Source organism: Geotrypetes seraphini, chromosome 10 (genome assembly GCF_902459505.1).
Source record: "Geotrypetes seraphini chromosome 10, aGeoSer1.1, whole genome shotgun sequence".
Lineage (NCBI taxonomy): Eukaryota > Metazoa > Chordata > Amphibia > Gymnophiona > Dermophiidae > Geotrypetes > Geotrypetes seraphini.
This window is the reverse complement of record NC_047093.1, coordinates 46,532,822-46,604,910: the sequence shown is the minus strand read 5'-3', so window position 1 is coordinate 46,604,910 and position 72,089 is coordinate 46,532,822. Positions and strand designations below refer to the sequence as shown.

General features: G+C 42.6%; 1 protein-coding gene across 7 annotated transcripts; it reads right to left on the bottom strand.

Moving 5' to 3' along the window:
* Positions 1-17,057: 17,057 nt before the first annotated feature.
* On the bottom strand, positions 17,058-58,514 carry LOC117368064 (c-Myc-binding protein-like). Of its 7 annotated transcripts, none has more exons than XM_033961340.1 (6): positions 58,500-58,514; positions 41,730-41,849; positions 31,483-31,582; positions 24,285-24,444; positions 23,994-24,163; positions 17,058-18,673 (listed from the first exon to the last, which is right to left on the bottom strand). In XM_033961340.1, the coding sequence occupies exon 6, from the start codon at positions 17,499-17,501 to the stop codon at positions 17,190-17,192; it is 312 nt and encodes a 103-aa protein (XP_033817231.1). In that variant the 5' UTR covers positions 17,502-18,673; positions 23,994-24,163; positions 24,285-24,444; positions 31,483-31,582; positions 41,730-41,849; positions 58,500-58,514; the 3' UTR covers positions 17,058-17,189. The 7 variants fall into 7 exon arrangements, with proteins under 7 accessions (XP_033817231.1, XP_033817229.1, XP_033817230.1 ...); XM_033961338.1 differs by lacking the exon at positions 58,500-58,514 and adding an exon at positions 58,356-58,477; XM_033961339.1 differs by lacking the exon at positions 58,500-58,514 and adding an exon at positions 58,356-58,477 and having other exon boundaries at positions 24,285-24,415.
* Between the last annotated feature and the right edge of the window lie 13,575 nt (positions 58,515-72,089).

The window sequence follows — 72,089 nt, the reverse complement described above, 5'->3', positions numbered from 1 at the left end:
CTCCAGTGGTTACTGACAGCTCCTCGGTCACCGTGTTAATCTTCTCCTGCAGCACGCAGGCATCGGGCTTCGGGCTACAGGAAAAGCACCATCAGCTGAGTCTGATTTAACCACTCTTGAAAGACACGAGTTGATTCGCTTCCAGCCGATCCGTTAAATTGTGTAAATTAAATTGTAGGTGGCCCGGCCCAGTGGTAGAGTTACTGTTTCAGCACCCCTGGGGGTGTGGAATCAAATCCCGGCACTGCCCCTTGTGGCCCTGGGCAACTCCCTTAATCCTCCATAGCCCCAGGTGCAAAGTAAGCGCCTACATGCATGTAAACTGCTTTGAATGTGGAACCACAAAAAGGCGGTGTACAGTTCCCTTTCCCCCGTTACAGTTTATTGCCCACCGTTTTCAGAGAAAACCATTCTTTGTGGGGTAGTTTTTTAAATAATGGCTTATTGTAAAACACATTAAAGCATTATGCAATAATTTGCCTGTCAACATGTGCTAATCTTGCGTACTTTTTTTCTACATTTTCAGAACGGGGTGTGCCATGGATGGTGAATGGACATGGATGCATTGTTCAGCTAGTTCCTTCTGATTAGAGCAGTGAACATAAAAATTGCCGCTGCTGGGTCAGACCAGTGGTCCATCATGCCCAGCAGTTCACTCACGCGGCGGCCCCTAGGTCAAAGACTAGTGCTCTAAATGAGCCCAGCCTCACCTGCGTACTTTCCAGTTGAGCAGGAACTTATCCAACTTTTTCTTGAATCCCTGAAGGGTGTTTTCCCCTATGACAGACTCCGGAAGAGCGTTTAAGTTTTCTACCACTCTCTGGGTGAAGAAGAACTTCCTTATGTTCGTACGGATTTCAATTTTAGAGAGTGCCCTCTCGTTCTCCCTACCTTGGAGAGGGTGAACAACCTGTCTTTATCTACTGAGTCTATTCCCTTCAGTATCTTTTTTTTTTTTTTTTTTTTTGAGTTCAATAATTTTATTGAATATTATAAATAATATACAGAAAGCAGTTCAAGTACATGAAAATTGAATAAGAAATATTGATGTAGAAACAAAAGAAACCGTAATTGCATTCATTTGCATATAACAAATTATTAAGAAGCATTCAGAGTATTTGAAACTGCTAAGAAAAGAAATAGAAAGGGTAGATAAGCAGAGAGGATGAAGTAAAAGAAAAAAGAAAGTGAGGATGAAGTAAAAGAAAAAAGAAAGGTAAAGAAGGAGAATGAGAAAGAGGGAGAAAAAGAGAGGGGTAGAAGTGTCTACGAGGCAGAATGAACATATGAATCCAAGAACGACCAAGGTGATTTATTTCGCATCAATTTTGTAGAGAAACGAGATATCATGTTTTTTTCATATGCATATGATTCGAATTTATGGTACATGCTCAAAGAGTTCCACCAAAAGGTGTAGTCTAGTAATGTAGATGATTTCCAATTTTTTAAAATGTGCATAAGAGCTGTCACAAACATGGTGTCAATGAGTTTGGGAGGACAGTTTGATAGTGCGAAGCAAGGGTGTTGAGAACGAAGGATTATAATGTCCATGGAAATAGGTTCTGAACATTTGGTAATAGATTTTATGGTGTCCCAGATACGAATCCAAAAGGAATGAACCATAGTACAGTGAAGAAGCATGTGATCAAGAGTTCCAGGCTCTTTCAAACAGTTCCAACAGGTAGGATCTTGTTTCAGTTTCGCTTTCCACATTCGAAACGGAGTCCATACTGCATTCCACATAACAAAGAACATTGATTGCGAGACTCTTGAGGATAATAGAGGACGATTTGTAGATGACCAGAAGAGTTCCCAATCTATTTCAGAAAGCTTGGTCTTTAAGATAGAGCCCCAGTGGTTCATGGATTGAGGCGTAAAAGTGAAGGTGTGATCTCTTAAGATACTATAAAAAAGAGATATCGCCCTACCTTTCAGTAAAGCCAAGGTAGACCAGTGACGAATAGTTTGATGAGAGGTCATAAAGTCAGGGCGCATTTGCACATTAGATAGTATTCTAGTAAGCGTAAGCCATTGAGGATATACAGAGGATGGGAGTGAGTTTACAGAACAAAAAGTATCAAATGGGACAAATGAAGAGGAGGAGATCAATTGATGAACAAACCACACACCCGCCCGCTGCCACCTCTTCCATGAAAGGGATCTACCCTTATTTTGAATTTTAGAATTATTCCAAAGGGACATGAGTGGGCCTTCAGCAACAGAGATCTCAGCCACTGCATCTAATAATTGAAAGTACAAATTTAAGTCACCTCCTTCACATTAGTCTAGTATCCAAGAGATATACCTGACTGACCAATGTATTTACTCATTTCATTTCTTTAGGGCTTCAGACATGTCAAACGTTGTTCGTTAATACTTTCACGAAACAACCAAAACTTTTTATATGGTTGGCTATGGCTGTGGCTTCTTCATTTGCCCATATAGTTTCTTATACATTTATGAATATCATTTAAATAATTTTTTAATAGTTTTTTTACTTTTCTTTTATAGAAAATGCTTTACAATAAATATTTGTAAAAGTAACTTAGCTTAATGCATTCTCCTTAGTTGGATCGGGTCGGGGCTTGTCACATCGACATGTTTCGCCTTAACGGCTTTTTCAAGATATCAACCCCTGCATAGATGAAAGAAGACATTACCCAAGAATCCTCCATTTATTATCCCTTAAGGGGACCATATAGTAAGTAGCTTTTTTCAAAACTATATGCTCACCTTATTATTCTTTTTAACAGACCATCCCGATATTTGCTGCTTTTTGATCTATCCAAGATGGCCGCGGCGTCTTTTTTTCTAGTTTAAGTACCAACCTCCTATAATGACCTCATCTCACCACTAACGAATCAGGGAGAATCATTATATTAACGAAGTCCACTCCACTTCTTGATTTAGACCCTCCGGCACCACCGTATTTAATTTAAAGATCCACTTCTGCTCTAACCAGTTTAGCTTACGTTTATAATTTCCTCCCTCCCACCCTTCCTTTATATGTAATATGATACGCCATTTAATATCCGTGCTCTTATGTCCTAAAGAAACCCAGTGTTCAACTAGAGGAGCCTCCATTATTTTATTAATGATTCTTGATTTATGTTCATTTAGTCTGATGTTCATTTGACGACTTGTTCTACCCACATACATCAATTTACAAGGGCATATTATAACGTAAACCACGTTATGAGTTTTACATGTAGTTGTCGTATTTGCTGTAATCCGAATTTCTCTATGGGGAGCCTGCCATTCACTCCTTTCAATTGTACTACTGCACCATTGACACTTTTGACACTTCTGATGTCCCTGTATAGGTTGATCTTCACTTTCTTCTATATTGTAGCGATATCGTGCTAGATATTCTCCTATATTTTTCCCCCGCTGGTACGCAATCATGGGAAATTCTTCAAAAGCATTTGGGATTGTTTTTAATATATGCCAGTACTTTCTCATACTCTCCACTAGATATCTTGACTCCATATAGAAGGGCAAAACACATGTCATTCTAGTATAGGTTTCTTCTAAATTCTTCATTTCATCTTTAGTGGTAGATGACGGTTGTAATAATAGCTCTCGATTAGCATATTTTGCCCTCAAAAACGCTTTCCGAATAGCTCTATTTGGGTATCCTCTCATTTTTATTCGCTTCTCTAGTTGTCTAGACTGGGAAATAAACTCTTGATCTTCTGAACATAAACGACGTAGTCTACAACACTGTTTCGAAAATCTGTGGCAAGGAATACACTTTTAAAATTTCATAGTCACCACCCGTACAAACTTAAGTACAACTTGCCGGTAGGGCAATTTCTTAGACTACGTCGTTTATGTTCAGAAGATCAAGAGTTTATTTCCCAGTCTAGACAACTAGAGAAGCGAATAAAAATGAGAGGATACCCAAATAGAGCTATTCGGAAAGCGTTTTTGAGGGCAAAATATGCTAATCGAGAGCTATTATTACAACCGTCATCTACCACTAAAGATGAAATGAAAAATTTAGAAGAAACCTATACTAGAATGACATGTGTTTTGCCCTTCTATATGGAGTCAAGATATCTAGTGGAGAGTATGAGAAAGTACTGGCATATATTAAAAACAATCCCAAATGCTTTTGAAGAATTTCCCATGATTGCGTACCAGCGGGGGAAAAATATAGGAGAATATCTAGCACGATATCGCTACAATATAGAAGAAAGTGAAGATCAACCTATACAGGGACATCAGAAGTGTCAAAAGTGTCAATGGTGCAGTAGTACAATTGAAGGGAGTGAATGGCAGGCTCCCCATAGAGAAATTCGGATTACAGCAAATACGACAACTACATGTAAAACTCATAACGTGGTTTACGTTATAATATGCCCTTGTAAATTGATGTATGTGGGTAGAACAAGTCGTCAAATGAACATCAGACTAAATGAACATAAATCAAGAATCATTAATAAAATAATGGAGGCTCCTCTAGTTGAACACTGGGTTTCTTTAGGACATAAGAGCACGGATATTAAATGGCGTATCATATTACATATAAAGGAAGGGTGGAAGGGAGGAAATTATAAACGTAAGCTAAACTGGTTAGAGCAGAAGTGGATCTTTAAATTAAATACGGTGGTGCCGGAGGGTCTAAATCAAGAAGTGGAGTGGACTTCGTTAATATAATGATTCTCCCTGATTCGTTAGTGGTGAGATGAGGTCATTATAGGAGGTTGGTACTTAAACTAGAAAAAAAGACGCCGCGGCCATCTTGGATAGATCAAAAAGCAGCAAATATCGGGATGGTCTGTTAAAAAGAATAATAAGGTGAGCATATAGTTTTGAAAAAAGCTACTTACTATATGGTCCCCTTAAGGGATAATAAATGGAGGATTCTTGGGTAATGTCTTCTTTCATCTATGCAGGGGTTGATATCTTGAAAAAGCCGTTAAGGCGAAACATGTCGATGTGACAAGCCCCGACCCGATCCAACTAAGGAGAATGCATTAAGCTAAGTTACTTTTACAAATATTTATTGTAAAGCATTTTCTATAAAAGAAAAGTAAAAAAACTATTAAAAAATTATTTAAATGATATTCATAAATGTATAAGAAACTATATGGGCAAATGAAGAAGCCACAGCCATAGCCAACCATATAAAAAGTTTTGGTTGTTTCGTGAAAGTATTAACGAACAACGTTTGGCATGTCTGAAGCCCTAAAGAAATGAAATGAGTAAATACATTGGTCAGTCAGGTATATTTCTAATAATTGAAAAGCATGTTGTGTTGCGCTCAGCAAAGAATACTTTCTCAAGTGTCTAGGTATCGACACTGTAAGGAAGCAGGAGATGTGTAATGGTGCACATAAAAAGCATTCCATTTCAAACCATGCTGGTTGATCCTGTGGATAAGAGTCAACAATCCAGTGAGCTCCGTATTTGGCTAAGGATGCGATGTAATAATAATAAAAATCAGGTAAATTTAAGCCACCTTTAATCTTAGAGGCCTTCAGTATCTTGAATGTTTAGATCATGTCCCCTCTCAATCTCCTCTTTTCAAGGGAGAAGAGGCCCAGTTTCTCTAATCTCTCGCTGTACAGCAACTCCTCCAGCCCCTTAACCATTCTAGTCGCTCTTCTCTGGACCTTTTTGAGTAGTACCGTGTCCTTCTTCATGTACGGCGACCAGTACTGGACGCAGTACTCCAGGTGAGGGCGCACCATGGCCCAGTACAGCGGCATGATAACCTTCTCTGATCTGTTCGTGATCCCCTTCTTTTCATTCCTAGCATTGTTCGCCCTTTTTGTTGCTGCCGCGCATTGCACAGGCGGCTTCATCAACTTGTCGAGCAAAACTCCTAAGTCTCTTTCCTGGGAGGTCTCTCCAAGTACCGCCCCAGACATCCTGTATTCGTGCATGAGATTTTCACACTAAACTCGGGCAACAGAAGAACAAGTGGGGAGTGGGATAGACATCAACCTTGAGACAATCTTTACTTGTATAAATATTCACAATGATAATACATATAAATTCACTTCAAAGTTCACATTAAAAAGTTCCAATGTATAACACTCCTGGTATAGAATGAGGTGACCCGACACAGTCCGTGTTTCGGCCTCCAAAGGGAGGCCTGCCTCAGGGGTGTAGTATATGAAGTCTGCCCACTAGATGCCACTCCAGTGCTGGGAAACTGCTTAAGAGTAGAGGCATCTGCACAAGCTGTGGCACAAACGCTGGTAAGGGTACAGGACTCTTGCAAAATGCACGAAATCGGTATGGATTATCATTGTGAATATTTATACAAATAAAGATTGTCTATCCCAAGGCTGATGTGGTCCATCCCATTCCTCACTTGTTCATCTGTTGTTTGATTTTACGTAGGGTTTCTCTTCCATCTTTTGTTCTACCCTAAATTCGGGGCCACATCTGCAAGGCCTCTGGGTATTCTATCACAATCTATCTAATGTACCTGAGCAATGGGAGGATTAAGTGACTTGCCCAGGGTCACAAGGAGCAGCGTGGGTATGAACCCACACACTCAGGGTGCGGAGGCTGTAGCTTTAACCACTGCACCACTCTAGAAATCAAAATGTAGTAAAAGTGAGCCAAGAGGACAATCAAGCCATTGTGACATCACTGATGAGGTTGGCTCTTAGGCATGGGATGAATGAGGCATTATGATGTCACAATATCAGCTCTGGTTCAGAGGCTGAAGCTTTTCACACTATTTACTTATTCAATTTTCTATACTGTTCTCCCAGGGGACTCAGAACAGTTTACTTGAATTTATTCTGGTACGCAAGTATTTTTTCCTGTCTGTTCAGGTGGGCTCACAATCTATCTAATGTACCTGGGGCAATGGGGGGATTAAGTGACTTTCCCAGGGTCACAAGGAACAATGTGGGTTTGAACTCACAACCTCAGGGTGCTGAGGCTGTAGCCTTAGCCACTACGCGAATTATAGGAGACGCCTCTATCTCATATAATTGAGGACTTTACAGAATGTGGGTAGGGTATATTTTTCATTGTAGATGCTTTTTTTTCTCTCTATTAACTGATTATTGCTAACTCACTTATGAATTTTGAATAAAGGTTCCTATTACAAAGTAAAATTACCAATTGTCAGCGTGCTGAATGTGAAGAAGGTCATTCAGTTCCCATGGGCTTCTTTGCATTCACCGCACACCAATCAGTAGTGTCGCTTTAACTTAACTTTGTTTCAAAATGTATAAAGAATAATAATTTTTTAAAAAGTCAGTTTCCTATGACACTATTGGGCTTTTTCCCTAACATCCAGTCCAGTCCAGATGAACTGCACCAAATGAATGTGTGGTAACTTTATAATCTCCATGATAACGGTTGGGGGCATTTCCAGTATCATTCCAAATAGCTTAGAGGAGATGTCTTTACTACATCTTATCTTTACTGCAGATAATGAAACGCAGTTAGCTCTAGGAAAGTGTATTCATTTGAAATGATACAGGACATGTCAACAACATTTTTCATATTGTTTTAAATCATTTATAACCCAAGAAAAAAAAAATTCTCCAAACTGTCAAATTTTTCCAGTGTCATTAAGTTTCTGGGGTTTTTTTTTTTGCTTTTGTTAGCAGAACTTCATACACAGAAACCTTTAAAAAAATTTTGAAGGGATTTTTCTGCCCAATATTCAGTACTATATAGCCACCTAAGCGCCAATATTCAGCACAAGGTGACAGCTGAATAATATTAGTGGCTAGACAGCTATGTCGTGTGATATAGCTGGCTATCCACGAAATTCAGACCGCTGGCTGGCTAAGTTGAGCAGCCAAATCAAGATGCCAAAATAACTGATCTATCTTTGGCAACTACAAATTTATCCAGCCAGCACGGAATATCGATTTAGCCAGCTAAGTTTTTAGCTACCAAAATAGACTGGATATTCAATGCAGGTCACTGGAAAGGGCCTGGCATTGAATATGTTGGCTCAGTACTGACCACTGACGTCATCCTGGCTAACTCCCGCCATCTGAATATCAGCCCCTTTATTTACTAAAGCATTTGAAAACCAAGTGTAGATTTTTGGTTTGCTATTGTAGCAGAAGTATGGGTTTGGAACACGATAAGTTCTTAATGCAATATAGTGCTAATTGGTTGTAATTAAACATGTGTAGTCTAAAATCTGGAATTAGGCTAATTTTTTAAAGCCAGCTTTTATCATGCTGTGCTAGAGATTTTTAGCTTGGGCTGGTGCAGGAAACGCTCCAATGCTCATGGAATTCCTATGAGTGTCGGAGTACTTACCTCACCGGCCTGCGGTAAAAACCTCTAGTGCAGACTCTTCTTGTTTATGCAAATGTTACTTTTTATAGTAATTCTTTCTTTTCTGATTATGCATGTATAGTGCGATCTATCTTGGTCCAGGAAGAATCTAAATCAATAAACCATAACCATTATTGCTAATAACTGCCAGGCATTTGTAACTTAGTCTTGAACCAGTGATGTTTGGGTTAGAAAGCACTTGTTTTCCAGGAAGATCTATTCTGCTTTTTGAGAGTCTACCTATAGCCAACAACAATTTATTATTTCTATAGTGCTATCAGATGCATGCAGTGTTGTACATAAAAACATAAGAGACAGTCCCTGCCCAATAGAGCTTACAATCTAATATACTTATTCATTTGTCTATACTGTTCTCCTGGAGAACTCAGAACAGCTTACATGAATTTATTCAGGTACTCAAGCATTTTTCCCTGTCTGTCCCGGTGGGCTCACAATCTATCTAATGTACCTGGGGCAATGGGGGGGGGGATTAAGTAACTTGTGCAAGGTCACAAGGAGCAGTGTGGTTTTGAACCAACAACCCCAGGGTGCTGAGGCAGTAAAGCTTTAACCACTGTGCCACACAGGACAAGAGGGTGAATCTATATATGGTGCTCAAGCATGGAATTAGCTTCATGTACACTTAAGGGCTGATTCTGTAAATGGTGCCTAAATTGACCGACACCTTAAAAAAAAAAAAAGGCACCAGGCATGGTCGCTGTTTACAAAATTACAGCTAGTGGCCCCTATGTAAAAACTTAGGCGCCTAAAATGTAGGTGAGGGTTTTAAAGGCTTACTTCAGGCACCTAAGTTTTGGGAGAATTGCGCTTAGAAGCGCCTAACTCATACTCCACCAATAGAAATGCTCACTTGAGCATTAGGCAGCGCTAAGCGCATTGTGATAGGTGCCTGTCTTTTATAGAATTGGATAGGGGCCTATCGCCCAGTTAATTTATTTTTAACCAATTACTGAGGCTGTTAAGGGTAATTTGCCCATTAAGTTTATAGAATCAGCCCCTTAGCTCCCTTTCCTGGGTATTTCTGCCCCGCCTTTGGGGGTTGTTACCTGTCCTTCCACTTTTTTTCTTGTTCAGATATGCAACTCATTAACTCATAAATGTGAATAAATATGCTGATAGGACTTAGCTAAATTTCAGTGATCACAGCAGCCAGTAAGAGGGGGGGGGGGGGTCCACCCCGGACCCCCTCTTGGTAGGGGTGCCAGTACCCATTCTCCACTCTGACCCCCTTGCTCCATCCTGACCCCCCATTACCCCCCATGCCGCTTCCTTTCCCCCGTCCCTCTTTAACATTTGCGGTGCGAGCAGGAACCCCAACCTGCTGCTCACACCAGTGTCAGCTCTTCCTCTGATGTCACTTCCTGGGCCCAAATCTAGGAAGTCACATCAGAGGAAGAGCTGACGCTAGTGAGAGTAGCAGGTTGGGGTTGCTGCTCGAGCTGTGAACGTTAAAGAGGTGTGGGGGAAGGGAAGGGAGCGCGTGCACAGCAGCAGGGGGCAGGGAAGGAGCAGATGGAGGGTGGAGAAGAGGGCGGGGAGGGGTCGCGACCACCCCGGGCACCTCTCACCCTTGCTACGCCACTGACAGCAGCTTGAGCGGAGCTGCCAGGTTACTCAGTTCCTGGGGGGGAGGGGAGGCTTTTTAAACATCTCAAAATAAGGTTGTCAGAAATTTAGGACCACCCATGGCCAAACCCCCTTTGGGGCTAAGCATTTTGGGATTTTGGCGCACATTGTTATAAAATAACATGTAACAAGATGTGCGCACAAATTCAAATGGTGAAGCGTCAAAAGCACAGAGGACAGTGGTGCGCCGAAAATCCCATGCTGACATTTGCGTGCAGGACAAATGCACGCCACCACTTCCAGGCCTTCCCTTTTGGGCTCTAAGGGGTTGCGGGGAAAGCTCTCCCACTATACTTAGATGTCCTTGTGCTCCTGTGGGAGGGGAGAAACCCCCCATACTGAAAACTCTTGAACAGTGAAAAGAATGGGAGTTTTCACTATACTAGGGGGTTCCCCCCAACCCTCTTCCCCCCCCACGGGAGTGCAAGCAGTTCTAAGTGTGGTCAGTGGGTTCCCCCACACATACCCCTCACAGTGTAAAACAGAAGGTCTCAAAGTGGTGGAAGCAGCGGCACACATTTGGCCTGCGCTCAAATATCAGTGCGGGATTGTCGGCGCGCCACTGCCCTCCGCGCTACTGACGGTGTACCATTCAAACTGGTGCTAATTAGTGCCGTCTCGTTAACCACTTTAGTTGTCTGCACATCGTGGACTGGCCCCCATTCTAGGGGATGATGAATTACATTTACGTCACCAAAAGGCAATACTGTTAACAACGCAAAACCAAATTTAAGTCGTAAGACGTAGCGATGGCAATCAAGCCAACCTGCAAAGTGGGTGAGGGGCAAAACAAAGTAAAAACAGAATCACGTATCAGGATCTCCAAACTCTGGGGAGCAGTGTTCAAACAACATATTCATCTGGCAGCGAGTAAGGCTTTCTTGTAAATCAATGCAAGGTTGCATAGAACATAAGAATTGCCTCTGCTGAGTCAGACCACAGGTCCATCATGCTCAGCAGTCCGCTCCCGTGACGGCCCCCTAGGTCAATGACCTGTAAGTGATCTATTACTCTAAAGCATTTGCACTGTATAGTACCCCTCTAATTATACCCTTCAATCCCCTTTTCCTTCAGGGATTTGTCCAGTCCCATTTTGAAACCCAAAATCGTGATCTGCTTTACGACCTCCTCCGGAAGTGCATTCCAGGTGTCCACCACCCTCTGAGTGAAGAACTTCCTGGCATTTGTTCTGAATCTGTCTCCCTTCAATTTTTCCGAATGCCCTCTAGTTTTTGTTGCCCCTGCCAGTCTGAAGAATCTGTCCCTCTCTACCTTCTCTATTCCCTTCATGGTCTTGTAAGTTTCTATCATATCCCCTCTAAGCCTCCGCTTCTCCAGAGAAAAGAGCCCCAGTCTGTCCAGTCTCTCAGCATACAAAAGGTTCTCCATGCCCTTTATCATTTTTGTTGCTCTTCTCTGGACCCTCTCCAGTATCGCCATATCCTTCTTAAGGTACGGCGACCAGTATTGAACGCAGTACTCCAGATCGCCCTATACAGCGGGAGGATAACCTCCTCGCTTCTGGTAGCGATACCTTTCTTGATAATGCCCAACATTCTGTTCGCCTTTTTCGAGGCCGCGGCACATTGTGCTGCCGGTTTCATTGTTTTATCCACCATAACCCCCCCCAAGTCCCAGAGAGAGATTGGTGGCAAAAATAGTATACAAAAAAATGAAATCTAGCTTAGCCTTTATTGCCACTAAAATTCCTGCCTTTGTAACTTTATGCAGTTCATGTTGACACTATCATCCCTCATCAACCCATCACACATGCACACAATGGTTTAGATTAGTTATAGACATCCTGCAAATTTATTTATTCAGTTTTTTTATACTGTTCTCCCAGGGGAGCTCAGACTGGTTTACATTAATTTATTCAGGTATTCAAACATTTTGCCCTGTCTATTCTGGTGGGCTCACAACAACCTATCTAATGTACCTGGACTGGGGCAATGGGGGGGGGGGGGGGGGAGGGAGGGGGATTAAGTGACTTGTCCAGGGTCACAAGGAGCAGTGAGTTTTTGAACCGACAACCTCAGGGTGCTGAAGCTGTCACTTTAACAACTGCCCAATATAATACAACTGGGTAATTGAATAAATTGAATATTGTTCCAAAGGAAATGTAGCACAAACAGCAAAAAAGGAACAATAATAGTTATTAATACAGTTTCAAAAATGGTGTTTAGAATCCAAAAGTAGAGTAAAATAACTCAGCATAGGGAAAAACCCTTTTATAAACTTTCATAGAATCAATCATTGCACCATCTTGTTAGAATAAATGATTTTTAAATAACTTCATAGATTCATAAGTAATTCTTAAATCTCCATAATGTGAAAATAAAGTCCAAAGTCCAAAGTTTTGAACATTTTACAAAGAGAACTTTTAACAAAGAAAACTTTTAACCAAACACTCACAGACTTGTCAGTTGGGTACCTAATTCAAAAGGGAAAAGAAACTTCCTCGTGTTCTATGACATGAATGCTCTGCTGAGCACCCTGTGCTTATGAGGTGTGAGGCTGTCTATCATCTGTGAAGAAACGCCCACCATTCTACTTACCCAATCTACTGTAGAAGCTGACACATCATCCTGGGTGAACAGCTTGAAAGAAGACAAAATGTCATTAACTTGTTGTTCAGTGAAAGATAATGTGGTATCCCAACCGACAGTTGCCATGGATAACTAACCCAGATAAAGTTCTGGTGCCCAATATAATACAACTGGGTAATTGAATAAATTGAATATTGTTCCAAAGGAAATGTAGCACAAATAGCAAAAAAGGAACAATAATAGTTATTAATACAGTTTCAAAAATGGCGTTTAGAATCCAAAAGTAGAGTAAAATAACTCAGCATAGGGAAAAACCCTTTTATAAACTTTCATAGAATCAATCATTGGACTTTGGACTTTATTTTCACATTATGGAGATTTAAGAATTACTTATGAATCTATGAAGTTATTTAAAAATCATTTATTCTAACAAGATGGTGCAATGATTGATTCGATGAAAGTTTATAAAAGGGTTTTTCCCTATGCTGAGTTATTTTACTCTACTTTTGGATTCTAAACGCCATTTTTGAAACTGTATTAATAACTATTATTGTTCCTTTTTTGCTGTTTGTACTTTAACAACTGCGCCACACTCTAGCCACTGTGTAGATTTCTATGTCTATATCTGCTCTTACCATGGATAGGTTAAAGGTCAACTCGTAATCTTTGTTGGTCAATAGTTCTCCTTCGAAATCACAGAAACATTGGTAAGGGAAAGAAAGAAGTAGATTTATGTAGGACAAAAAAATGTTTTGATTTGGTTTTCTATTATCTGAAACTGATCGTGTCATCAGTGCTGTCTGCTAGCAGGCACTGAGCACTCTTGCCTACAGTCCCGCAGTTGTACTTTTGATCAGCTCTGGAAACAGTACTGTACTTTCATTCTTCTGGCTTTTGTTGACTTTTGCAGTGTAGTCCAAAAGCTCTGGAGCTTTTCTTCATCAATCAACATTCACTGGCACAAATATTGTTAACATTTGTTCTGAGATTTATTTGAAATTCATAGGTTTACACCTGAGTCCTTAGCATTAAACAAACTGTATATGTTGGATGGATTGTGTGCACAATAGAATTGCATGAGGATCTTTCAGCATGTCTTAAAAACCAAGATGAAGGGAGGCAGGTCTTTTCAAGTGTGGTCTTTGTATAATTCAGTCACACTCTGGTTGCTGTCCTCTGAGATTCTCCACATAAACAGTGTTAAAGTACTAGGTGAAAGCACTTAAGTAAAAATAAAAATAAATGAATATTTTAATGCTTAAATAATGGTAAAAATAAAAGTACAGTGAATGACTTAAATAAAAGTGAAAATGTTATTGCCTAATATAGGGGTCCTTTTACTAAGGCGCGCTAATCGAATTAGCACGCGCTAAATGCTAAGTCACCCATAGAATATAATGGATGCCTTAGCATTTAGCCCATGCTAATCTTTAGTGCACGCTAAATCAATTAGTGTGTGCTAAATCAATTAGCATGCACTAAATCGGTTAGTGCGCCTTAGTAATATTTGTAAGTAAAGAGTACTGCAATTACAATGAATTTGGCTATTGTTAATATTTTTATCCAAAAACTTTATTGCTCTACAATTCAATCCACTTTGCTTGTAGTAAAAATAAAATTTTAAAAAATCTTGAAAATGTGAGTCTGGAAGCATCAGATATAACTGAGTAAATGCTGGTAAAAATTATTACTTCAGTAAAAGTAAAAAAAAAGTTTCTTGTACTTCTTTACAAGTAAAAGTGACAAAACATTTACTTAAGGCCCTGCACAATACTGCGCACGAGTAGTAACTTATAACAGTGTTTCCCAAACTTTTTTCTCCCCCACTCTGTTTCAGCACGTGAAGCATTTGCATGACCCTTGCTTTACTCCATGATGACTTCTAGAATGGCTGATAATTCGGCTGTGAGTTCTGCCCACACTGAGCTTGTGTAGGCTGAGTAATAATGTGCTGTCAGTCTGATTAAGCTCCTGATTCTACTCTCCCATTTGTCTGGGCGATTTTATCATTGTGATCGCAAGCCCAAATGAGGATTTTGCAACCCCATTTCATGTTGTGACTCATAGTTTGAGACATAAAAGGAAAAAAAAAAATGAGCTATATAGTGTACAGTGGCCAGGCCAAGAAGTAAGCAAACTTTTCTGGCTAATTCATAGGAATAATCCTACTGCAATCTGAGTCACTTTTATGGTCGGATGAAATGACCATCCTTCATAAAACCCAGAATTCAAAGTCCGTGTGTAACTAATTGTGCTCCGTTTTGAGTTGGCTCTGCCTTATTACATGTTCTTTCTCATTTATGGATTTGTTAATTTATGAAACAAATTACATCTTGTGACACTTTTATAAAAACATGCTGACATCCCTGGCATTTCTGTGCAGAGCGCCTTGAATATAACAGCAGGGCAGGAAACACAGCCATTTAACACCAAATAAATAACAAAATTAATAAAGAACACAACCTGATTTTGATCCTGCCAAGCTTGAGACAGAGGGAGAATTTTCTGTGGTAAAGCAGTCACCCAGCATTGCTTGCTTAGAGCAAGAAGTTCCTCAGGATGAACTATGTCTGTTTCATTTAATTTCAAACTAAAAGGGAAAAGATTCCACCAAAATTCAGAGATTTTGAAAAGTCCATCAAGGTTATGGAGGCAGTCTGGCTCATTGGGCCCTTTATCCCAGAATACCTTGCTAGCCATATATATGCTTAAATTTATTGAGATTTGCTATACCACCTTCAACCTTCAGTGACAAGACTCTTCACGCCAACACACCCACTATTCAGAAACACACATGCACCATTCATTTAGACAGTACATAGAAATGAACACACAGAAGCAGCTTTAAATCTAAGTGGCTCATAATTGAAACAGAAAAACGTCTAAAAACCGGCCTAAATCGGCACTTGGACAATCAGTGAGACAATTCGTCCAAGTGTCCATAATCGAACTGGGTTTTATTTAAAAATGACCTAGGCCTTCACAGTGTTGCTGAATGACCAGAGCTAAAAGGGGTGGGTCAGGAGGAGTGTCGAGGGCGGGATTTGGGTGGGACGTGGGCCATCCTAGAATTAGTCGTATTGCATGTATAACTGAAAGTTTTACAACACTGCCTAGACGGAACCTGGACGTTATGACTTAGGCCATCTAAAACCAGGTCTAAGTCTACAGAAGGTATCTAAAGTGACCAGATAAGCACTGCAGACACAAAGTACAGACCCCCACACACTGCCTTAGTGATCACTGACCACCCCCCCATAAAATTCGTAATAACAACTTTACATATCTGCCTCCAGAACATCAGCACCTGGCACCCTGGCATAGGAAAGCCTAGTAGAGCTACACAGAGGTGGCTTAAGTGGTCTTGGGGTTGGGTTAGTGAACCATTGAGAGGGGGACCCAGGCCCATAAGCCACTCTAATCACTGCAATCATGGTGAAAAATGTACACCCCCAAAACCCCCAACCCTTTTGTACTTCCATTTAAGTGGCTCCTGCAGTCATACTGGGGTGGTAGATAGGTGGGTGTTTTGGGGGCTCACCATGACCTATAAGGGAGCTGTAGTGAGATGTTTATATGGGATCCTTTTTGTAAAGTTCACAGCAGTACCCTGTAAGGTACCCCACTACTCTGGTGCCATGTCTGGGTGTCCGGTCCATCACTTTTCTGGCCCCTCCCGTGCCCAAAATGTCTTTTTCTAGGCGTTTGTGATTTGGACAAATTTTTGGACAAAAATGGAGTATAAAGATGGATGACTTAGCGGTCTGGTTAATCAGATGGCTGGACGTACAGTTGGATGATTTTTCAAAAAAAAAAAAAAAAATATGTTGAATGTATTTTTCGAAAATGGACCTTTTCCCATGTCCGACTTTGGGCGACTTGCAACTTAGGCCCAAAATGGACTTAGACGTTTCTTTTGATTATGCCCCTCCAACTGTATACTCTGTTTTTGTAAAAGCCTATTTTTATATATATATATACATAGAATATATAAAATATACTTTTTATACACCACTCCTGGCTGTTTCATAATTTTACTTCCCACTGCCTCTTTGAGGGAATTGAACCCAGGACCTAGAATAGATGAGAATATACATAAAAACACACACAAAAAATAATATATAAGAGAGAAAACCAAAAGGAACTCCATCAAAATTATAGGGAAATCTAAAAAGCTACCTTTTCCAAGATGCATATAACTGCTGAATAGACTTGGAAAAGCCAAGGTTATCTAATAATCTTTATTCCCTGGCTTCCCTATTGTTGTTTACCCTTTATGTTTTCTTTACTTTTAAATTGTAGTTCCCCCACTTTCCTATCGTATCACGTTTGTGATGTATTGTTTAGTCAGTATTTATTTGTTCATCGTTTTCCCCTTTTTAAATACAATTTGTAAAATACTTAGAAATCTTGATTTGCATTTTATGAAAATTTTTTTTTTATAATTATTCATTTTGAACCTTAAAATAGCGCATATATGAATACATTACAGAATATATTAAAAAATAGCACTTACAAATTTCTATAAAATATATAAATAACATTTTCACCCCCCTCCTATTTCTTTTTTTTTTTTTTTTTGTATTGCATCAAAATTCCCCACTATTTATTTACGCCCCAAAGCAAAAGAAACAGTTATTACACAATATACAACACATACAGCTGTACAGGGTCAGGTGAAGTGTTTCATTAAGCGAGATGTTTTAGGAGGCAGCCTTACTCAGCGTGCTTGTCTTCTGTAGATGGGTCATACTCAGCAAGCCTTGTCTTAAGCTCTCTGTTTTCTTCCAATATAAGTTCATATTTCTGTTTGAGTTCTGCCAACTCCAGCCGAAGAATCTCCACATCTGGCGTCTCAGGACCAGAAGCTCCTAAATGGTGTTTCAGAAAGTCCAGCGCATTGTTTGGTTCTTCTGGCTCTTCATACAAGGCCACCAAAACTTTGGTGAGGGTATCAAGTGCACCTGCCTTTTCCAAGTATCTTCTAAATTGTTCCCTTTTTGAATCGGCAGCCTTGTAGTGCGCCATGCTTAGACTCCGCAGCTCCCGGCCGACGCTCCTGCCCCTTGCTCTTTCACACCCGGCCCATAATAATATCTCCCTACCTCCCTGGATATGTAAATTCTAATCAGAAGTAAAGGGAAATATCATTCAAGTATTATCAATAAAGTTAGTCAATGGACCCCATACCCTTTTAAACCTTTTATTACCTCCTTACATAAATATCATTTTTTCGTATCTATAAACTGAACATAATGAGTGCCACCAAAAAGTAAAATTCAAACAATCAAAATGTTTCCAATTTTTTGTGACCATTTGGATGGCTGCCCCAGTCATAATATCCAACAGTCTGTTTTTATGTTTATCTATTGGTGGCTTAAGGGATAATAATGACCCACAGATTACTGTCTCTAAAATCAAGTTAATATGTCCCCAGAAGATAAGTATTAAAGGACAATAGAATAGTAGGTGATCCAGTGTTCCTATGTCCAGATGACAGTGTCAACATCTATTGGATTTTGAACTATGTAATTTCTGTAAACGAACAGGGGTCCGAAAACTTCTATGTAACAAGAAAAACCAAGTTTGTCTCATTGATGCTGATGCTGTACATCTCATCCTCCAAGACCAAATTCGTGGCCATTGAGTAGCAGAAATCTGTTGCTTAAGCTCAATGCTCCAAATATCCCGAAGGCTCATTTTTGGTAAAAAAAAAATTTTTTTAATAAACTTGAAACTTGACAGGAGAAAACAGAAAGAGCCACATTGACAAAGAGGGATCACACAAAAAGATCACTTGTAGGAGACACTGTTCCAAAATCACTCAAGCACAATCGAAATAGCCTCAACGGTTTCAGGATACATGCTACTACATTGTGACGTAATTATGTGTGGAGCATTGACCGCCCTGAAGTGCCTCTCACATTCATCTGAAGAGGCTGGAATTACATAGAGTCATCTAGCGATGTCTGATAACAACAGAAACGTCTTACAATAGAGACACCACCACTTCTGCGGGTCAAAGTGAGGCTGAGGTGGATTCGCTTCTCTCTCGTAATCTCTCATTTCATCGTCAACTCTCTGGTCTAGTATGTTACCAGTGGTGTGCCTCAAGGTTCGATTCTTGGGCCTGTTCTTGTAAAAGATATTGCAGAAGGGCTGTGAGGTAAGATTTGTCTCTTTGCGGATGATACCAAAATCTGCAATAAAGTAGACCCGTGGGTTTAAAGCATGTTCTGTTCTGTAGTCTGGTTGCAAAGTGAAAGTCCTAAAACAACAGTAATTTGAGTTGTCGGGCAAGCAATTTTTAACTAGCAAAGCTAGCATTGATTGGGTGGACATTATAGAGAGTAGGCGGGGCTTCCCTGGTCCCTGCCTAAACGCAGAGTGGAAGCAGGGCTCATGAAGTTGAAATGCTTCCTGCGCATGCGTCTCAATCTCTCTACAGCAATCTTTGGGTGTGTGTCCGATCAGATCATTTGCATGGGGACTCTTTAGTGAATCGGTTGTCTGGCAAGACTCAGCCACAAATTGCCCATGGATTGGATCGGAAAGGTGAGTTTAGTGAATCTAGCCCTTAGGGGCTGATTCTATAAAGGACACTTAAAGTTAGGCACCTAACTTAATTGGCAAAATACCCTTAATAGCCTGATTAATTGGCTAAAAAAAATTAATTGAGCGATAGACACCTATCCAATTCTATAAAAGATAGTTGCCTATTGCAGGGTGCTTAGCGGTGTTTAATGCTTATGTGGGCATTTCTATGGGCAGATCATGACTTAGAGCTCTTTTTACAAAGGCACGCTAGCGGTTTTAGTGCTTAGCGCACACTAAAATGCCGCACGCGCTAGCCGCTACCACCTCCTTTTAAGCAGGCGGTAATTTTTCAGATAGCACGCGCTAATCTTGTGTGTGCACTAAAAACGCTAGCGCACCTTAGTAAAAGGAGCCCTTAGGCACTGCTAAGCGTGATTCTCCAAATACTTAGGCACCTGAAATGTAGGCCTTTAAAACCCTGGCCTAGATTTCAGGTGCCTAAATGATGCCTAAGCATGACTGACATATGGCCAGCACCATTTTAGGTATCATTTATAGAATCAGCCCTGTAGTCCAGCAAGTTTCCAGTTTTCTTGTAAGTTATTTTTCCTATGATACAAAATAAAAATAGAAACTCGCTGGACTAAGGGGATCCTTTTACTAAGCCGCGTTAGGGCCTTAAAGTGCAGAATAGTGCACGCTAAATTGCTGCATGCGCTAGACCTTACTGCCAGCATTGAGCTGGCATTATTCTAAAAGCGTACCACGTGGTTTAGCGCACGGTAATTTTGTATGTGCGCAAAAAACACTAGCGCACCTTAGTAAAAGGAGCCCTAAGTGTAAAGCCTTCAATGGAGACTACGTTGTTTAACTTCCCTTTTTACCAAAGTTTTCAAACCACCCTCATAAGAAAAAGAGAGAGAGAGAGAGAGAGAGGGGGGGGGGGGGTTAATACATGAACAATGGCCTCCTGATGAGAGCCAAATTCAAGGGAGTAAGGTGAAAGCCTGTGTGCAATAGCTTGTTGAATAGTTGAGAAGAAAGGAGGTAAGCCATGGATGATGACCTCCTGGTAAAAGCTAGATGGAAAACCATAAGGAAAAGATGTTTTGTGCGATTAATAATGAATATTTCCTGATGCCAAGTTCTATTTCTGACTTTAAATACCTGCCCTTCTTAAACTTCATATTAATCTTTTATGTTTAGCTTCTATGATTCACTAGAAATATTTTTTTATGTTCAAATATGATTTAATTTGATTACCAAAGCTTTTCATCCACAAGTTTATATTAAAAGTCTTTTTATAAAACCCAGATATGCTTTGTTTTTCCAATCCTCATGTTCAGATTCAGAAGATAGCTTTGGTGTGAACTGTTACTTAACACAACCTTTGCAATAACTCTTACCACGGTGTCTTTATAGATGCATTAAAAAAGAAAATATATATATTTTTTTTAAAAAGGACCATCTGATCCTCTGTATTAGTGGCATCAGCAACTTTAATTGTGTTCTACTATTCTAACTGGAGTCTCCTGTCCCAGGTGTTCCAAATATTGTAAAATATAATTTTAAACTCTGTCCACTACATTTATACATTTAGAAAACCATTACGGTATTATAATGTCTTGCCAATGTAATGTAATGTAAACTTGAAGATTTTTAAACCAATGATATGGTTGAGGGAAGGACACTAAAATGACGGGCTGCCCAGGTACAAGGTGTCAGGCTACAGTCTTGGCAGGATCTCTTTCTGCTGAAAAGAGAGAAACAGTTTAGAGGAATGCAATATCTGGGCCATATCGTATGGCTCAGTGCACCCTTAGAGTTGATGCACCAGCTGGTAGGATCTAAAGAGTTCAATATTCAAGGGATCTGGCAAGCGGAGTCAGTTTGTCAAGTCCCATCCCTGGCCATATTCAAGTCCAGACTGAAATAGAAGCGATATATAAGAAATATAACTAACTAAATAAATAAAAGCCCACTTTTCAAGGTCGCTCTTAACTCATAATCCCCTCATCCTAAAGCGACCGCTGTAGCCTCCTTGTGACCCTGGGCAGGTCACTTGGCACCCCATTGCCCCAGATTAGGGTTACCCTATGGCTCCAAAAAAAGGAGGACAGATTGAGACATCTGGGTTTTGCATCTACAATGGCAATAAAACCTGGATGTCTCAATCCATCCTCCTATTTTTGGAGCCATATGGTAACCCTACCCCAGTTAAAAACTTAGATTCTGAGCCTGTTAGGGACAGAGATAGGGGCAGATTCTGTATAGAATATAAGTCCCAGCAGCTACCTAAGAAGCGGCTGAGAATCGCACACTGGTGCCCTATACAAAATCGCGTCTATCCTAATGGGCAAACACCTAATGCCACCTAACTGCCCCGATTCTCTAACCAGCACCCGTGTCACAGGCACTGGTTAGAGAATCATGCCTGATCCCTTGCCATCAGCTGGGTAATTTATGACAGGGTAATTTATGACAGGGTTAAATATGACAGCTGATCGCAGCAATGGAATCCCTCTGCCGTGATCAGCTGAGTAGCTGCGGCAGGGAATCCACAAAGTCCACAAAGTCAGCCAGCAGCAGGGATGCCCACTTCCTCCTTCCTGAACCACCTCTCAGAACTTCCCAAAGAGCCCCCTTTCGTAGCATCCTCCTGCTCCTGAACCCCCCTGGAACTTCCCAACCCTCACCACCACCACCAACTAGCGATACCTCCCATCCAGATCCCTGTAGACCCTCCACCTGTAGGCTTCTGTAAACCTGTGGACCCCCCTGGTGCCCCTTAACCTTCCCCCCACAACCCCTATATCTTTCCCAAAGAAAGTCCAACCGGATGGACGCTTACACCCTCTGACTGGCAGTCCTGCCACTCCAAAATGGCAGGCCTTCCCCTTCTTGGTACATTCTGGGATGCACTAAGGAGGGGCCTAAGGCCCTGATTGGCTCAGATGCCTAAGGCCCCTCCCATTGGAGGGGCTTAGATATCTGGCCAACCAGATCCTTAGGCCACTCCCATGCATCCCAGAATGCACCGGGATGGAGGCCTAAGAGTCCAATTGGCCCAGTAGCAAAGTGAAAGAGAAAGAATTTCTTTCCTTTTGAATTTCAGACCTCTGTAGGCTAAGACCCTTAATGGTAGCCTTTCAGCTAAACCCGGCTCTTATTTTTCTCCTCTTTTTTTCCAATCAAAATCTACCTGTAGTAATAATCTAATCCTACTCCTTGTCACTAGCCCATCACTCCATTCACCAACCCATCCTCCAAAAAACACACAGATCCTCTGGAGCCAACTCAGCCAACTACCTTCTTTAACTGTCAGGGTGAGGCATCTGTTTCATCACCAAAAAATGCTTCTCCCAAAACCTGCCTAAAGTCTGCCTAAAGATAGGTGCCTAACTTAATTAACTACTAAGCTTAATCAGCGCCAATAATTGGCACTTAACACCTCATAATTGCCGATAATTGGACTTAATTGAAAGTTAAGTGCCTAACTCAACGTGATTCTATAAAACGTAGGCCTCTAGTCCAAAGTGCCTACCTAACAGTGGGTGTGGTTAGGGGGCAGGTCATGGTCGTGTTTTCGAGTTAGGCACCTGTTTTTGATTTAGGTGCCGCTTTGCACCTAGCTTAGGGGTTGACATTTTGGCCAATAAAACCCTGGAATAAATGTGGTAAACCTGAAAGGATGCCTAGTGACACTTAAGGTTGTTTAGGTGGCATTAAGTGTGATTCTATACAGTTTGCCTAACTTTTATAGAATAGTTCTTAGCACCGCATTAATCATCGCCAGTTTTTATAGAATCAGAACCTATGTGCTTTTCCCGTTAATAATTACAGTGGTACCTTGGATTACGAGCATAATCCGTTCTAGGAGCATGCTCGTAATCCAAAATGCTTGTTTACCAAAGCGAGTTTCCCCATAGGAAATAATGGAAACTCACTTTGATACGTTTCTCCCCCCCCCACGAGAACCGGCATTGCTCCCCCCGAAGGCCCCTCCTGCGATCCGCCCCCCCCATGATTAGGCCCCCCCGCTACGCAATTGGGCACCCCCCCGCCGCGATAGGGCACCCCCCGCTGCGATTGGGCACCCCCCCCTGCGATTGGGCACCCCCCCCCACTGCTTCTTACCGTCATCTGGGCACCGGCACCGGCATGTCCTGTGCTTGGTGCTGGTGCCCAAAATCGGCCTCCTCTTCTGCTGGACCTTGAGCATCTGCGCATGCTCAAGGCCCAGCAGAAGAGGAGGCCGATCTTCGGGCACCGGCACCAAGCACAGGACATGCCAGTGCCGGTGCCCAGATGACGGTAAGAAGCGGCGGGGGGTGCCCAATAGCGGTGGGGGAGTGCCCAATCGTGGCGGGGAGGGTGCCCGATCGCGTCAGGGGGGGTGCCGAATCGCAGGGGGGGGGGCGCTCATAAATCGAGCCACACTCGATTTCCGAGGCGCCGATTTTGCAAATGTTTTGCTCGTCTTGCAAAACACTCGCAAACTGGTGCACTCGTAAACCGAGATACCACTGTATAATCTTTGTACATGTACAAATGATCACAGTTTAGTGATACTCTTCGTCATAGTAAATTCTATCATTTGCATATGGCCGGGACCCTTCCCCCAGAAACACATTGAGGGATTAGAACGTAATGTAACATTTTCCTATCTGCTAGTGAGCAACACAAATCCTATCTCACTCAAAACCTCTTTTCAAAAGTGTGTTGGGGGGGGGGAAAGAGCAGTTCTCTGGAGATTAACGTTCAGACATGTTCCTTTCTAACACACAGCATTTAAAGGTGTGACAGATTTAATCTTTCTTCTGTAAGAAAAGGTCAATATCTTTTTTTTTTCTCTCCTTTAATTCCCAGTGTTTTGTGGGACCTTTATCCAGTTTAAACTCACAGATTTTACAGTAATCATTGCAATTTTCTACAGATGAGCGTAGTGCTGCCTATTTGCATATCTTGTAAATACACATTTACCCTCTCTGGACGCGTGACTAAGAATCTTGGTCATTCTGCAGTGTAGTAACATAACCTTTCAGTCCTTCTTAATGCCAGACAAATTATTCTCCAGGACAGGCCTCTGTGCTTGCCAGATGACTGCTGCGTCACGGGCTTTATATAGAAGTGCTTCAGACTGGGCTCCTGCGCTGTGTGGGAAAGACAGAAAAAGTGGGTTAAATATGTCAGCAAGGTCAGGGAGCTCTCAGAGTGCGGCATGCTCAAAGTATAGCTGATCAGAACCTACCTCCCCTCCTGTTTCATACTCACAGAGCTTTGGCGAGTCCTCCTTTTAATTTCTTCTCCACTTCCAGTATATAACTACAGTGAATGATAATTTAACCAACATGGACCGGAGGTGCGCAAATCTAGTCTTCAAGGGATACAAACAGACCTGGATTCTGCAAAATTGATCAGGCCTAGTTATATTCTGTTGATATATAAAAATATATATATATAAACCAGGTTAATTTGTCTAGGTTGGTTTTTCTGGCCACAAGATCTGTTTTCTGACCCTAAAGCACCAAGGCTATGATACAGACAACAGACATGGCCTATTTAATATATAAATGGAGGGCTTTTGTTCAATTTTAAGGACCTTGTGGTAAAGTTACACATGCTAAAATGTTTTACACAGGCGAGTAATTATTCTCCATATGGACTCTTCTCTTTAGAAAGGAATGCTTTAAAAATGCATCATGCAGGGTAATTTATTTCTTATAAATGCAATACTGTATGATGTTAGCCTTTGGAATTCAGTTCAACTTGATTTTCAGAAACATTTTGGATTTTATCTCTGTTTTTTTCTTGCATCTAACTGCTATTTTATCCCCCTCCCCTCCTTTTACAAAACCGCAGAAGCGAGTTTTTTTTTTTTTTTTAGCGCAGGCCGGTGTGCTGAATGCTCTGCAGTGCTTCCGACGCTCATAGAGTTCCTATGAGCGTCAGTAGCAGTGCAGAGCATTCAGCATACCAGCCTGTGCTAAAAAAAAACGCTTCCGCAGTTTTGTAAAAGGGGGGGGGGGGGGGTTGAGCTAGCCTCTACCCAAGATTATGCATCACCTCATGTCTCAAGTTTGCAGATTTCAAAATGTGACTGCCTCACTCCGTAAGCACATAAAAAAAAAAAATAAGAGAAACATGGATCCAGTTCTCAGAGAACCGCATCGGTTCCTCATACATGCTGTTCTTAGGAAACACAATTCTGAAGCAGTATTTCAAGATAGCAAGTTATTTTAGCTAAGAACACACATTTTTATTGTACTTAGTAATCCCTTTGGAAAGAAAAAATAAAGTAACGCAACAAAGTAGATATTCAGCCTACAAAAGTGAGCTGCTTTTTTTTTCTGCTATTGATTTTCTTCCCAGATACGCCCTTCCAATTTATCTACGAAATGAGCATGATCTGGGAAAATTTAAAAGTAATCTAAAAACATTCCTTTTTAAAGATGACTTTGGTATTTAATCCATTAATCCTTAGGCCAATGTTTTTATTATTATATTATATTGTTATTTGCCTCCCTCATGTATTTCCCTTTTTTGTTCTGCTTTTCTATCATGAACTGTATTTCGCACCCCTTTTTTACCTTATATTACGAATATGTTGAACTATTTTTAATTTTATGTTATTATTTAAAGTTTGTATTGTATTGTTTCCCACTGAATGTATTTTAAATTGTTCATCGCTTTGAATTATGATTAATACCTTGGTATTGCAGTTAGTCATTTTTAAAGATTTGCGATTCTTCACCCATTCAGGGATAGTCATATCAGATAATTTCACACCATAGGAACAGACAGAACAGGCTGAGCAAGGGGAATGAAAACCTTTTGAGCTAGTGTCAGGTGCCTCAGAGTGGTATTGGGCCTTAGTTAGATACTGTTTGAGGTTCCACCCCCGCGAGTAAGCAAATCTTGGGGGGTTTTGAAAAACATCATGATATTGTAATATACAGTGGTGCCTCGCATAAAGAACGCCTCGCACAGCGAACGCTGCACACAACGAACTTCATGTCATGATTCATACAACGAACTTCGTTTCACACAACGAAGTCGCCCGAGCTTCCACGATCGCTGCCGATGTATTGCATCCTTCCGCGCAGGCACTGCAGGCAGTCAGTCACTGCGCTTAACTTAAGCACGTATCGCGGCAATCGTTCTTCATTACGAATTAAATCACGCACGCACGCACGTATCACGGCAGTCGTCCTTTTAAGATAAACTCAATATTTTTTATATATCATGGCTTCTAAAAAAAGCAGGAAGGTGATTTCTGTTGAAATGAAACGGGAAGTGAATTAGAAGGAGTGAATGTGGGGTCAAACAGTGTGACCTCGTCAAAGAGTTTGGCCTCAGCAAGACCACCATTTTCACCATTTTGACAAATTTATCTTTTTTTATGTCATCTTAGCATATTTTATGCTGCAGAACGAATAATTTTTTTTAACATGTATTGTTATGGGAAAACGCGTTTCACATAACGAACTTTTCGCATAACAAACTTGCTCCTGGAACCAATTAAGTTCGTTGTGTGAGGCACCACTGTACTCCAATGTTGGTTGATGATGTGCTTGATTTTGAAAGCGTGTTGGGAGACTTCCGGTTTGGACTTGAGCAAGATGGTCGCGTGAGCTGCTTGCTCCCACCCTTTTCTAAGCTTATCTTTTAGAATTTGCCTGTTCTTTTCGCTTTCTTTCATTTTTTTTTTCTCAGCTGCAGCCTTGTTAACAACTATTCTAACTTTTAATATATCATGGCTAGCAAAAAATCTAAAGCCGACACACTTCCAGCAAGTAAACGTCTCAAGTCGGCTCCCCCCTCTCCTGAGAAGCCTGGCTCCGCTGCAGACCTCGTGGAGGAGATTGACCCGATCCTAACAGAATTGCAGAATATAAAATCTCTAATGAAATCACACATGGAAATATCACAAGATATGCGAGGGGAATTAGAGTTAATCCACACACAGATGGCTGCATCTCAGCAGCGTTTCGACTCACTGTCTGAACGACAGCTGCTTTAATATCCAAGATCGATGCATTGGTGAAGAGGTGGTCCCCTCTTTCCTTGTTGTGGTGGGGACGTCTTGAAGCTATCAAGATGACTATCACACCGACTGTTAACTACTATCTTTCTATGCTCCCTAGATTAGCCCCCAAGGAGTTTTATAAATCTATTGAAGTGAAGCTCTCAGCTTACCTCTGGTGTAAGAAAACACCTCGTATTTCCCTAAAAATTCTCAAAGCCTCTAAAGAAAATGGGGGCATGGGCTTTCTGGACTTTTTTCTCTATCATGTTGCCTCGTTTCTGCGGTATAGTTCATTCTGGACACTGGATCCTAGTCTCTCTAACGAACTGGCTGCCTGGTTTCGAGTCGAACAGCATCTTGTCAGTCCGATCCCATTATCTAATTTGTCTTTCCTTTCTACTTCCTCATTACCTTGTAAATCTACCACCATATATGCCACCCTCCAAGCGGTTCAGCATTTTGATTGTATTTCCGGGTCCGATAGACACAACACGAATGGTTCTCCTCTCTGGTACAGCCCCTCTTTTTGTATTGGTAATCGCCCTATTCACTGGAGTTCCTGGATTGACAAAGGGATATGGACTTTAAATCAGGTCATGGATAATGGTAAACTCCTTTCTTTTGCTCAGCTCATGGACAGGTTTGACTTACCTACAACGGAATGCTATCATTGGATTCAGCTCTCTCACTGTCTACTTAAATGTTCCCCATCCATTTTTTCCTATACCCAAACCTCTCCTTTCATGACTCTCTCAAAATTAGCGCTAGAACTAGGTCATACCACGTCCCTTTTTTATAAAGAACTCAGATCACATTTATACCCTAGATCCAAGAGATCTACGGATATTTGGTCATCTTACTCCACTTGGCGTGGAACCGATCAGGACTGGGACCATTATTTCAGCAAAATAATTCGCCCAACAGCATCTGTAAGTTTATCTCAGTCGCTTTATTTTCTTGCGTACAAAGTTTTTTGGACTCCTAACAAGATGTATATGGTTGGCATTAGGGATTCCAATAGGTGTTGGCACTTTGCTTCGGAGTTAGGGGACCTTCATCATATGATTTATGCATGTCCTATCCTTCAGGACTTTTGGACACAAATATGGCGTCTTGTTCAACGTATTCTCCCTATTTCGTCGGTATTCTCCTTCGATATCTTGCTCTACAGAGCTTTAGCTGTGTCAGATCCCCTCTCCGCCAGTCAACAAGCTCTTCTTAATATTTTAATTGCTTTAACAATTCAAATGATTCTTCACAATTGGAAATCCGCAGATTTGCTTAATGTTGTTTTCTGGTGGAATACTGTTCTCATGATTCATTCCTATGAACTAAAAGCTGCTGAATTTACAAACCGATTGCAGCGCGTTTCCAAGATATGGGATCCTATTTGACGCTACTCTCCTTAACCGTTGTCTTTCCTCTAATTTCTCTTGATCTTGTTATGTCCAACTTTCTCTCTCTTTTTCTTCTCTATCCATTACTCCAGGTTGGCATGGGATGTCCGCCCCGTATCCTTTACTCATTACTCATCATTCTTCACTCATTACTATGTCATTACTAGTCTCTCTCTTCCATCTTCTACTTGATCTACCTCTTCCTCCTCACCTTTTCTTAGTCTTCCTCTTTTTTCTCTTTCTCCTCTCCAGGTTCTACAGTGGGTTCTTTTGAGCCTCCAGGTTTCCTTGTGTTTTTTCTTTTTTGCAACGAAAATTATAAACATCATATCATATGTATTCTGTATTATGTACTCTTCTGATATTTGGTTGGTTCGTTTGAACCTCTTTGTTCACTTGTTCATTATTCTTTTTGTATCTCTGTTTTGGTTACTAAAAATTCAATAAATATATTTGAAATCATGAAAGCGTGTTGGGAATAGGGAAGGACACAAACTACGTCAGCATCATTGTGTTGATTATTTGACAATAATAAATCATCCCTATTGGACCAAAGTGCCCTTTTATAAGCTCTTTTAATAACAGATGTTGGATATCCCCTTTCTTTGAATTTGACTTTCATATCTTCAGCTTTCAATATATAGTCACTTTTGGAAGAACAAAGCCTACAGAGGTGTAAAAATTGACCTGTAGCTATGTTGTTGGGCAGATGTCTAGGATGGAAGCTTTTATACCTCAAAAGATTATTACGATCAGTAGGTTTTTTATAGATTGTGGTGCAAAATTTACCATCCATTAAAGATATGGTCATATCTTTGCCCTTTCTAGATATGACCATATCTTTAATGGATGGTAAATTTTGCACCACGATCTATAAAAAACCTACTGATCGTCCTATACAGATTCCGGGCCTTAATCCCCATTGCCCCAAGTACATTTGACAGAGTGGAAGCCTGCCGGGACAGTTAGTGAAAAATGATTGAGTACCTGAATAATTTGTAATCTGCATAGAATTGTAGGATATGCGGAATATAAATTATAAAAAAAACCCAATAGTAAAATCTGGTAACCCTATCTAAGATGTTTATGTTTATTAGTATTTATGGAGTACTATTCGATACATCATCATAATGGCTTACATTGTACTAAGCAAAAAAGAAAAGAACTCCATAATCAATAGAAAAGTGAAATACTAGCCATACAGAAAGGACATTTTAATAAATTCAAGGATGTTTGGGGACCATTAACAGATTATTGTAATGAGTAAATAACATTTTCCCCTTAATTATACAATTGCAAATGAGAGGATGGGGGTGGGGGTAGGGTTTCTGATCTTATATTAATTGTTTGGATTAGTAGAAAAGAATATATTATATGATATACGTGATTACATATGATATGGTAAGGCTGGGGGGGATACATTTCATTAATTTAAAATGATTCTAACAGAAATTCAAGTGATGTTTGTATGTTTAAATGTTATTTCCGATTACACTTGTTGTAAGTTGTAAAAATGAATAAAGAATTAAAAAAAGACAAGAAAAGTGAAATACAAAGAAAATAATAAATTACAAAAGAAATTCTAATTACAATAGAAAAAAAAAAAATAAAACTTAAAATATAAGTATGAAAAGCAGCAACTGCAAATCTCTCCCCTAACGTTCATACCAATATGATACTAAATATCCCCTGATTGATAGAGCAATTAAGAGTATGCCAATCCAAAAATACGAGATTTAATAATCATATATGAGAGTTCACTAGGTAAATCTATTGGCAACAAATTCCACAGATAAGATCTCAAGTACATTACATTAGGGATTTCTATTCTGCCATTACCCTCCGGTTCAAGGCGGCTTACAAAAGATTTATAAATGGGGGTTATATTGGGAGAACGATTGATTTACTAGAGTGGTAAAGGGTGGATCTTTTGACATTTCTTGGGTTAAGAGTAAGGTGGGTTACAAAAGATTTGAAAGGGGGTAACAATGGAAGCACGTTTGTCAAATTTAGAGTTATTAAGAGAACATGAAGTTAGGGCTGCTTCAGGAATTTCTTGAAAAGTATAATTTTTATTTCTTTTCTGAATGTCTTGTAGTCAGGGGTGGTAATCAGAAGTTTGGAGGTCTGGTTGTCCAATCTTGCGGCTTGAGTGGCTAAGAGGCCATCGTGTAGTTTTGATCGTTTTATTTCTTTGATTGGAGGAGGTATGAATGGGGAATGCGTTTTTCTGTGTCTGGTTGTGGATGCTTGGATGAGGCGGTTGTTCAGGTAGGATGGGGCTGTCTCCATTTAGGGCTTTAAATAACATGCAGTAGAATTTAAATTGTATTCTTTCTTGGATTGGTAGCCAATGTGAGTTGATGTAAGCTTCTGTGATATGGTCATGTTTTCTTAATGAGTTTTTTGTTTTGTTTTTTTTATTAGGATTTTATATACCGCCTATCAAGGTTATCTAAGCGGTTTTTACAATCAGGTACTCAAGCATTTTCCCTCTCTGTCCCGGTGGGCTCACAATCTATCTAACGTACCTGGGGCTATGGAGGATTAAGTGACTTGCCCAGGGTCACAAGGAGCAGCGCGGGGTTTGAACCCACAACCCCAGGGTGCTGAGGCTGTAGATCCAACCACTGCACCACACACTCCTCCAGTTTGTAGTTGCCTGGTCATAGTAGCAGGGCATAGAAGGAAAAGGATGTTGCAGTAGCATCTTTATTTGTACCTTTGTCCAAAGAAATTGCATGATGTGATATCTGCCAGCAAGCCTTATCAGGATTAGTCCACACATTCTGGAATTCAATCCCAGAGGGGCTATATCTAACTCGAAACTTCAGGAAGCAAGTGAAAGCCTGAGACTTCTCGCTATCCTTTAAAACTCATGGTAAAGACTAATCACTCACTTCACACCTGAACTAACTTGCTGCAGTCCCTGTAACACACCAGTTCCTCATATTTTATTCAACTGTAAATATAATATTCCTGGCAGAATTCTGCACTACTGCACAATGCAGAATTTGCACAGAATTTCCCAGGGATGCAGAATTACCTGAGCTCTGCGCAGATTTTGGTGTTGGGTCGGCAATCTCTCGCTACTGCCTGGATCGCTGCTGGCAACATCTGTTGTGATCCCACATTTGAACCAAGATCTAGCAAATTTGTAAGGAATCAACACAATATGGAGATTTACAGGCCAGTGTAAAAATGTTAAACTTTGCATGTTTTAAAAAAATTTCTTTTTGAAGTGTAACTTTCGGCACCTTGGAATTGTATATTTTTATATTTTATATATATATATTTTTTTTTGGAAATCATGTATATTGAGGTCAACCAGAGTAACAAAGGGCATACAAGAAATACAGAAGCAAACCAAAGTGGCTGTGGCTGTGAACAGTGCAAAACAATACAATCAACCGCACCATCAGAGAACACAGTAATGGTGTAAAGACTACAGTATGTGCATTCAAAAGACAAAAGAACCACAAAAGAGCCTTCAGGACAGATAGGGTAGTATTCCTTCAGAGGAAGGAAAGGTGAGTAGTGGAGTCCCTCAGGGTTCGGTGCTGGGGCCGATCCTGTTTAATATGTTTGTGAGTGACATTGCAGTAGTGGCATACCAAGAGGGGGGTGGGGGAGGGTCAGTCCGCCTTGGGTGCACAGCCCAAGGGGGTGCACAGCTGGCCACTCACCGGGGAATAGGCTGCCACCGGGGAAAAGCTGCCACTGCCGTCATCAGGAACAAGCCGGCGCCAAGTTCTCCCTCCCTACATCTCTTCCCCACGAGCCGACCAACTCTAGCCATCCGACGTCAATTCTGAAGTCGGAGAGGATGTTCTGGGCCAGCCAATCGCTGCCTGGCTGGCCCGGAACGTCCTCTCTGATGTTAGAATTGACGTCAGGCAGTGAGAGTTGGTCGGCCCGCGGGAAAAAGAAACAGGAAGAGCGAACTCGGCACCGACCTATTTCTGATGGCCAGTGGCAGCCTTTCCCTGGCGGCAGTGGCAGCAGCATGTTTCCCAATGGCGGTGGCATGGGGGAGGGCAGGGAGAAAGAGAGAAAAGGGGGGGGAGACAGGGAGCCAGAAAGAAATAAAGGGGGGGGGGGCGCAGGGATCCAGAAAGAAAGAAAGGGGGCAGGGTGAAACAAAGAAAGAAAGAAAAAAAATGGGGCATGGGGAGAGAGAGAGAGAAAGACAGACATAGAGAAAGAAAGGGGGCATGGAGAGAGAAAGAAAGAAGGGAGCAGGGTGAAAGAAAGAAAGAAATGGGGCACGGAGAGAGAGAGAGAGAGAGAGAGAGAAAGACAAACAGAAAGAAAGGGGGCATGAGGAGAGAGAAAGAAAGAAGGGGGCAGGGTGAAAGAAAGAAAGAAATGGGGGAGAGAATGAGGTCTGGAGGAGAGGAAGCATACAGGAGGCTGAAAGAAGGGAATAAATATTGGATGCACAGTCAGAAGAATAAAGTGCAACCAGAGACTGATGAAATTGCCAAACAAAGGTAGGAAAAATGATTTTATTTTCAATTGAGTGATCAAAATGTGTCCATTTTGAGAATTTATATATGCTGTCTATATTTTACACTATGGCCCCTTTTTACTAAACCGCAATAGTAGTTTTTAGCGCAGGGAGCCTATGAGCGTCGAGAGCAGCATGGAGCATTCAGCGCAGCTCCCTGTGCTAAAAAACGCTATTGCAGTTTAGTAAAAAGGGAGGGGTTATATATGTCTATTTTTGTATAGTTGTTACTGAGGTGACATTGCATAAAGTCATCTGCCTTGACCTCTTTGAAAACCCAAGGAATATAAATGATAATTAACATTTTCTCTGTGTACAGTGTGTTTTGTGTTTTTAAAAATTTATTGTTGGTAGATCATTTTGACTTGGACACAAAAGTAAGGGGGAGGGAGGGAGGGGAGCTGCTGGAAGACATCTAGTAATCCTTGCAGGCTTGACTGTGCAGGGAATTATTTTTGTAAAATCGTGTTTTGCTATGTGACTGGCATTATTTAGATTTTAATTTCTATGAATGGAATAGAATGAAAATGATATAAAATTACTTGCTTGTTTTTATGTGCGTGCGCTGAAGGAAAGTGGAGAGAGAATGGGCTGAGGACGCTGAAGGGAAATGGGGAAGAGAGAGTGGGGAGAAGATGCTGATTTATAAATTGACAATTGTACAGAATATTGTTTCTTTTTATACTTTAATATAATAAGTTCAATATAAACCAATTTAAGGTTTGTGTGGATGGAATCAGGTGATTTGCGGGGATGGGGACTGAGCTTACTGGGATTAGTCCAATAAAATGGTATTTTCTTATTTCTCATTATTTGTTTTATTTTTATTTGTTAATTTGTAAAGTGGTGATTGTTATGTATCAGTTTTTTCAAATTTACATCTACTATCTTTATATTTTGCACAGTATTAGAGGACATGTACCGGTATTACTGTTTTTGAGGTGTTGTGGTGTTGCATTGTATGCAGAGTCTGCTTTCTTGGCAGTTCAGTTTAACTTTTGTCGACATATTTTTAATTTGTGATTATTCCATATTGGGCAAGGGTGTATCTGTCTGTGTGTATGAAAGAGACATGGCTTTCTGATAGCATCGACTGTACAGGATCAATTGACTGTGCAGGATCTGGCTTGTTTAGTTTTACAATGTATGTGTTGGTGTTCTAGTGCTCACTGCAGTGTTTAAGATGCTGCCTTTTCCTAGGTACACTCTTGTGCAGTATGTGGATTGTTACTAAAAATCATATTTTTCATATAAATGGGGGGGGGAGGTGTCAAAAAATGATGGGCCCCGGGTGTCACATATGCTAGGTATGCCACTGCATTGCGGAAGGGTTAGAAGGAAAAGTGTGCCTTTTGCATATTATACCAAGATTTGTAACAGAGTAGACACTGAAAAGGGAGTGGAAAATATGAAAAAGGATCTACAAAAGTTAGAGGAATGGTCTAATGCCTGGCAACTAAAATTCAATGCAAAGAAATGCAGAATAATGCATTTGGGGATTAATAATCGGAAGGAACCGTATATGCTGGGAGGTGAGAAGCTGATATGCACAGACGGGGATAGGGACTTTGGGGTGATAGTGTTCAAAAATCTAAAGGCAAAAAACAGTGTGACAAGGCTGCTGCCAGAAGGATACTGGGCTGTATAAAGAGAGGCGTAGCCAGTAGAAGGAAAAAGGTGTTGATGCCCCTGTACAGGTATTTGGTAAGGCCCCACTTGGAGTATTGTGCTCAGTTTTGGAGACCATATCTGGCGAAGGACATAAGAAGACTTGAAGCAGTTCAGAGGAGGGTGACAAAATGTCAGGAGGCTTGCGCCAGAAGATATATGAGGAGAGACTGGAAACCCTGAATATGTATACCCTAGAGGAAAGGAGGGACAGGGGATATATGATTCAGATGTTCAATACTTGAAGGGTATTAACGTAGAACAAAATCTATTCCAGAGAAAGGAAAATGGTAAAACCAGAGAACATAATTTGAGGTTGAGGGGTGGTAGATTCAAGAGCAATGTTAGTAAATTCTACTTTACGAAGAGGGTGGTGGATGCCTGGAATGTGCTCCCAAGAGAGGTGGTGGAGAGGAAAATGGTGACTGAGTTCAAAGAAACGTGGGATGAACACAGAGGATCTAGAATCAGAAAATAATATTAAATATTGAATTAAGGCCAGTACTAGGCAGACTTGCATGGTCTGTATATGGGTGTTTGGGGGAGGATGGGCTGGAGAGGGCTTCAGTGGCTGGGAGGGTGTAGATGATCTGGAATAGGTTTTGATGAAGATTTTGGCAGTTGGAACCCAAGCACAGTACCAGGTAGAGCTTTGGATTCTTGCCCAGAAATTGAATCAGGTTGGGCAGACTGGATGGACCATTCGGGTCTTTATCTGCCGTCATCTACTATGTTACTATGTTTTTTCTCAAGTGCCTAATTTCATTTTAGTTTGTAAGCTGCTTTGAACTATTGCATTAAGCGGGATATCAAATGTACAACAAACAATAAACAGGTTAGGGTTTTCAGCTTGGAGAAAAAAAAAAAACTACTGAGAGGAGGTATGCTAGGGAATTTTTAAAATTATGACACATTGAACATAAAAAAGATTGAAGACATATCTTAGAAAGTTTTATTTCACACTGCACAAAATTAAACTGTGAAGTCTGTTGCCAGTGGATGTAGTCAAAGAAACCAAGACATCAGAATTCAAAGGAGGATTTGACAAGTTCCTGGAGGAAAAGTTCATAAAAAAAATTATTAGCCTGGTAGACTTGGGAGAGCCACTGTTCAGCCCTGGAAATGAGCTATGAGAAACAAATCGAGCATTTGGGTTCTACTGGGTATTTTTGTGACCCAGATTGACCCCAGTCAAAAATAGGATGCTGGGCTCAATGGTCCTCAGGCCGACTTGGCATAGCCTTTCTCATGTTCTTATGTTTTTAGTGCCTAGTTTGGCTATGCATTAATTATGCTCTGCCTCCTCTTCCTGTGGAGAAGTTTAAAGCCACAACTTTCTGGAAAGTGCATAAAGCACTTCCTAATAATTTGTGGTCAACACAGAGACATTTGAGCTCACACCTGATACAGAATCTTGTGAACAAACTGCTGCTGAGTTCTGCACCACATCTGTTGGAAAAGTACGAAGTCTGCTGCGTATTAAAATATTTCACATTCTTGATCCATCATACTCCACAAAGAAAATCCCTTCAGCATGTTCTATTGGGCACCTGGATTCATGGAGCAGTTCATTTTTATTTGTGTTCCTGTAAACTTATGTTTTAGTCCACAGGTGTCGGAGTCGGTCCTCGAGGGCCGCAATCCAGTCGGGTTTTCAGAATTTCCCCAATGAATATGCATTGAAAGCAGTGCATGCACATAGATCTCATGCATATTCATTGGGGAAATCTTGAAAACCCGACTGGATTGCGGCCCTCGAGGACCGACTTCGACACCCCTGTTTTAGTCCATGGGCATCGATATTGTGGAAATATCTTCTCTCTTGCAGCATGGCATTAAGGGGCTCTTTCAATAAACTGATGTGGTTGGATGTTCAGGCATTCTAGTCTTTTGGGGGATCAGATATTTGAAAAGGTTCTGATTCTGGGGGCATTTGAATTTGGGGGTTGAGATAGGGATTAGATGGGGACAGTAGTGATGGGGGTCAGGAGGGGGCTGACCCACTGTTACCAAAGCCCCGAATGTCAAAAAAATAGATAAAGCCCTGGTGACGGTTAACTGGTTAATGCTTCCATGTGCATTCTCCATCCATGGCATGCTCCCTCCCTAAAAATATTTAGAAAAAAATCAGTAATGCTTTATCGCTTCTGCAATAGCCGGTTTGCACATGCTAAGTCAAAGTTCTTAAGTAAAAGCAAAAATGCAATGTACTCATATATTTTAATGCTTAAGTAGGTAGGGAGAACGAGAGAGCACTCTCTAAAGTTAAAAGGGGATAGATTCCGTACAAACGTAAGGAAGTTTTTCACCCAGAGAGTGGTGGAAAACTAGAACGCTCTTCCGGATTCTGTCATAGGGGAAAACACCCTCCAGGGATTCAAGACAAAGTTGGACAAGTTCCTGCTAAACTGGAACGTACGCAGGTGAGGCTGGACTCATTTAGAGCACTGGTCTTTGACCTGGGGGCCGCCGGGTGAGCGGACGATGGACCACTGGTCTGACCCACAGCGGCAATTCTCATGTTCTTATATTCTTACAATAAAAAACACAAGGGCTTCAGCACAGCATACTCAGCTGTAGTCCTTGATATTGATTTTTTTGCAGTGAAATCTAGATTATGATCCTGCTTAGAAGCACATTATTTTAAAAAAAATAAAAGTCTTACATATGCATGAAAGACGTAAAATATATATATGTGTAGATCTTGATACAGACTGCTCAGGGTACTGTTAGTCATGGCGATCTGTGTATGAGGTCTATTTTTCTCCACTTTTTCGGCTTATGATTTTTTGTCATTATTGCTTTCTTTTGTCTGGATGATTGTGATGCAAAACGTACTAACAATACAACTATTTTTTTTGCTTTTATAATAATAATAACTTTATTCTTTTATACCACCACTAGTGGTGGTGCTAGAAAGCAGCCCCCTTTCCCTCTCCCCCTCCAGTTCCTCCCTGACTGTCTCTCCGTGGCCCCCTTCTGTCTCCCCTCCCCCAAGCAAAGCTGTCTGCCTCCCAACACACCCCTCCCCCAAAGCAGCCCCCTTTCCCTCTCCCCCTCCAGTTCCTCCCTGACTGTCTCTCCGTGGCCCCCTTCTGTCTCCCCTCCCCCAAGCAAAGCTGTCTGCCTCCCAACACACCCCTCCCCCCAAAGCAGCCTCCTTTCCTTCTCCCCCTCCAGTTCCTCCCTGACTGTCTCTCCGTGGCCCCCCCCCTTCTGTCTTCCCCCAAGCAAAGCAGTCTGTCTCCCAGCACACCCCTCCCACAAAGCAGCCCCCTTTCCCTCTCCCCCTCCTTTGAGAATTTTTACCTGCATGGGACACCTGCAGCACTGGCACTATACCCTCCAGCCGTTCCTCTGAGCGAAACTGCCACCACCACTCAAACTCCAGCGAAACTGCCACCACCTGTTCAAACTCCTTCATGCGCCACAAGCCTACATGCTGTTCAGGCTGCCGTGCACCGTCCCCGCGGTCTGGTCGGCTCCTTTAGTCCCTTGCCGCCCCCTTCCCTTCCTGCAGTCCCGACAAACGTCCTGACTCCAGCAGCGGCTGCAGCACTCTAAACACGCTGCTTCGCGGCCTTCTACTGCCCTGAAGTGCTCTGCCATGTTGGGCAGAGCAAATCAGGGCAGTAGAAGGCCGCGAAGCAGAGTGTTTAGAGTGCTGCAGCCACTCCTGGAATCAGGACATTTGTCGGGACCGCGGGAAGGGAAGAGGGGCGGCGGCAAGGGACTAAGGGAGCCGGCCAGACCACGGGAAGGGAGGGTCGGATGGGAGGCTGAACGGGGGTTTGGGTGTGCCGGGGAGGGGGGGCAAAGACACCGCCGATGAAGACGAACTGTCTTACAGGGGGGGGGGGGGAACCCTAAGCGGTCATGCGCACTCCTGCGGCCACAGACATACGGATCATGGAAGCATGCAGATAAGAGTGCACATGCGCGGCTAGGGTTTTATTATATAGAATAACCAAAAGTTCTAGGCGGTTTACACTAAAAAGAGCTGGACAATCAGTGAAATACAATAATACAGTAAAAAATATAAATATTTGTAAAATAGAATTTCAATAATAAAACTCACTAAGTTTTTGTCTATTCACCTAGAATTGTTACCGGCTTCAGCTTCATCTCCACTTCATGCTAGTTTCTATTGACAGCATTTGATGGGAAGGATGAGGATGGCTGCTGGAGGAAGATTCTCGGGCCTCACTTCTCTTCATGAAGTCTCTCAGTGCCCTCTTCCTTAGCTTGCGTGCACGTGGTGACATGTGCGCACAATGCAAGCAACACGGAAACCTCGAGCGCCGGATCCAATCAGTGGGCGCACAATTCATGAGGATCCAGTGTATTCATCCTTCTCCTGCATCCCAGTCGTTTCTTTAGATGATTCAGGCATCTTCAAGGTGATGGGTAGAAAAGTTGTAATGAAGAGCTGTAGAAAATCCGACCGATGGGAACGGGTGGAAACTAAAGACTGGGGATTAGGGGGAAGCAGGGGGAAATGGGTAGGGCTCGGGCATGCCCAGTGGGGCCTGGGCACTGCACGTGCTCAGAGAGAGAGAGAGAAAAAAAATCTCTCTGAGCTATTGGAGAGCTTATCCGCAAATTGGGAGCTGTTGGGACAACATCCATATGTGGCTGACTCATCCTGCTTGTCCTAGGAGAAACACAGGGGAGTTAAGGGGCAATCCCCCCAACTCATCACTATTCTATTTTGCTGGAGACCAGTAAGCAGTTCAACAAACACAGGCAACTCCACTGTTCTTATAAGCTATATTCACTGAACAGCAAAATTTAAGATGAAAAAATCTACAGTTTGTGTGATGAGGTTTGAAATAGGAAAATCCAGATATATGGAAACATAGCAATACGATGGCAGATAAAGGCCAAATGGCCCATCCATTCTGCCCTTCTGCAGCATCCTCTATCTCCTCCTCTCCCTATGAGATCCCACGTGCCCGTCTCACACTTTCTTGAATTCAGACACAGTTTTCATCTCCACCACCTCCACTGGGAGACTATTCCATGCATCTACCTCCCTTTAAGCTAAAAAAAAAAAAAAAAGATTCGCTCAGATTACTCCTGAGCCTATCTTCTCTCTTTTTTTTTTAATCAAATTTTTTCAATATATAATCAAGTATCCACTTGTACAGAAAGATAAAGTTAAGCTAGAAATAAAAATACAATACAAATTAAAAAGATATAATCTACAATTATTAGAAATTGTAAACATAACTTGTTAGCATAACTTCAACTCGAGTCCTCAAAATGGGATCCAAGAAATGGAATCAGCGAGAATTTAACAAGAAAAACTAGAATTTAATAAGAAAAACTGTCTTCTCTTAACCTCATTCTATGCCCTCTTACTCTGGAGTTTCCTTTCAGTTGAAAGAGATTCATGTGTATTTATGCCACATAGGTATTTAAAAGTCTCATTCATATCTTCCCTTTCCCGCCTTTCCTCCAAAGTATACATATTGCATATACAAGTTCAAGTTTCAAGTTTATTTAACTCTTGATGGATCGCCTATTACAAATTTTCTAAGCGATGTACATAATATAATAAAACAACTTTAAACATAATAACATAAAAATCCAATAATAACTAACATGGAAAGAAGGAAAGGCGGTGTAGTTACAATAAGGGCATGAAGAAAAGGAAAAAACAAAAGGTAGGGTAAAAATTTACAAAGCACTTTTGTGAATATTAATTAAAACAAAATGGATAGTTTAGAATTATTAAAGGTCATAAGCGTCCTTAAACAAATAAGTTTTTAATAAATTTTTAAAGGTTGAAATATCTTGTTCTATTCTAATGTATTGGGGAAGGGAGTTCCACCATTGTGGACCTGCGACAGTAAAGATATCTGCTCTTCTCGTTCCGATAATTTTTAAAGAAGGGACTGATAGTAAGTTTAACTCAGATGAACGTAAAGATCTTTGGGGATTGTATGGGATCAATGATTTAGATATGAATAGTGGTTCACTAGATTTGAGGGTCTTAAAAATTAAGAACATCAATTTATACAGAATCCTATGGTTAATAGGTAACCAATGTGCGTCTATCAGCACATATCTATCAGTCTATACCTAATGACATAGACCATAGACCATAGATCTTATGACATAGACCATCAACCATTTCAGTAGCCTTCCTCTGGACCGTCTCCATCCTATTTATATCTTTTTGAAAGTGTGGTCTCCAGAATTGTGCTCAATATTCTAAATGAGGTCTCACCTGAGTCTTATACAGGGGCATCAATACCTCCTTTTTCCTACTGGCCATATCTCTCCCTATGCATCCAAGCATCAGCCTTCTAGCTTTCACCGTCATCTTTCCAACCTGTTTGGCCACCGTAAGATCATCACACACAATCAAACTCAATCACACTCCTCTTTCGTGCACAATAGCTCTTCACCCCCTAAACTGTGCCATTCCCTCAGTAAGCATCAGATGTAAATGAGTAAAAGTAGAGAAAACTGATGAAATTATTACATAAGTAAATAATGAAACAAAACTTAGTTACATTTACGTAGTTACTATACAACACTGCATGTCAGCCACACATTAGTAAAAGACCTGTTTATGTTCTGTGCATTTAGAACAAAAATTTTTAAAAAAACTCTGGAGAGATTGTTCTTGATGCAGGCATTTATTCAATCAATGAGACGATGCAGTATAAGAATCCACATATGCATGAGGTGAAATAGACCCAGCACACTCCGTGTTTCGACACACACGTCTTCCTCAGGGGTCCGAAGCTGAGTTAGGGAAAACAAATGTGGATGCTGGGAGATCGACAAAGACCAAGGGCTCCTTTTACTAAGCTTGGGCTAGCGGTTTTAGCGCATGGTACAACGCCGCGCCCGCTAGACGCTAACGCCTCCGTTGAGCTGGCGTTAGTTTTTCCGCATAGCGCGGGGATTAGCGTGCGCTAATCTGCAGCGCGTGCGAAAAACGCTACCGCAGCTTAGTTAAAGGAGCCCCCAAATCTTCAAATGGTGCTGCGGAAACCACACACTGCTTAATGTACCTTTAGAACCCATTTGAAAGGAAGACATTTATCTTGAGTTGTCTTTTCTGTTCAAAAAAAAAAAATTTCTCTAAAACTGCTCACCAGGCAATGAAAGCAGGACTTCCTCAGTCTGTCCCCGGTGGCCTGAAGTCACTGGGCATAGAAAGGAGCTCAGCCATCCTTAGAGCCCGTCAGGATGCTGTTCTTTTAAAATAGTCTCTTCTGTTGGGAAAAGTGAACAGAGCTTAGGCGCTTTGCACCTGCTTTTGAGCGCTGGCTATGATTTTGTTACCAAAGCTCCAGAAAGTCATCTTATAAATAGATTTCCCATGCATCCTGCTGAATTCTGGAAATAAAGGAGGATGTAGGTTGACACTTTCACATTGCAAATATAGCTTGGCCATGAGAATCTAGGCTACATAAAGTCCCGGATGTGGAACGTTTAGGGAACCTTCAAGTGAATTCTTAGCTTGAAAGTTTCTCCTGAATCTCTCATTTTGCTCTCATTACTCATGCAGTGCTGAAAGAACGTGCTAGCTTCTCTTTTAATTCAGAAGCTGCCTACACATTTCCCACAGTAGTTTTAACAACTGTGGTTAAGACTAATACTATTAAGCATTTCTATAGCACTTCCAGACATACCTCACTGTTCACATTATATGCAACTACTGTCTCTGCCCTAGTGAGCTTACAATCAAGTTTTGTTGTTTTTTTGGGGGGGGTTGTACCTGGGGTAAAGGAGAGTTAAATAATGTGCCCAAAGTCACAAGGGACTGCAGTGGGGAACTCCTGCACCAAGATTGAAAGGGGTAGAAAGGGAGTCGTGAAACATGAACATGTAGGATCAATTTCCTAGCTAGGAAGTGAACCGTTCCAGGACCGTGTCAGTGAGGCCTATTTGTTTTAGGCGAGTGAGTAGAAAAGAGTGGTCAACAAGGTCGAATGTTCCTGAAAGATCAAGCCCAGATTCTATAAATGGCACCTGAAGGTAGGCACCTAGATCATTGCACCTAGCCAATCTAGGTGCCTAACTTAATTTTTTTTTTAATTGGCTTAATCAATGCTGATAATTGAAAGTGCCATTAAAAACCACTTTATAAAGTATTAAAAAAAATTAATTAGCTGGTAGCAGCCCAACTCGGTAGGTGCCTACCACTTTGAGGTAGACGTCTACACCAAGGCACCTACCGGCAAGTAGGCATGATTAGAGGTGGATTCGGGGAAGATTCGGGGAATGGTTTTCACTTAGGCACTGGTAGCCGCCTACCTTAGGTGCACTCATTTAGGTCAAGCAAATCCTGGCCTAAATGACAGTGCGCCTAGGGTTTTAACGCCTACCAGCACCTAAGAACACTTAGGCAATTCTATAAATGGTGCCTAGCAGGTGATTGACACCCGCGTTCAGTGGCACCTAGGAGCCTGTCAGTTACACCTGCAACTGACAGTATTTAGGCGCAGTTACACAGCCTTTGATGTGCTATCAATGCTCACACATAAAGTAAGACACTCAAATGCTGACTTACGCTAGTGTTCTATAATTTATTTATTTGATTCGATTTCTATCCCATTCTCCCAGGAATTCAGAACGGGTTACAAGCCAACATTCGCGGAAGTTACATTGGACAGTACATTTGGCAATACAATACAATAATAAAAATAATAAACTTTATTTTTGTATACCGCCATACCATTGAGTTCTAGGCGGTTTACATCAAGAAAAGCTGGTCAATCAGCGATCTTATAAATGACTTCAGCACTCAATTTTGCTGTTATAGAATACTTGTTTAGCACTCCATTTTTTTTAGCCTAACTTTTGACGCCCCTTCTTGAATCTATCCTAAAATATTTTGTCTATAGTTTTCCATTTCATCTCCCTGTCTCAGGCGAGATGCAAAGAGAATCCTTATTTGCAGATGATGGGATCTGCGGTCTGGGTGGGAGGTCTATCCAACTGACCTTTGGGATTCTCCCCCCTCAACTTTCCTTTTCTGGAAAGAAATAGGCCCTGTGTGCTATCCTGATAATTTGTGATGATTTCATTGTTGTCTTTGAGTAAGCATAAAAGCCTGTTGAATTTTGTGTTATCTGAGGCAATCATCAGGGCTGGATAAGACACAGTGCATCTGAGTAATATCTATGCAGTGAGCAAGTCATAGATATCATGCATTGAGAAGAATGCCTGCTTGAATGGGCAAAATGCCTGTTTACTAGGGTGTGTCAGCTTGTTTCTGGCTGTTTGCAGACTGAATGTGGGGTCTGCAGATTTATTCCTCTCTAGGTCCATCAGGTTATAGAGGAATCACAGACAGTACTTCAGGAATATCTCCCTGAGAAGTTACAAGGGCAAAGAACAAGAGGTAGCTATTAGAACAGCTGTCTCATAACCTTAGTACTGGACATGGCAATAAAATTCCAAGCATTGTTCTTCAGTTCTGAAAACGTTTACTGTTGTGAAAAATACAAAAAAAATTATGGATTCGATTTCAGTGATTCCTGCTATGGCTCTTAAACAACATTGGAAAGCTTTGGGGGGGGGGGGGAGAAGGGGATTCTATAACAAAGAGCCTAGAATTAGCCTCCCGATATTCAAAACCATTTAACTGGCTAGTCCTCTATCTAGATAACAATCCGGAAAAATTTAGGACTATAGAAAGGCTATTCTAAATTTATCCGAATATCACCCTGTTTAGCTGCTTGATAAAGGCTAGAAGTAAATACTTGTGCACACCTAAACTAATTATCACACATCCCTGCTGAAGAAGCTCTTCATACCTTGAAATGCAAACGTACTCTGACTTGCTATTTGGACAGAACCAAGCTTAAGAACATAAAAATAGCCTTATTGAATCAGACCAATGGTCCATCAAGCCCAGTAACCCGTCCTCACGGTGGCCAATCCAGGTCACTAGTCCCTGGCAAAAACCTAAAAAGTAGCAACATTCCCTGCTACCAATCTAAGGCAAGCAGTGGCTTCCCCATGTCTTTCTCAATAACAGACTCTGGGCTTTTCCTCCAGGAAATTGTTCAAACCTTTCTTAAAACCAGCTATGCTATCCAATCTTACCACAACCTCTAGCTTCACAGATCTTCTACTCAACTGTTCATATCTTTTCAGCCAAACAGGCTAGGAACCCCTATTTCCAAAAGAACTATCTCCACATGGCTTGTGGACTGTATCTCTTTCTGCTGTAATCAGGCTGGACTGATGCTCGAGGGTCGTGTCCCCGCACACACTGTGCGAACAAAAGCAACTTCAGTCGCTCATCTACGCTCCACTCCTATTGAGGACATCTGTAAAGCAGCCATGTGGTCCTCAGTTCATACATTCACAACTCACCACTGTTTGGAAAGTCTTTCCAGACGCAATAGTCAGTTCGGTCACACAGTTCTCCAAAATTTATTCTCAGTTTAGAAGCCAATATTTCCCTCCAACCCTTTTTCATAAGCTGGAGAGTCCCCACACGTGAGAGTATGCTGCCTGCTTGTCCTGGGATAACACCTGTTACATGTAAGTAACGGTGCTTTCTCCGTTCAGAAAGTTATGTAGGTACTATATTACTTATTTCGTCTCAGTTATCGTTTGATATTGTTCTGTTTCGATCCCTTGCTTTGCTTGTTGACTTGAATAAATGGCATTCCAAATTACTTGATACATTAATTGTTGTCACTATACAAATGATTCTTTCGCATTGGAAATCAGCTCAGTTATTGAACACAGCATTCTGGTGGGCAACGGTTATGATGATTCATAAATATGAATGTAAAACCAATTCCCTTAAAGCTTTAAATCTAATAAAATCTGGTCACCAATAGCAAATATTTCTTCTTCACCCTAATTATAGATACTATCCAACTGGTATTATTAAGTATAATATATAAATGTAATTTTAATGGTCTTTCTTAATCAAATTTTAATCTAGTCCCTGGTCTAAATGGGAGTATTTATAACTGTCTTTGAATAAATGACTTCATATGTACTTTGGTTAGGTAGCATAGATGCTTTTTGTCCTCATTGCATCTATGATTTGTATGTAAATAACATTTTAATTGTAAAATCTCCTTGTTTTTAATTTATTCATGTACATTTCTTATGTTAAAATTTCAATAAAAATATTTTACAAATGAAAAATGAGAAAGTTCTGGGAAACTTGTCAGGAGAACAGGTCAAAGAAAATAGAAGAGTGAAAAATCCTGAGTCAAAATCATAGAAGTGTTTGTGGGAGTTTTCCTGGGGGAAAGGGAGGGAAATCTTCCCTGCTGACACACTTTTAGTGGAGGCACCAGACACACCCTACGTATAAGGGTCTGAGAGAGTTGGCCCTGGGCACTCCTGCCAGGTCAGGCCCCAAGTCCAAGGATGCTGCTACATTGATATCTACTGTATATTTTAATTTAGCTCATACCATTCTTAGTAGCTCAAGAAAAGTTGCATGCAGGTATTGTGGGTATTTTTCTGCCCATAAGGGTTTACAATCTAAGTTGACACCTGAGACAATGGAGGGTTAGTTGGCTTGCTCAAAATGACAAAGATGGGATTTGAACCAGGCTCCCTGGCACTCAGCCCATTGGTCTAAATATTAAGATACTCCTCCACTTTATAGGGCATTCATAGTGTAAGATTGCCAAGAGAAGTATGAAGGAGAATGAACAAATGACAGCAAAAAAGAGAAGAAAAACAAGCCGATTACCAATTTGAGCACTTAAACAAGAAAGCCACTCTTTTGCTTTTAGTTGTGGATTTTTTCTAAAAAAAATTTTAAAGCAAGACAAATATATTTCCAAGCAATAGTCATGGAACCAGTGGCATAGTAAGGGGGGGGGGGTAGGTGGGGGCGGACTGCCTTGGGCACCATCTTGGTGGGGGCACTGGCACCTCTCTGCCCCTCCTACACCATGCTCATGCCCTCCCTTCCCCCACCCCTGTACCTCTTTAAATCGTCACCGGCACAAGCAACTTCTCAGGCCTGCTGCTCGTGCCGGCCCGGTTCCCCTTCTCAAATCACTTCTGGGCCACGGGGTCATGAAGTGGTATCAGAAGGAAAGCCAACGCTGTCGCGAAGTTGACAATTTAATGAGGTATGGGTGGAGGGAGGACGGGAGTGTGGCTTGGGAAGTGGGGGGGGGGGAGTGGGCAGAAAGGAGGACACGGGGGAAGAGGGGTCAGCACCGCCCCAGGTGCCTCCCATCCTCACACTGCCACTATGTTGTCCAGTAGCCCAATATATAACTAAATAGTGAGGCAAAAAACTGTTCCTTTAGATTTTTTAAATCATTTTTGAAACTTGACCTCTTTAAATAGAATGATTTTTTTTTGTATATAAGATTTCCTTTATTACAGTGCATTCATAATGCATTGTGGGTATATTGCACAATTTGTGGTAACCCCAGTCAGAATCTAATAATAAAAAGGTTCTATTTTTAAAAATGAGCAAACTTGCTAACATTTTTTTTCCATGTAGGCATGCAGCGCAAGCAAAAGCAATGACATGGTCACTATAGCCTCACAGGCATTCATCTCTGATCATTATCACAGTCACTTGCACCAGTTAAACAGAATGGAAAAAAAGCATGCATACTTTTACTCAGCTATACTACCTGAAATCTAGCAGTGCACACATCTATCTTATGCACAAAAAAAAAAAAAATAATAAAAAGTGCCTTCTATTCATATTCAACCATTTCATAAAGTATAGCTGTAAAAGTACAGAAATATTTGCTGAGAAAGAATGTGATGCTGTGCAGAAACCGGAGAGGTCACATCGCTTGAGTTTCTATCTTGGGTCTTGGCCTAGTGCTGAGTACGTTTCCCAGTACTTTTGAAACACTTTGATATTAATCATTTGCAAGCTGTATATTCAGACTTACAGACCAAACGGCCATAAAAACATACCTGTTTTTTGTTTTTTTTTGGTTTTCTTTTAAGATTTCTCAATTCTGCCAGACAGACTGCTTTATCTAACTCAATCAGCCCAATTTCGATATCCTTGCCTCGCTGCTCTCACCATTACTCCTTTGTTTTCAAGATCCCGCTGATCCCTGCCTGCATCCTTGGCTTCCTACCCAGTAAAAGCAGAAAAGGATGAGTCTGTCTTGCTTAGGTCTGTAATACTATTATTGTTGGTGTCAAGTCAAAAGTGCGCCGGGACAAAGGCGCACGCAGACAATTGAGCGCAGCACGGAGGCGCGTGCCGCAGAAAATTACAGTTTTTATGGCTCCGACGGGGGGCGTGGGGGGGAACCCCCCCATTTTACTTAATAGAGATCGGGAGTGTGGGGGGTTGTAACCCCCCATATTTTACTGAAAACTTCACTTTTTCCCTGTTTTTAGGGAAAAAGTTAAGTTTACAGTAAAATGTGGAGGGTTACATTACATTACATTACATTACATTAGTGATTTCTATTCCGCTTGTGCCTTGCGGTTCTAAGCGGATTACAAGTTAGAAGACTGGACATTTCCAGTATCATTGTAGTACATGTAATCAAGAATGCGTCAAGTTACAATTGTTATTCTGGACTTTTCCAGGAGAAATTGATAGCAGATAGTAGATAGTGATAGGTTGTTTAGATGAATAGAGATAATATTGTCCGGATTCTGTTGTTTAGACGAATGGAGATAATACTGTCCGGATTCAAGGTGTTGCTGGTGGTGGTGGTAGGGTGGTCATGAGAGCATTTTCTAATACTTTTGATGGGAAGTGTTTTTTGAAGAGATGAGTTTTGATTTCTTTTTGGAATACTTTAGTGTCTATTGATTTGGTCAGTAGATTGGTGATGGTAGTATCAACCCCCCAAACCCCCCACAACGCCGGCGCGATCTCTATTAAGTAAACTGGGGGGGCTCCCCAACAACCCCCCCCGTCGGAGCCCCTAAAAACTGTAATTTTCTTCGGCGCGCGCCTCCGTCTTGCGCTCAGTTGTCGCGCGCCTTTGTCTTTCGCCGAGTTGTCTATGAACCATTATTGTTGGCATAAAGTGCTTAGAGCAGCAGGTTCACAGATCTCTTCAGCAAAAGGCAGCTCACAATTATTCTACTCAACACATGTAATTTTTATGCTGCCCCCAAATAGGTGCTTGATTATGAAATCCCTCCGATTAAAGGTTTTGCCCATTAAAGTCTATGCGAAAAAGGCAAAAATAATCACAACCCCATTGTAGACATCATTTCTGCTTCTTTGCCCCTAGTATTTTCGATGGTCATGGCACTTATTTTTGAAGCACATGGATGCAGTTGCGTAGCGAAGGAGGGAGGCGCCCATGGCGGTGGCACCCGGTATCACTGCACCATGCACCCCCCTACTTATCCCTAACATTCAAGCAAACCCCTCCCCGTACCTCTTAAAATGTTCACCGGTGCAGGCAGCATCTTCAATCTCCTGCTCGCTCTGGCCTCGGCTCCCTTCTGATGAATAGGCGATAGCCTAAGGAGCCCAGTTCTAGAGATTTGTGGGGGCTGTAAAAGCTGAAAACCCCCAAGCCTCAGCTGTGGTGTGCCTAGAAGCATTAGAAAGGACATTTTGCACTGCAGAAAATGAGCCTGACCTGTATTTTTGATTTAGAAGCACATGTCAAAAAGAGGGAGGAAAGCCAGTGGCGTTGTAAAGGAGGTGGGGGGGGGGGCGGTCTGTCCAATCACCTTCTTGGTGAGGGCGAAGGCACCCGTCCTTATCTCTGCTTTCCCCCCCCCTCCCGGCTCTTTCCCCACTCTCTCACTGTCATGTGTGCGTCCTGCTTCTCTTCCCCCGTACCTCTGTAAAATTCCTGGCGCAAACAGCAACCCCCAATCTACTGTCGCACTAGTGTTGGCTTTTCCTCTGACATCACTTCCTAGATTCATGTCTAGGAAGTGACGTCAGAGGAAGAGCCAATGTTGGCACGACAGCAGCTTGGGGGTTGCTGCTCATGCCAGGAACATTACAAAGGTACAGGGGAAGGGGGGCGGTTCACGCATAGCAGGGGGGGGGAAGGAGCTTGGGGTGGTGGGGGTGGAGAAGAGGGCGGGAGAGGGTGGGTGCCTCCGACCTGGGCACCTCTCACCCTCGCTACGCCACTGAGAAAAGTTTTCAGATTATCTCTGGAGGCTAGAAGCTCTGCTTAGGATAGTGGTCAGAAAAGATGGCCAAGAACCCTCAAGAAAAACCACTGCCATGATAGAACTAGTAAGAGCTGCTCCCCATGCTGATAGAATGATCATGCACCTGAGGGTCCTGGGCTTTTACAGCTTCTCAAAGAGGTCAGAGATAAAGAGAGCAAAGAAAATCCCTGAACCACCTGTCAGGTCTTTTGCCCAGATGAATGAAGTGGCTGGCTTAACAGTCTATCAGGCATTCACAAAAAAAAGAAATAGCCTCCTTGAGGATACAGGACAGTGCTATGCCTATTCCATAGATTGAGAGAGAAGTAGTGGATACTGTGGTGACTATGGACCGAGAGAAAAATTAGCAAACCTTAGTGGCTAAGCTGTGCCAGAAAGTTGCAGCCCTGAAGGAGGTGCAATTGAGCAAATGAGAACTCTGGAAATTATAAGTACAAGGAGACAAACATCTCTCAAAACACACTATCTGAGGCATTTACCTCTATACCCTGTAGCCAAATAAGGCCTCAGAGAAAGCAGCTACCCATAGCGAGGTTATTTGATAAAAGAAGTTGAATTTCCAGAGAAATTCACAGGGGTTCAAGAAACCGTACCCCTGATGGCACAAGTGTGTCCAGAAATATAGATCATTTTCATAGATTACTTAAAACCCAACTGATTCCGCAAACGTTCATTATTTGAACACTTTGATAAATCATAAGGGTCAGCATTAGGTTTATAAAGAGTATGGAATACCTGTCATGTATATGGAGATTGGTTTATGCTGTAACTTGCCTAGGTTTTAGGTGAGAAATAAGTTTTAAAATCCTATATAATAAAACCTTGCCCGTGCTTGCGCTTTTAAAACAGCGTGAACCCTGCCGCTGTGAGTTGTGATCCGTGGCTGTATTCTATTTTAGAACGCGGCAGCAGGGATCACTCTGGCCACTCCCCTCCTCCCGCCCTCACTCACCAACCGCTGGAGGAAGCGCAGGCAAGCTCTCTCCCTGCTCACGTCCTCGGCAGGGAACACACTGGAGCTTCCCTCCTCCCGCCCTCACTCACCAACCGCTGCCGCCGCTGATCCTCCAGAGGAGGGCGACGAAAATGATAGGAGGCTTGCGCCAGAAGACGTATGAGGAGAGACTGGAAGCCCTGAATATGTATACCCTAGAGGAAAGGAGAGACAGGGGAGATATGATTCAGACGTTCAAATACTTAAAGGGTATTAACGTAGAACAAAATCTTTTCCAGAGAAAGGAAAATGGTAAAACCAGAGGACATAATTTGAGGTTGAGGGGTGGTAGATTCAGGGGCAATGTTAGGAAATTCTACTTTACGGAGAGGGTAGTGGATGCCTGGAATGCGCTCCCAAGAGAGGTGGTGGAGAGTAAAACTGTGACTGAGTTCAAAGAAGCGTGGGATGAACACAGAAGATTTAGAATCAGAAAATAATATTAAATATTGAACTAAGGCCAGTTACTGGGCAGACTTGCACGGTCTGTGTCTGTGTATGGCCGTTTGGTGGAGGATGGGCAGGGAAGGGCTTCAATGGCTGGGAGGGTGTAGATGGGCTGGAGTAAGTCTTAACAGAGATTTCGGCAGGTGGAACCCAAGCATAGTACCGGGTAAAGCTTTGGATTCTTGCCCAGAAATAGCTAAGAAGAAAAAAAAAAAAAAAAAAAATTTTTTTAAATTGAATCAGGTTGGGCAGACTGGATGGACCATTCGGGTCTTTATCTGCCGTCATCTACTATGTTACTATGTTACTCCTCTTCAAAGCAGCCTGTGATCGTGGCCGGCTTTAGCGAACCACACAGGACGCTCTCCAACTTCAATAGCACGTTCCCTCTGATGCACGGGATCGCGTCAGAGGGAACGTGCTACCGAGTTGGAGAGCAGCCTGCGAGGTTCGCTAACGCCAGCCACGATCGCAGGATGCTTTGAAGAGGAGCTGGCCATAAGACGCCGGGATGGAGGGAGGGTAAGAACGGGAACAATACAGGGGAAGAGGGAAAGGGGGCTGCTTTTGGGGGGAGGGGTATTCTGGGGACTGACAGCTTTGCTCTAGGGGGAAGACAGAAGGGGTCATGGAGAGATAGGGGAGGGAAAGGGGGCTGCTTTGGGGGGAGAGGTGTGCTGGGGACAGACAGCTTTGCTCTGGGGTGGAAGACAGAAGGGGTCATGGAGAGACAGTTAGGGAGAGGGAAAGGGGGCTGCTTTGGGGGGAGGTGTGTGCTGGGGGGCAGACAGCTTTACTCTGGGGGGAATACAGAAGGGGGACCATGGAGAGACAGTCAGGGAGAGGGAAAGGGGGTTGCTTTGGGGGGAGGGGGTGCTGGGGGCAGACAGCTTTGCTCAGTGGGGGGGGGGGGGGGGGAAAGACAGAAGGACACAGACAGCGGCCAAGAAGAGAGAGAGAAAGAAACACAGACAGACAGACACATCTATTCTAGCACCCGTTAATGTAACGGGCTTAAAGACTAGTAAATAAATGATTGCCATTATAGAATACCAGCATAAGTCCACATTTACGCACTTAACTTTAGGTGTGAGCACTTACGCCGGCTCAATGACTGGTGTAAATGCTCATGCCTAACTATAAAGCAGTTTGATGCATCATTGCTAGTATCTTATACCAAGGTGCTAGGTACACCCATGACCCACCCATGCTCCCCTCCCCCAAATTCACACATTTTGCATGTGCAATTTAAATAATACTGGCTAATGGCAGTTATGTTAATTAGTGCCAATTATGATCAATTATAGCCCATAATTGGTCATTAATGCCAATTAGCAGCTAATTGCTCTATTAAGTTACCCGTACAACTCATACCATTCTATAACTTACATGCATAACTTTGGGCTAGATTCACTAACTTTCGATCCATGTCCGATCCGTGTCTGTTTGAATGCAGGCCGACGAATTCGCCAAAGGCCTGCATGCAAATGGGGACGATCATTGGCACGCACCCGTCGACCACTCTGACCACTAGAGAGCGATCCTCGAACATGCGCAGACCATCTTCCTTGCCTGTAGATGGTCTGTGCATGCTCTCAAAAGGAAACTTTTTTTTTTTTTTTGCAAGCCCGTGGTTTTAGCCCGCTTTAAGCCTGTGGGTTAAAACCACGGGCTTGCACTGCGGGGAAGGGCAGGAGAGTCGGGGCAGCAGGAGAGATTCGGGGTGTGACCAGGAGATTAGGGCTGAGAGCAGGAGATCGGAGCAGGCAGCAAATTGGGTCCGAGAGCAGAGAAGCAGGGCAGAGAGCAGGGTGGCAGAAGGCAGGGCAGTTGGAAAGGACCTCAGCGACTGGTCCTCAGCAGTTGCTTATTTTGGATCGGTCAGCCCAATCGGTGTCCCTCTTTTTTTTTTTTTACTGAATCGCGTCCCTGCCTACTTTGCATGCCGTTTCCCCTCATTTGCATGCACGGATCGGAATCGGATCGGTACACAGGTTAGTGAATTGGGTCAGAGGGAAATCCGGTCACAAAGGGGTCGCAAACCGATCGGTACACGATCAGTTTGCTTAGTGAATCTAGCCCTTTGTATGTTCAGCAAAAAGCTGGGTGTACAACTTTCTAGAATTAAAGTGTTTATGTGTATAAATTGTATGTTTGAAATGTGTTAATTATTCCTGTTTCATTTATTGTTGTCAAGGTTTTCTTTTAAATCTTCTCCGACTTATGGTTTTGCTTTGTTTTCTTGAATTCCACTTTTCCATTTTTTAGGGTTTCTCTTACGCAATGGCAGTGCTTCTCTGTAAGTTATTACCTCTCAGGATGAACAGATCTCGATAAAATAAGCAATGAAATTTCTTTTTTTCTTTTTTTTGTAAATCTTTATTGACATTTCAAACTTTATAATGTATACAATTGAAGAATCAGAAAAAACTGTATGAAATTTCTAATATCTTCAATTTTGGAATTACCTACAAACATACTTTTGTTGCCAGGCTGGCTTAGCCGAGGCAAAATCTATTGTAGCTGAACAGATAATTCATCAGCAAATTTCTACTGGTTTATCAAGATAAAAGTTTCAGTGTGTGACATATTGTGATAGAACACAGCAAAATGATGTTACTTTGTGATGCATTCTGATATAGCACAGGGTATCACTTTGGCATCTTTCAACTAACCCATGTTGCTGATGTAAATACATGCCTTTAACTTTGATATACAGTCCTTTCCCAGAGCTAAACTAGACTAAACTATGTGTTGGACTGAGAAAAAAAATATTTTTGCACTATTTTGGAGACTGGCTGGGGCTGTTGAATACAGGAATGTCACCAACCTTTTCCCTGCTATTGTTCTGTAGCCAAGGCTCTAAGCATATCAGATATGTGTCCTTTATTAAAACTTGAGAGGGGGATCCTCTCATGCCTCTCTTGAATGTCGACCTGCAGCTGTTTTTCATGCCCTCTGCCACTTAAGAAATGCTCAAGAGCTATGGCTTCTGCCAATGATACAGCCTAGGGATGGGTAGTTATTTCGAACCAATGTCGTTCACTGATAAGGGACGTAGTATATCTAATCTAATCTAATCTAATCCTTAGGTTTGTATACTGCATCATCTCCACGTTCGTAGAGCTCGACGCGGTTTACAGTAGGAGAAATAGGAAGGAACTACAACAGAGGGTTAGAGGTAGAAGTGTGAAGAAAATTTAGAGGACTTGGGATGCCAAGATATAAGAGTTTCCTTGATTCCTAAATTGGAGGGAGACTTACATTTTTTGAGAAAAGCCAGGTATATGTGCCTAGGCAGGGGTGTCAAAGTCCCTCCTCGAGGGCCACAATCCAGTCGGGTTTTCAGGATTTCCCCAATGAATACGCATGAGATCTATTAGCATACAATGAAAGCAGTGCATGCCCAAGGCCAGATCTTCACAATCCTCCTGCGTCTTCACTACTCTGAATAACTTAGTATTGTCTGAAAATTTAATTACCTCACTTGTTGTGCCAGTTTCCAGATCATTTAAAAATATGTTGAAGAGCATGGGCCCAAGCACTGAACCCTGTGGCACTCCACTGGTGACGCTTTTCCAGTCCAAGAATTGTCCATTTACTCCCACTCTCTGTTTCGTATCCGCCAGCCAGTTTTTAATCCACTTGAGTATTTCACCCTCGATTCCATGGCTCGCAATTTTTCGAAGTAGTTTTTCATGCGGAACCTTGTCAAACGCCTTCTGAAAATTCAGATATACAATGTCGACTGGGTCGCCTTTATCTATCTGTCTGTTTACTCCCTCAAAGAAGTACAGCAAGTTCATCAAGCAAGATCTTCCTTTGCTGAAGCCGTGCTGGCTGGTCCTCATCAGATTGTGTCTGTCAAGGTGTTCAAATATGCGGTCCTTTATCAGTGCCTTTACCATGTTTCCCAGTACTGAGGTCAGACTCACCGGTCTGTAGTTTCCCGAATCAGCCCTCGAACGTTTCTTGAAAATCGGCAGAGCATTCGCCACCTTCCAGTCTTCTGGAATCCTTCCTGATTTGATCGACATATTGGCTATTAGTTGAAGCAGTTCAGCTATAGCCCCTTTAAGTTCCTTGATTACCCTCGGATGATGCCATCTGGTCCCGTTGATTTATCATTTTTAAGCCTAACAATCTGCCTGCATACCTCTTCTAGACTGACTGTCAACCCTGTCAGTTTCCCATCTTCATTTCTCACGTATAGCCTGTCAGCTTCCGGTATGATGTGTATATCATCTTCGGTAAACACAGACGGAAAAAAATGTGTTCAGTTTTTTGGCGATGGCTTTGTCTTCCTTTAGCACTCCCTTTATTCCATGGTCATCCAACTGCTTCCTTCATTTCCCCTTAATATATCAAAAGAACGGCTTGAAGTTTTTTACCTCCTTGGCTATTTTTTCCTCATAGTCTCTTTTGGCCCCTCTTACCGCCTTATGGCACCTGCTTTGATGCTGTTTTTGCTTTATCCAGTTTTCGTCCGTTTTCGACCTTTTCCATTCTTTAAATGAAGTCTTCTTGTCTCTGATCGCTTTCTTCACCGCTGCAGTGAGCCACACCGGTTCCTTGTTCTTTTTCCTCTTGGATCCCTTGTCGATAGAGTCGATAGAACTTGTGCATGACAGAAAATGAGCGTGCAGCTTCTAGAATAGCAACTAAGATCAGCTGCATGAGCAACTGCTTATTGGTGCCAATTAATGCCAATTAACACCAATTTAAGCCAATAATTTTCCATTAACTCCAATTAGCAACCAGTTATTAAATTAAGTTGCATGCACAACTGATCTTAATCTATAAATTGGTCACCCAGCTTTGCATACAAAGTATTAAGTTGGGCACCCAAGTTTATAGAATTAGAGGATTAGTGTGCACTTTTCCTCTTAGTATGCATATGTGCAAATGCATGCTAGTTTGAATGTGCACTATAGGGTAAATTCAAGAAAGGACATCTAAATTAAGGCATCCCGATAGAACACACTAAGGGCTCCTTTTACTAAGGTGCGCTAGCGTTTTTAGCACACACACAAAATTACCGCGTGGTACGCTTCTAGAATAACGCCAGCTCAATGCTGGCATTAAGGCCTAGCGCGTGCGGCAATTTAGTGCACACTATTCCACATGTTAAGGCCCTAACACACCTTTGTAAAAGGATCCCTAAATGTGAATTCTATTATGGCAATTACATATGTAATTAATCACAATTACACACAATTACATGTGTAATTGCCATTACAGACTACAAGCTTAACGGCCAGTGTAAATGCAGGTGCCTAACTGATGTCAGACTATTATAATTGCAAACGACCAAGTGCGCAGCCTAGGAATACTCCGTGATTGGAACCTGTCGCTTTCCAACCAGATCTCTCAGGTGGTATCTTCTTCATTTTACTACCTGTGACAACTCTGAAAAATAAGGAACCTCTTTTCAGAGTCTGATCTCGCCCAACTACTCTATGCCTACCATGCGCTATTCAATGGTCTCACAGTGAAGAATGTACGACATCTCCAGCATGTTCAAAATGCAGCCATCAGGCTTCTAAAAAAGTCTCCGTGCCCGCAACCCTGTATCCCAGGCTCACTGGCTGCCCATGGCCAAACATTGTGTCTTTAAGGGCCTGATGCTAGTGTTCAAATCCTTGCACGACATGGCGCCGGGACACATAACAGCTAAGCTTCCTCCATATGTGCCAAACCGGTCCTCTGCTCCCAGGATGAAATACGCCTTAAAACGTGATCTAGATTTTTCTGTGATATATTGCACATGTTTTGTAACTTGTTGGTTTGTTTGCTTTTCTCTGCTCAATACAGATATAGTTAAAAAAATAAAATAAAGGGGGGGAGGGATCCACACTTAATTTAGGTATGAAGATTTGCACCACACCTAAGGTTAGATGTGGCTCCCGGTGCTAAGCACTATTCTATAAATGGTGCAAATCTTTGAGAGCTGTTTATAGAATAATTCTCAGCACCAATTTATTTAGGTGCCATATATAGAATCTAATCTGAAGTATAAGTTTGAGCATGCAGATTTATAGAATGTACCCTATGTGCAAATAGTGCACATTCTTTAACTATATTTATTTCAAACCAAAAAAAGCTGAAGATGAAAAAATATATATTTCTGGGTGCCCATATCTAAGGTAGAACAATTTTTTATTGATTTTTGAAATACAGCACAAATTCACACACCGGGCAAAGCCCCAAACCAGAACAAAGTCCGTACATCTTAGAGCAATAACCAAGAATAAACTGCATGCAACCCCACCCCACCCTCCACCCCCTCCCAGACCAGGGCGAATCCACCGTGTTAAACAATAGACTAAATAACAGCTATTGATAGGACCACAGCCCCACAAAAAAACAGAAAACATAGTGAGGCACTGTTGCCGCCAAACCAGTAGGAAAAGGGAAACCAATAGCTCAAAAACCCATAGAACATCCCCCTACCCCCAACCCCTTCCAAAACAGCTCATAACAGGAAACTCGGAGAACTTCAGACTCTGGCAGTCCTCCGTAGTAGTGTGCCCGTTGTCCCAAAAGCGGGAAGACGAGCAAACCCCATCCCTAATAGAGCAGAAGAAAGCAGCAACAACAACAACAAAAAAACCCAACTCTTGCGCGCCAACGTCGACCCCCCCACCCCCACCCCGGCAACCGCAGCCTTAGGATAGTGAGTTCAGGATCTCACTGCGTGCCCTAGGGGCCAAGGACTGAATGTAGGGATCCCAGATCTGGAGGAAATGTCGCTTGCGCTTATAACTGGCTATAGCTTCTCTCCGCTCCAAAAGCAACAGTGAATGAAGTCTATTTCTCTAGGCCCAATAGGAGGGAGCCGCCGCAGTGGTCCACACCGACGGGATTATCTTTTTACCCAAAACTCCCATATCTAATATTACCCTGATACCTTTGATTCTGAATACCTGCTATATAACAGGGTTCACGAAACGACAGTACTATCAGCAACAACATGCTCTGAGAAGCTGGAAAGAGAATTGTATTTCTGTAAGTGGAGGTCTGAACAGGCCATGTCGGGGTCAGCACTCTGCCTGTCTGCTCCTCAGGAGGATAAGGAGCACTCGTTGTTCCAACCGATTGTACCAGCACCGCAGCTGAGTTCCTACTGGGCTGAAGCTCACAGCATGTTTCTGCCTTTGACAAGCTGCAGAACGCGTCAAAATAATTTACATACCATCTCTGACATAGCTGCTGCGGTTTAGTGGAAGATGTCCACGGTGCAGAGTTTGCTACCATCCTCTTTTCCGGCACATACAGCATTAGCACCACTACAAGAAAACAAATATAAGGTCATGGTAACAGAGCAGAATTTGCATACCACAGCACGTCTGTAAATCCTCTGGTTGTTCACTACACAGGAATGCTTTCCCCTCCCATGCATGATGCGATGCTGCACCGAAGGCCGCTCATGGTTGTATACAATGGCAGAACACTTTTTCCTGTTGCAATACCTGTCAGCCATTTTGGTAACTGCACCCTGAGGTTGTGGGTTCAAATCTCTCTCTGCTCCTTGTGACCCTGGGCAAGTCACTTAATCTACTCATAGCCCCAGGTACACTAGATAGAGTTTGAGCCTGCCGGGACAGATAGGGAAATATGATAAAGTACCTGAATGTAAACCACTTAGGATATGTGGTATATAAATTTAAAAATAATAATAAATTAACATGAGTACCACTTCGAGACACAGTGTTATTTCACCACAAGTTGGGCTTTTTTTTTTAAACACAGATCCCTATGTAGTGAGACATCAAGTTTCAAGTTTTATTAAGAATTTGATCTAGCACTAAAGGCAATTATTAAAAACAGGATAGGTAGTCAAATAAAATTTCTTAATGCTAGCCCATGTTTAGAACTTTCCCTCTAAAGTTTGGAGGGTAGAATGTTGATTATGCATGTTAGGATTGGAGCATCAATGATGTCTGTGGCTGGTGTAGAACTATGGAATGCCCTGCCTGGTACTCTATGATTCTGTTTTGGGAGGATAAATTTTAAGAAAATGCTGAAAAAGCAATTATTTACTAATGCTTTTCTATGCTAATGCGTATTCTGACAGTATTGTATGATTTAAAGCTTGTTTGCTTTTCTGAACTGTTCGAATTTGATTTGTTTCACCTGTACACGTTAATTGGTTTTGGCATCTACCATGGAATGGATCCTTGACCTAATGCTTTTTTGCTTCCTTAATTGTTGAAATCTGATTTCACTTGGCATATTGACATCTTATATGGGGGGGGATGTTAATGGTGTTGTCTAGTTATGTCTATGTTATATGTGGAAATCGCAGGGAACGTAAGATATGTAAACCACATAGTTGTATGCGGTATATAAATATTTTTTAAATAAATTCCAGCACTGACCATATTATCTGCACATTTGATTTCCAATTTGCTTGCATTAATCCTTAGGCATCATACTGGGGTCTACCATGTAACCAATAGATGCTAAGGGGCTCATAATCGAAAGAGAAAAACGCCCATAAACCAGCCTAAGTTGGCACTTGGATGATCATCAGTCAAAAACGTCCAAGTGCCGATAATAAAACAGGGTTTTGGACGTATTTCTAAATGACCTAGGCCTTCATAGTGCCGCTGAACGACCATAGCTAAATGGGGCGTGTCAGGAGGAGTGTCGAGGGTGGGAGTTGGGCAGGACGTAGATCGACGGAACTTGGACTTTGTGACTTAGACCATTTAAAACATGGTCTAAGTCACAAAACCCACCTAAAGTGGCCAGATAAGTACTGCAAACACATAATACAGACCCCCATACACTACCCCAGAGATCACTGACCCCCCCACCCCCATAAAAATATTAATCACAACTTGAAATTTGTGCCGCCAGAACATCATCACCCGGCAGCCTGGCATAGGAAAGCCTAGTCGTGCTGCACAGAGGCATCTTAAGCTGTCTTGGGGGTAGGTTAGAGACCCATGGAGAGGAGGACTCATGCCCATAAGCCCCTGTAATCACTGCATTGATATTGAAACATATGCACTCCCCTATACACCCCCAAAACCCTTTTCTACTGGCATATAAGTGGCTCCTGCAGCCATAAGGGCTATTGGGGTAGTAGATAAGTGGGTCTAGGGGATTCTGGAGGTGGTTTGGGGGGCTCACCATGAGCTATAAGGGAGCTATAATGAGATGACGACATGGCACCCTCTTTGTGAGGTTCACAGCAGTGCCCTGTAAGGTATCCCACTATTTAGGTGCCATGTCTGTGTGTTCATTCCATCACTTTTAATTTTTTAACAGAAATGCAGGCTCTATACCACCCTAAAACACAGGATTTTTAAACAGAAATGCAGGCTCTATACCACCCTAAAACACAGGATTTTAAACAGAAATCCTTCCTGTGTTTTTAGGGTGGTATAGAGCCTGCATTTCTGTTATAAATCCTGTGTTTTAGGGTGGTATAGAGCCTGTATTTCTGACTTACTAGTTTTCAACCACTGTGTCTGCTGATTAGGTATAGAAGGGAGGGGCTCTGATTTACTATTAAGGTTAACTGCATTATCTTTGGAACAGGGCTGTGAACAAGTCTGCCCTGTGAACTTCTAAAAGCTAAGTTACTCAGCATTTCATATTCTGCTCTTTTCACTGTTTCTCAGGATTATATCTGCTTAATTTCTCCTCCTCCCTGTTTCTTACTTTAAAAAAAACACAAAAAATAAACCCTTCTCTTTCCTTTGTTAAATCTTATTTCCTCTTCCTCTTCCTCTTCATAGGACTAAGAGCAAGACTTGTAGTCCCACCCACCCCAGGGACCACTGTTCATATATAGAGACCCAAATAATCAGGACTACTCAAATCAAGTCACTTCCCAATCAATCAAGATGACCTTTATTCTATGCAATCACTGTGGTGCTTTAATTCCAAGACACACTATTTGGAGGCTTAAGGCTTGCCCCATCTGTCTTCAACTTGCTAGTATTAAGGAGGAGCTCTACAAACTTAAACAGGAATTGAATACAATTAAAGCAGCCTCCATCACTCCACAAAATCATACCAACTTACCACCTCTACTCAAAGAATAAAACAGCCCAGGAATAAATGGGTCACAGTAGGCTCAGGAAAACTGCGACATGTAACACAGAAACATCCACCTTCACAAATATTACCACTACAAAATTCCTTCGCTCCACAAGTGCACTGCGAAACTCAAGAAAACAGAAGGGAGGTGGGACTGGAACCAATGAAGGTAACTCAAGAGAACAAGCGCATCCTAAGCACAAATAAAAAAGCCAAAAACAGAAAACTATTACTGTTGGGGGATTCCATCATCAGAGGCATTAACCTTGGAACACACGGCGAGGAGACCAAAATTAGTGAAATGTCTTCCAGGATCCTCAGCTACCAGGAGTTCCAGGCAAATACAGACAATAATCAAGGAAGAAACAAGGGTTTTTAATATTGATGTTGTTATCCATCTGGGAACAAATGACCTGGCCAACAACTCCACACTTGCAGCACAGAAAGCTTTTCGAGAGCATGGTGAGGGCTTGAAACCTTTTGTAAAGACTTTAGCTTTTTCTAAAATTTTGCCTGTATATGGAAAGGGAGAGCAAAGAGTGAAAAACACAGAGGACTTTAATAGATGGCTCAAAGCCTGGTGTCATCAAGAAGGCTTCAGGTACATAGGAGGATGGGGAAATACATGGAAGGACAAGAAGCTATACTGCACTGACGGGCTACATATTACTACAGCAGGAAAAAGAAATCTTGCAGAGAAATTTAGACAATATTTTTCTAGGCATTTAAACTAGAAGGTGGGGGTGGTGTATGTATTAAGGACAATTATAGAGACCACCCCTGGCAAAAGAAAAGATGTGATAGCAGTAAAGACTGCAACATAAACAATATCAGCAACTCATTTCTTAGTATTGCAACGGAAAGTGAAACAAACCAAAAATCCATATGAAAAAGGAGATTATCGCTGAAAAATAGCTGGAAAGCGATGACCACAAATGCTCGCAGTCTAAGCAACAAAGTTCATGATCTGCAAGCCCTGATGTTAGAGGCAGATCTAGATATTGTCGCTATCACAGAGACATGGTTCAGTGAATCCCATGGATGGGATGCAAACATACCGGGATATAATCTTTTTAGGAAGGACAGAGATGGTCAAAAAGGTGGAGGAGTAGCTCTCTACGTAAAGATCAATATCCAAGCAACCGAAATGTAAGGGACCCGGGGAGAGGAAGAAGCAATATGGATTGCTCTGAAAAGAGAAGATGGAACTTCTATCTACGCGGGTATAGTCTACAGACCGCCGACTCAATCACAGCAAATTGATAAGGATCTGATTGTGGATATCCAAAAGTTTGGAAAGAAAGAGGAGGTTCTGCTGTTGGGAGATTTCAACCTGCCGGATGCGGACTGGAATGTTCCGTCTGCAGAATCAGAAAGAAGTAGGGAGATTGTGGATGCCTTTCAAGAGGCTCTACTCAGACAAATGGTGACAGAACCCACAAGGGAAAAAGCGATATTGGATCTGGTCCTTACAAATGGAGATAGTATCTCTAATGTTTGAGTGGGTGCTCACCTGGGAAGTAGCGATCATCAAACGGTTTGGTTTGATATTACGACTAAAGTGGAGAGCGGCCGCATGTTACTTAAATCCTAGATTTCAAACGTATGGACTTTAATGCAATGGGAGAGTACCTGAAGAAAGAGCTGTTAAGATGGGAGGACATAAGAGAAGTGGAAAAACAGTGGTCTAAGCTGAAAGGAGCAATAAAAATGGCTACGGACCTTTATAGGAAGAAAATCAATAAAAAACAAGAGAAAAAGGAAGCCGATATGGTTCTCCAAACTAGTAGCGGAGAAAATAAAGGTGGAAGAGTTGGCGTTCGTGAAATATAAAAAAAACCAAGAAGAGGAATGCAGAAAGGACTACAGGGTGAAACTGAAAGAAGCCAAGAGAGAGATACGTCTGGCGAAAGCACAGGCGGAACAAATGGCTAAAAATGTAAAAAAGGGAGACAAAAATTTTTTCAGATGTACTAGTGAAAGGAGGAAGATGAAAAATGGAATTGCTAAAATAAAAGATGCTGGGAACCGATATGTGGAGAGTGATGAGGAAAAAGCAAATGTGCTAAACAAATACTTCTGTTCTGTGTTCACAGAAGAAAATCCTGGAGAAGGACCGAGATTGACAAAATTACACGAGAAAATGGAGTAGATTTTGCGCCGTTCACGGAGGAGAGTGTTTATGAGCAACTTGAAAAACTGAAGGTGGACAAAGCGATGTGACCAGATAGGATCCATCCCAGGATACTAAGGGAGCTCAGAGAGGTTCTGGTGAGTCCTGTTAAAGACTTGTTCAACAAATCTCTGGAGACGGGAGTGATTCCTGGGGATTGGAGGAGAGCGGATGTGGTCCCTATTCATAAAAGTGGTCAAGGGATGAAGCAGGAAACTACAGGCCGATGAGCCTTACTTCAGTTGTTGTAAAAATAATGGAAGTGTTGCTGAAAGAAAGGATAGTGTACTTCCTTGAATCTAATGGGTTACAGGATCCGAGGCAACATGGCTTTACAAAAGGTAAATTGTGTCAAACGAACCTGATTGAATTTTTTGATTGGGTTACCAGAGAGTTGGATCGAGGACATATGCTAGATGTAATTTACTTAGATTTCAGCAAAGCCTTTGATACAGTTCTTCATAGGAGGCTGTTGAACAAACTTGAAGGGCTGAAGTTAGGACCCAAAGTGGTGAACTGGGTTAAAAACTGGCTGTCGGACAGACGCCAGAGAGTAGTGGTTAATGGAAGTCACTCGGAGGAAGGAAAGGTGAGTAGTGGAGTCCCTCAGGGTTCGGTGCTGGGGCCAATCCTGTTCAATATGTTTGTGAGTGACATTGCTGAAGGGTTAGAAGGAAAAGTGTGCCTCTTTGCAGGTGATACCAAGATTTGTAACAGAGTAGACACCAAAGAGGGAATGGAAAATATGAAAAAGGATCTGCAAAAGTTAGAGGAATGGTCTAATGCCTGGCAACTAAATTTAATGCAAAGAAATGCAGAGTAATGCATTTGGGGATTAATAATCGGAAGGAACCGTATATGCTGGGAGGAGAGAAGCTGATATGCATGGACGGGGAGAGGGACCTTGGGGTGATAGTGTCCGAAGATCTAAAGGCGAAAAAACAGTGTGACAAGGCAGTGGCTGCTGCCAGAAGGATGCTGGGCTGTATAAAGAGAGGTGTAGCCAGTAGAAGGAAGAAGGTGTTGATGCCCCTGTACAGGTCATTGGTAAGGCCCCACTTGGAGTATTGTGCTCAGTTTTGGAGACCGTATCTGGCGAAGGACGTAAGAAGATTTGAAGCGGTCCAGAGGAGAGCGACGAAAATGATAGGAGGCTTGCGCCAGAAGACATATGAGGAGAGACTGGAAGCCCTGAATATGTATACCCTAGAGGAAAGGAGAGACAGGGGATATATGATTCAGACGTTCAAATACTTCAAGGGTATTAACATAGAACATAATCTTTTCCAGAGAAAGGAAAATAGTAAAACCAGAGGACATAATTTGAGGTTGAGGCAATATTAGGAAATTCTACTTTATGGAGAGGGTGGTGGATGCCTGGAATGCGCTCCCGAGAGAGGTGGTGGAGAGTAAAACTGTGACTGAGTTCAAAAGAAGCGTGGGATGAACATGTGAGGATCTAGAATCAGAAAATAATATTAAAAATTGAACTAAGGCCAGTACTGGGCAGATTTGCATGATCTGTGTCTGTATATGGCCATGTGGTGGAGGATGGGCTGGAGAGGCTTCAATGGCTGGGAGGGTGTAGATGGGCTTGGGTAGGCTTTAATGGAGATTTCGGCAGTAGGAACCCAAGCACAGTACCGGATAGAGCTTTGGATTCTTGCCCAGAAATAGCTAAGAAGAAAAAATTTAAAAATTTAAATTTTGAATCAGGTTGGTCAGACTGGATGGACCATTCGGGTCTTTATCTGCCGTCATCTACTATGTTACTATGTCACTTTGCAGACCCCCTCCCATGTCCAACAGGGCTTGTTCTAGGCGCTTTTGACTTGGACCAAAAGTTGGACAAAAATGTGGTATAAAGATGGACAATTTAGTGACTTGGACGATAAGATCGGCAGGATGTATACTTAGATGATTTTCAAAACGAAAAAAAATTTGGACGTATTTTTCGAAAATGTGTCCTAAGCTGTTATTTAATTTGGACAACTTGCAACTTGGACGAAAATGGACTTAGACGTTCCTTTCGATTATGCCCCTCCACATATTATAGAGTATAATTTGTAACAGATAAGGAATAGGCTTTCCTGCTTACAGTTATATACTTCGGAAAGAGAGAGGGATGAGCGTAGCATTTGGGAAATAAGTGCTAAATATTGCAGGCATGTTTACCATTACTTAGCATGGTTTCCTACACAATAGAATAAAATTATGATTCTTTGAAACATACTTTTCACTTTAATTAAAATAACAGTTCCTTAAAGCAAGCAGTTTTGGATGTTCTTGAAACAAATCCACAGATTTGAGAAATGCTTAACCCAAGGCTGGCCCCAAGTCTTCCAGCCAAGACGTAAGGAACAAGAGCCGTCTTCAGTGCCGTAGAAAGATGCATCAAGTTGGACAGAAAGTTAAGCTATCTCTCGATCACCTCATCCCAAGGATAAACAGTGTCATTTAAAACTCTGCCTTTTATCTTGACATTTCTAAGAAGTTGCACAAATAATCCCCTTTTGCTTAATATCTTGACTGTAGACTTGACGGTGTGGTGTTTCTCTTTTATGTCTGTCTGTGACCCTGGTTTGTGTTCTCAAAAATGAACATCTATGTGAAACAAGAAGCTATCAGAAGAACATGATAAATATCCTATTCTATTAAACAAGTGTCATAAAATAGATCCGTCTAAGAAGGTGTTTCTTCAGATATTGTCTTTGCCGATTTTGCTATGAACCTTTTGAATCCGAGATCCTTCCTCAGTAAGCCATTTCTGAATAGGGTGATCAACTGATTTCATGTTTTCAAGAAAGGCTGATCTGAACCTGCTTTTATCCCACTGCTTCTATGAACTCTTAGACCCAATTTCACATAGAAAAGCAGTGCTTACAGGCAATGATTAAAATCAGGGGTAGATCTTTCTGTTCTGAAAAAATGCAACCAGCTGCTTAACCTATAACTGAGGTAGAGAATGACACAGTGGCAAAATTCATCACCATTCCCATCCCCGCGGATAACTGCGGGAAATAATCCCATGTCATTTTCTAGTGTCTATTTCAACCTCAATCCTCCTACACCAGCATTCTTCAAAGCAAAGCTTGCGGGTCAGTGGTTGTGGCCATTCATACTCTCATTCTTATGTGAGCCAAGGATAATGAAGCCATTGTAATGTAATGTAATGTAATTTATTTCTTATATACCGCTACATCCGTTAGGTTCTAAGCGGTTTACAGAAAATATACATTAAGATTAGAAATAAGAAAGGTACTTGAAAAATTCCCTTACTGTCCCGAAGGCTCACAATCTAACTAAAGTACCTGGAGGGTAATAGAGAAGTGAAAAGGAGAGTTAGAGGAAAAATAAAAATAAAATAAACATTTTAACAAGACAGCATTGATCTAAATACTTTGGAAGGTAGAAGAGAGGAGAGAAAGGAATAGAAGCATCGTGGCAAAGGGTTCCCGGTAGTGGCGGCTGGTCCTATTGCTGCTTAGGTGTAAAAACAGTTGATCTTCTTATCGGATTGTAGGGGGGGGCGGATCTCACATTCCTGGCAGGTTCGGGTCTGTGGGTTCTTGGTGGTAGCGGATGGACCCGTTGCTGCTTAGGTGTAAAAGCAGTTGTTTTCCCAATGCTGCTGATATTTAAAAGCAGGCAGATTGATCTCTCCAACAAAATTGTATGGTGAAGAGCACACATGTCTGGCTGGATTGGGACAAAAACTCTCGATAGTGGCGGCTGGTCTTGGTGCTGCTTAGGTGAAGCAGTTGATCTCCTACTTCTGATGATATTTAAAAGCAAGCATATTGATTTTTCCAACGGAATGCTGGGGGAAGAGCTTACTTATCTGGCTGGATTAGGGCAAAGGGCTCTCGGTAGTGGTGGCTGGTCCTGTTGCTGCTTAGGTGTAAAAAACAGTTGATCTTCCTAGTGGACTGCAGGGGGAGGTGGAGCTCACACTCTTGGCTGGATCGGGTCTGTGGGCTCTTGGTAGTTGCGGATAGTTCCGCTGCTGCTGAGGTGTAAAAGCAGTTGATTTCCCACTGTTGCTGATATTTAAAGCAGGTAGATTGATCTCTCCAATATTGTGACATCACTGATGTGATTGGCTCTTAGGCACTGGTGGAATGAGGCATTATGACATCACGATATCTGCTCTGGATACCAGAGACTGTCATTCTGTAGTGTCTGTTTCAACCTCAGTCCTTCTACACTAGCATTCTTCAAAACAAAGCTTGCGGGTCAGTGGTTGTGGTCATTCATACTCTGATCCTTCCCTCTCTCCTTAAAGAATGACATGAAAATGGTTTTCCGCGGTTATCCGCGGGGACAGGGACGGTGATGAATTTTGTCACCGTGTCATTCGGGTTCCTGCAAATGCTTTTTTTTTCAATTTGTGCAGAAGTCCTTTGCTCTGAGATCTAGGCAGAAAGAAGGCAAAAAATTAAAAATAATTTGCTTGTACATCTTTTTCCTTTCAGCACAATGTGCAAAGGATTGAGGTTTCTAAGAGTTAGATGGCTTGATAGACTTTTAAATTTACGTACACATACTAAGCCAAAACTTTAGGCATCTTTGGGCTCCTTAACAAAGGTGCGTTAGGGCTTTAATGCGCAGAATAGCGCATGCTGAATTGCCGTGCACGCTAGATCTTAACATCAGCATTGAGCTGGCGTTAGTTCTGGAAGCGTAGCGCAGGTTTAGCGTGCACTAAAATCCTGCACGCGCTAAAAATGCTAGCGCACCTTAGTAAAAGGAGCCCTAAGTCCTCTCCCACATGGACTACCGTAACTCGCTATTCAACGGTCTCACAGCGAAGAACATACAACGTCTCCAGTGTGTACCAAATGCAGCAATCAGACCCTGTCTCCCAGGCTCTATCATCGGCTCATTGACTGCCCATAGCCAGACATTGTGTCTTCAAGGGCTTGATGCTAGTGTTGAAACCCTTGCACGACATGGCACCAGGCTACGTGACAACCAAGCTTCCTTCTTTTGTACCGATCAGATCCCTCCGCTCCCAGGATAAAATACGCCTCAAAACACCCTCTGGTCATGTTCTTCAACTGCAAACTGCCAAATGACATTCCTACTCCCCTTTCATACTAAGCCACTGGAATCAACTGCCCCCACAGATCGGATCGCTTGAAGGACTCCTCAACTTTAGGAAAGCAATAAAAACATACCTCTTCACCTAACTCCCCTGCACACAACTGGATTGCAAAGAAATGTATATTGATACAAGATCCTCAGTTTGTGTCGCGTTAAGATAAAAACTTGCATTGAAAAATAATGCACTGTAACTGGCACCTGTAAGCTAGTGTTTCTCAACTTGGTCCTGGAGTACCCCCTTGCCAGTCAGGTTTTCAGGATAGCCACAATTAATATGCATAAACTCGATTTGCATACACTGCCTCTATTATATGCAAATTTCTGTCATGCATATACATTGTGGCTATCCTGAAAACCTGACTGGCAAGGGGGTACTCCAGGACCGAGTTGAGAAACACTGCTGTAAACTGTATATTATGGATATTTGGATTAGATCCCTAGTATGTGTTGAGTTAGGATAAAAGCTTGTATTGAAAAATAATGCACTGTAACTTGGAAATTGTAACCTATTAACTGTATATTATGGATGTTAACCTATAAACCTTTCTGAGCTCTTTGAAGAGAATGGGAAAGAAAACAAAATAAATAAATAAGATTGGCTAGATATAATTGTATGTACAGAAATGATGCAGATCTATATAGAGTAGCCCGAGACCCCAGTGTCGATGGGCGTAGGATAACATGGAGCTGGCAGGCCTGCGTGTCGCCCATCGGCTGGGGCGGTCGGGGGGGCGGTGAATGAGGGTGCGGCGTGATTGGCTAGAGTAGAGCAGGGCGAGTTTCAAATTAATTGGAGGAGGTTAGGAGCGCGCGGGGGGGGGGCGAATTTATAAAAGGGGGAGGCAGTGGAGGACTCAATCGTTTGGGTCCTCCTGAGCGGGTTTTTTCGGTTCCGTTGCGTTCCGGCGAGCCTTCTTACCTGAAGACCATGGCAGCGCGGTTGGCGGCGGTGGAGGAGCAGGAGTGCGATGAGGTCGAGATCTCGTTCCATGCGGGGGACTCGTTGGTGGAGGACCCAGATGAGCAGGTGGGTGTTGGAGGCGGGCTCGAACGGGGCAGACCGGAGCAACACTCCAAATGCGATGCGCTTTCTGCGATCGCTTTGGCAGGCTCTGCGGGCCGTGCGAGTGGGCGGGCTTCTGGGATGGTAAGGTCTGAGCACGTCGCGGCGCAAAAGGAGGCAGAGCACAAGAAGGCCAGTGGTAAGAAGAAGTCGGGCGGGCAGCCGCCTGTCCGGCCAGAGGACCGCAGCTTTGAAGCTCCTAGTATAGTACAGGAGCCTGTGAGGAAGGTTCGGGTTGCCATGCCGGCTCCCAGCTCTGTGTCTGGGCAGACGGAGTTTCCGCGTGCAGCCTCCTGGGCTAGTGCGGAGGAGCTTCGTACAGCCCCCTTTTGGGGGTGGATGGGTCGGCCCGCGTGGAGGGGAGGACTTTTCAAACCGTCGCCCCAGCCCTCTACTAGCTGGGGGTCTGGTGTTTGGGGTGTGAGTCCCATGGGTCCTTGGGGGTCTCCTTATGGCGCGATCCCATGGTGCTCCGGGCAGCAGGGTTGGAGTTCAGGTTCGTTTCCCCCCTCCTGGGGGGGGTAGTATTGCTCCAGGGTGGACGGGTGGCTCATTGCCTTGTGGGGTTGGGGGCCCTGGTTGGGGTGTGCCGGGGACGGTGTTCTGGGCTCTGTTCCTGGTTGTGGTTTCTTTTCGCAGAGTCCATTGATGGTACCGGATCCCCATTGGAGTGCAGCGGAAGTGGCTCCGGGTCCCTCTATAGGCAGCGCAGATGGCATCTCTGATCGGCAGCATGGCGAGAGAGCTTCGGTGACCTCGGCGTTGGAGTCAGCGGCTGTTGGCGGAGGCGCCGCTGGTCCCTCTTCGGATGTGGTGGTTGCTGACCGTGGCGTCACTATAGAGGAGCGAAGATCGATTGCGTCTGCAGAGGTTGCTTCTGGCGGCATCTCCTTGGCTGAGGCTGGACCTTCCACTTCGGGTAATGTTGCGCCTGCTGTAGTTCCTGGGGGAAAACTTGTGGGAGGAAGGGTAAGGGGAAGCGGCGGCACAGGAGGGATTCGTCCTCTTCGAGTTGGTCTTCTTCATCTTCGTCTTCCTCGTCGGCATCTTATTCTACTGGGGCTTGGCCGGTTAGGGAGGGGGGTCCTGTGGGAACTGGTGGTGTGACGCAGCAGGGTGATGGTAGGGGTGTGCCAGCGTTGGTCGCTCTGACCGAGCTCTGGGAGCGGGTACCGCGCGATTTATGGCACAAGATTAGGCGACGTTCCTGCATAGACATCTTTCGTCTTATGAAGGGTAGGGCACATCGGCGTAGTCGGAAGAAGTCCAAACGGGAGGCTGGCACGGCTAAGCCTTTGCCAGTCACACAGTCCATTCTTAATTGGATACGGGCCTTCATGCGGCTGGCCAGTGTTTGGGGGAGAGCTCGTCTCGGTGATTATGGTTTATTGTTAGCATATGCTGATTCCGTGCTTGATGCGTATCAGCGCTTCGGTGGCTAGACGTGGTTGAACTATGACGAGGCTTTTAGGGATAAGATGGAGGAGAACACCCATATGTCGTGGGGCACGCAGGATGTCAATCTGTGGCTCACGCATATGTCCTCAAAACCTAGGGCGGCCTCTTCGGGTGTGGGTCGTGCCTTGGCAGTTACTCCGGGCGGCGGGCGGCCCTTTTGACCCAGGGTGGGGGTGGGGTCTGGAGGAGGAGGGCTCAGTGATGTATGTTGGAGGTTCAACAAGTCCGGCTGCTCCTTCACGGACTGTAGATTTCGGCATGCATGTTCCCAATGTGGGCAGCCGCATTCCCTTCTTAAGTGCCCCAAGAAGCAAGCGGGAGGCCCTACAGGAGTTGGCAAGTAGGGGTGGGTCGAGTGTGGTTCCCACTCCGGTTTTGGTGGGTGTGTTGGTCCCGTGGCTGCGTCATTATAGGCCTGTGCGTGTGGCTCTCATGTTGGAGCGCGGGTTTTCAGTTGGTTTTGAGATTCCATTTCGGGGGGAGTTGATTGGGGTTTGGGCGCGTAATTCGTCATCTGTTACTCATTTGGGTGCCATTGTCCGCAATAAATTGGAGGAGGAATTGCGTTTGGGCCGGATTGCTGGTCCTTTTCGGGAGCAGCTCTTTCCGGTTATGAGGGTGTCTCCTTTAGCGGTAATCCCTAAGAAGGAACCCGGTAAGTTTCGCCTCATTCACAATTTATCTCGGCCTGTTGGGTCTTCTGTGAATGATGGTATTCCGTGGGATCTTTGTACTGTGCGTTATTCCTCCGTTGATTGTGCTCTGCGGCTCATTATTAGGGCAGGCCGTGGTGCTTTGTTAGCCAAAGTTGATATCGAATCTGCCTTCCGGTTGTTGCCAGTTCATCCGCAGTCTTATCCGTTGTTGGGTTTCAGCTTTGATGGTGCTTATTTTTACAATCGTTGTTTGCCTATGGGTTGTTCTATCTCGTGTTCTTATTTTGAGATGTTCAGCTCCTTCCTTCACTGGGTAGTGGTTCAGCGGTCCGGGTTGGATGCGGTGGTGCACTATCTTGATGATTTTCTGTTCATTGGACCGCGGCTTCGGATGCATGTGCGCGTTTAAAAGGAGCC

Bases quoted from the DNA above. Each gene is read 5' to 3' on its own strand.
- LOC117368064 (XM_033961340.1), bottom strand. From the start codon at position 17,501: ATGGCGCACTACAAGGCTGCCGATTCAAAAAGGGAACAATTTAGAAGA.